This window comes from Arachis stenosperma, chromosome 3 (assembly GCF_014773155.1).
Source record: "Arachis stenosperma cultivar V10309 chromosome 3, arast.V10309.gnm1.PFL2, whole genome shotgun sequence".
NCBI lineage: Eukaryota > Viridiplantae > Streptophyta > Magnoliopsida > Fabales > Fabaceae > Arachis > Arachis stenosperma.
The window spans coordinates 104,948,388-105,020,476 of NC_080379.1; the positions used below are offsets into that span (position 1 = coordinate 104,948,388).

At 35.2% G+C, this 72,089-nt stretch overlaps 3 protein-coding genes and 2 non-coding genes across 6 annotated transcripts; 3 read left to right on the forward strand and 2 right to left on the reverse strand.

Annotated features, from left to right (window-relative positions):
• Positions 1-1,081: 1,081 nt before the first annotated feature.
• LOC130966538 (uncharacterized) lies at positions 1,082-11,580 on the reverse strand. The gene is made up of 5 exons (XM_057891353.1): positions 11,308-11,580; positions 7,506-10,631; positions 2,523-2,606; positions 1,373-1,423; positions 1,082-1,279 (listed from the first exon to the last, which is right to left on the reverse strand). The coding sequence occupies exons 1-5, from the start codon at positions 11,578-11,580 to the stop codon at positions 1,082-1,084; spliced, it is 3,732 nt and encodes a 1,243-aa protein (XP_057747336.1).
• A 13,389-nt stretch (positions 11,581-24,969) lies between these two features.
• Positions 24,970-28,367, forward strand: LOC130970853 (vacuolar protein sorting-associated protein 2 homolog 3-like). Its single transcript, XM_057897054.1, has 11 exons — positions 24,970-25,226; positions 25,436-25,480; positions 25,587-25,621; positions 25,726-25,776; positions 26,500-26,604; positions 26,724-26,795; positions 27,185-27,256; positions 27,360-27,440; positions 27,623-27,658; positions 27,754-27,809; positions 28,062-28,367. The coding sequence occupies exons 1-11, from the start codon at positions 25,190-25,192 to the stop codon at positions 28,111-28,113; spliced, it is 642 nt and encodes a 213-aa protein (XP_057753037.1). The 5' UTR covers positions 24,970-25,189; the 3' UTR covers positions 28,114-28,367.
• Positions 28,368-28,860: 493 nt separating this feature from the next.
• LOC130970852 (uncharacterized) lies at positions 28,861-35,216 on the reverse strand. 2 transcript variants are annotated; one of them, XM_057897052.1, is made up of 14 exons: positions 33,636-34,423; positions 33,474-33,514; positions 32,707-32,776; positions 32,315-32,463; positions 32,130-32,225; positions 31,884-31,954; positions 31,435-31,496; positions 31,244-31,307; positions 31,056-31,140; positions 30,461-30,587; positions 30,274-30,350; positions 30,119-30,182; positions 29,844-29,962; positions 28,861-29,734 (listed from the first exon to the last, which is right to left on the reverse strand). In XM_057897052.1, the coding sequence occupies exons 1-14, from the start codon at positions 33,709-33,711 to the stop codon at positions 29,330-29,332; spliced, it is 1,506 nt and encodes a 501-aa protein (XP_057753035.1). In that variant the 5' UTR covers positions 33,712-34,423; the 3' UTR covers positions 28,861-29,329. The 2 variants fall into 2 exon arrangements, with proteins under 2 accessions (XP_057753035.1, XP_057753036.1); XM_057897053.1 differs by lacking the exon at positions 33,636-34,423 and adding an exon at positions 34,998-35,216 and having other exon boundaries at positions 28,862-29,734.
• Positions 35,217-46,075: 10,859 nt separating this feature from the next.
• LOC130971262 (small nucleolar RNA R71) lies at positions 46,076-46,183 on the forward strand. Its single transcript, XR_009082490.1, has one exon. It is a non-coding gene; the product is annotated as a small nucleolar RNA R71 (small nucleolar RNA).
• An 18,852-nt stretch (positions 46,184-65,035) lies between these two features.
• LOC130972329 (small nucleolar RNA R71) lies at positions 65,036-65,142 on the forward strand. Its single transcript, XR_009083514.1, has one exon. It is a non-coding gene; the product is annotated as a small nucleolar RNA R71 (small nucleolar RNA).
• The last annotated feature ends 6,947 nt before the right edge of the window (positions 65,143-72,089 follow it).

The following is a 72,089-nucleotide window of genomic DNA, read 5'->3' on the forward strand; positions in this document are numbered from 1 at the left end:
TCGGAAAGTCTTTCCTCTTCCGAAGAAGAATCCATCTTGACAATTTTCTTTTTTATTTTCTTTCCTTTTTCTTTCTTGTCCAAGTTACTTGTTTTGTTTTTTCTTTCGTTTTTTCCTTTCTGTACAAAAGTCCTTAAAATAGAAACGCGGACTCAATTATTTAATCATCAAGAAAATACATTAACAATCCGGTGAACCAAATAAAGTAATCTCACCGAATCGAAAAATGTTCATATGGTGAATAGTATATGACAACTATTTAATCATCAAGAAAAATGTTTCTTAATGCAGAAACATTCAAATGAACAAATTAACAATTGCAAGTAGGACAAATAAATTAATTATAACCTAAAATAGAAGTTTATTTAGTTAGTAGAGTATTTTAAAAGCATTTGAAAGCAATTTTTTGGGGGAATTTTAGTAGAGTATTTACCAATGGTTCTGTTGCTTCGGATGAAATCCGTTCAAGGATCATTTGCCTTGTCCAATAGGCCACCCACGGTGTAGGGGGAGCATCAGGTGCAAACGGGCAGGGGAACTTGGTTTCATGGAAGTATATCAATATTAACATAAAAACACAACCATCAACAGACTGTTTCTTCCCCTGTCTCTTGTTTTCAACTCCTTTCATCAAGAAGATGAGCACATGTTTTGCCCAATCCCATTTCTAAATGTTGTCCACATGGAAGATCGGTGGCTTATGGATTAGGAAGGCCACACTTACCGTTGTGGGGAGCAATAAGCATTTTTGTATGAAGACAACAAAATTTCTCTTGAATTTTTTTCTGTTCTCCTCCCTTTCTACACTCATATCCAGCACATTCCTTGTCAAAGTCGCCAAGAAAATATTTTTGACACTGTCAAATATTTTTTTTGTCTGCTGGATTCAGGTTGTTGTAATCAACCTTATCAGGAAAGTGATTTCCTACAATATTTTAATAGCAAAAATAAGTCCAAAACGGTCAGTTTAATTTTCTGAACACCAATGAACTGAAAATAAGCAGTAAGTGAAAAGTGTATTACCTCCATTGTTTATGCCGAGGGCAGCTGCTACTTTCCGAGGAGTTATGTATATTTTCACCTAGAGAATTTTCAGGCATCCTTTCTCTTCATCAAAGCGATCAAGCAATTCTTTCAACAGGGCATTATAGACGTTTATTTCTGGGGCATTTGCCAGGGCACCAAATCCCATTTCTTCCACTATATCTTTCTTTTCTTGACTCATTTTCCTGTATACTGTTACTATTGCCTTTGTTTGGCATCTGCAGTAATGAGTTTTCTGCAAGTTTTGAAACAGAATATGAGGATATATTTATAATACAAAATAGATATTATTCGAATGAAAGTGGATAAATATATTTAATCTGCTTACGTTATAATGTGCCTTCTCCTTCATTGTTGCCATTTCTCTTGTTGTGTTTTGCTGTAATGAAAAATTTTGGTCAATACTACATTGAATACATCAACAAGCACAAGCATGTATATCTTAATCAAGTCAATTAAAATGCCACAAGCCACCAAACCGAAACTCATTCACGCACAGAACCAAAATCACAAAGGCCACAGAACTGAAAAACGTTTATATGGTTAATAAATGATGATCAACTTTCAATTAATAAGAATAGTATTCCTCCATGCAAAAGAAGTACTGAAGATAGTAACAATCAATTTCAAAGCTCTAGTTAAACTATCCAAACAAATAAGAACAAGCATGTATATCTTAATCAAATCAACATCTTCCAAAAGAAAAGTTTTTAAAATTTCATGAATTAGGTGTTCTTTCAAAATAAAATTTGCAAATTGGCTTCTTTAAACACTCTTACTGAAACTTGATATCTTTCTTTAAGTATCAAGGTTAACTACCATTCGTGCTGAAATCTATCCAACATAATGAGACAATTTTACAGTAGTATGGCTTATCAAAGTGAAAGAGCTGTCTCTAATGTCAATTGTCCTAAACACAACTCATTTACATCAAGTGTAACTCATGCTTAAAAAATTTGTAGAAAGGGAGATATTATCTTGTTCTGTTTTGTAATGAAAAATTTTGGTCAATACTTCATTTAATACATCAACAAGCACAAGCATGTATATCTTAATCAAGTCAATTAAAATGCCACAAGCCACCGAACCGAAACTCGTTCATGCACAAAACCAAAATCACAAAGGCCACCGAACCGAAAAACGTTCATGTGGTTAATAAATGATGATCAACTTTCAATAAAAAAGAATAGTATTCTTTCATGCAAAAGTACTGAAGATAGTAACAACCAATTTCAAAGCTCTAGTTAAACTATCCACACTAGTAAGAACAAGCACGTATATCTTAAAGCCCTAGTTACACTATCCACTGAATTGAATGAAAATAACAACAAATTTCATTCCAAGCCCTAGTTATACTGTAAAAATCATTCACAATAGTTCCATCTACTAAAGGAAGCAAATCAATCCAGTAAAACTAAAATGCAACTAGGAGAAATGCGACATTGCATGATTTCAAATGAACAGTAGTTTTCTCATACCTTTGGTAGTCTTTGTTGCTGTTTTCGTTCGTTTCTGGTTGTTATTTGCGAAATATTCTTCCGTTTCCTTTCCAGTAGTGATTTCTGCAAAGAATATGATTGAAGTTTGAGTGATATTGAGCGAGATTCGAAAAGAATGAGTGGTTTCATGTATTGGTTTCGTGTTGAAGAAGATGTAACGTTTTTTCATAATGAAGCGCGAATGAAAAAGGAGGGCTTTCTTTCGTCTGGCGCGTATTGTCACTCGCCATTTAATGCGCCTGATTCTATTTGGGCTTGGGCCAACTTAGTTATATGATTATATGGATGTGTAGCAGCCCTGTTATTTTAAATGCTAATTATTAATTATATAATAAAAACTTATAATAATTTTTTTAGATATTATTTTTTATTATTCATAATTATTAATATAAATGTAATTAAATATATATAAATAAAAAATATCAAATATTTTTATTAATTACAATATAATTATTTTTTATGATTATATGATATTTATTAATATTATTTTTCAATAAATACATATAGTATATAACAATATAATAAATATAAATTAATTAGTTAGTTATTAAAATAAAACATATTTACTTTAATATAAAAATAAAACTAAAAAGTCTTTATTATGAAAAGATACTAGAATTTTATATACTTATTTAATAATAATCAGATTATAACTTGTTAATTATAATTTGTTAAAATTTGATTATTTTTAAAATATTAGTGAATATATATATATATATATATATATTAAATTTTAATTTCATGTTTTAGACTATTTTTATTTTTTATTTATATGAGACTGGTTCTGCCAATTTAATTAGTAATTTATCGGTTGAACTAATAAACTAGTAAACCAATAGTCTAATCGGTTCGATTACCAGTTTGATTCTGACAACTATAATTCATAGATATGGTTAATAGTGAATTTTTTTATTGTTGTTTATCCAAATGAGGTCATAAAAAATGGTAAGGAGAGAGTGATATTCGAGTGCAATTATCTTATGATGTTGCACACCTATCATCTAGATTTTTTAGATGCCTTGAAGAATGTCATATTGATGAATATAAATGCAGTTGAATCCAAAGAGATTGCAAATGTTAGATACAGATTTCTAATAGCTTTGGGAAATAGAAGATTTTAAAATTAGACGTTTTTGGTCAAAGATGATAACCATGTGAGCATAATATTTGATATGCATGTAAAGATAACGCCATAACATGTGATGAAATGATATGTTGAGGTTCGTGATATTGCTTGATGCAACAGGGCCCACTACTAGGCCCTATTCATTATGTCGCTTCGAGTGATCATGTAGAGGAGGAGGAAACTGAGTTAGACTTAGACTCTCAAAGCACATTGATATTACTACTGTGAAAGAAAAGTGCAGTTTCTTGACACCAAAAAACAAAAAATAATAGCTTCTTTATTAGGCTTGGTTTGATATAATATTTTAGAGAGGTGTTGATATTTTTTTTAGAAGATAAATTGGTCCTTAATTTTTTGTCTCGTAAATATTTAAGTTCATAAAAATTAAAAAATAAATTTAAATTTTTTATTTTTTCAAAAACTAGACATATAAATCCCTCCTTTCATATGGGACTACGAAACGTAACAAAAATATTTGATGTGGAAGTCATTTTGCAAAGGTGATCATTACGGTGTCCTACGTAGATGGTTTGAAAAAAGCTTAGGGACAAAAAAGTCCTCTAATGTTTTTTTTTTTGGTGAGGGAAGAGTTGGACATACCTGACCCGACCCGATCTGAAATACATAAAAAAGAGACTCCATATTTTTGGATTATTGGGTCATTGATTCAATCGGTGGGTCACAGGTTGAACTGATTGACTCGGTCATAATTAAATAAATATATAATATTTTATTATTATTTGTATAATAAATATTTTAATTTTATTTTTATATTATAGTAACTATTATTTTTATATTTTAATAATTAATTTATATCTATTATATTATTATATATTATAAATATTTATTAAAAAATATATTGTGGTGAGTAAAGATTTTTTTATTTTATTAATTTGTAAATGTTTAATAGAAAATTATATTTATATTAGTATTTATATATAATTAAAAATATAATTAATTTAAAAATAAATAATAAAAAATTAAATTGAATTGACAAAATTTATTGAATAAAAAGCCCTATATAGTATCACTATATATATAATAATTATCGCATATAATATTGAAGTGTGTGTTAGTTTGGTGGCAAGGTATGCATTATGTTTTTCAACTTTTTCAATTCAGTTTGACATTGAATCCGTTATTGTTGCTGGCTTGTGGCTTCAACAATAGTTGAGTAATGTAGGAGATAAAGAAGAATCTACCAATGCTAAAATGACGTAATATTGGGGAGCTTTTTTGTCCTTATGCCGTAACAGTTATCTCTATGGAACGGTGTTTACGTAAGATATTTCTATTATGTTTTGCAATCTCAAATGGACGAAGAGATTTAGGCGTCCAAATTTTAAAAGAATTAGAAATTTAAATGTATTTTTTAATTTATAAAAACATAAATATTTGCAGGATAAAAAATTAAGAATTAATTTATCTTTTTTTTTTTAATTACTCTATTAATTTTTATAGTTTTTAAGATTTTGGGATGGATCATGGCACATGCTAGCCCCCATGACTCCGCCACTGTCCACATGTGATCATTGATCATACTATCATATTTCAATGTCTTGATGATCCCCATGGGGATGCAAAAGTCATTGATTCAGATTTTAATCGGTTTTATTTAAATTGGTCGGTTTTCAATAAATTTTGGCCCTTTTAATTGATTTAATATTTTTTTTGAGATAATATTTAATTTGGTCCTTCAACTTATACGTGAATCTCAATTTAATTCTTGAAGTTTCAATTGTCTCTATTTAATTTTTAAACTTTGCGAGTGTGACTTATGTTAGTCCCTTGGCTAATTTTCAACACACAAACGTTAATGAAACGCTGACGTGAAAAGTCGAATGCCATGTTAGACTCTGTAAAATGACGTCATTTTTGTTTTGACACTCCAATAGTTGAAAAAGACATTATAAGTGGTATTTATGGAAACTTTTCTCCTAAAACAAGTGATCCGATATCGTTTTTAGACTATTTAAGCACCAAAGCCATAACAACGTTGTTTTACAAGTTTCAACATGGCATGTAGTTGTCCATGTCAGCGCTTTATTAATGTTTTTATATTAGAAATTGTCTCAAAACACAAATGTGGGTCACATTTATAAAGTTTGGATATTAAAAAAAGTAATTAAAATTTCAAAAACTAAATTAAGGCTCACATAAAATTTAAGAATCAAATAAAGTATTAATTTTTTTTAATTTGACACTTGAACCTAGTTACTAAACCAATTCATCAGTTTTTTATTCCAATATACTTAAGCTCTTTAGTCATTAAGAGAAAAATTAAAAAAGAACAAAAGTTGGTTGTAAAATTTCATTATTTAGAACTACATCTCCAACAATATATTAATTGATTCATACATATGTAAAAAAAAAAAATGAATACAAACAAAATATTTCTTGAATTTTTTTTCATATTAAAGTCTATGTACTCAATCTCTCTCTGAATTAAAGAAAAAAACACCCTTTAGAGGGCTGCTTTCGTCATACAAGTTCACAGGACAACGGTGGCCCGAGGCCTCCTCCACTCCTCTTTCACTACTCTCACTCCTCCTTCTATGTATGTTTTATCTTTATTTTTTTTATCTTTTTTTCATTCCTTTATTTTTTTTATCTTTTTTTTCATTCCTCTTTTATTGCCACTTTCTCTCTACTTCACCACGTATCCTCCTCTTTTTTTTTTCACTTTTCTTCTCCTCTTGCCTTCTTTTTTCCTTCTCTCTACTTTCTATTTATTCTTTCACCAACTTTTAGGTCTAACTTTTAATAATTTATTTTTGGTTTAGTTATATTTTTTTGTTTGTTTGTTTAATTTTACAGGCAATACTACAGTGATGAAAGAAATATTTTTTTTAGTTGCTGAAAAGACGTAGAGACACAGGCTACTGAATACGTGTTATCTTGTTTCTCAAAAGACAACACATCCTGACTAGAAGCAGAAGCTGCAGATGGTGATTCATGGGAAAAAATTAAGCAGGTAAGTATAATTTTGTGTTAATGATTATGATTATATTTTTGGATTTTTTTTATTTCGGACCCAGTAACATCTTTTGCAGTTGAACTTTTTGACACATAGATGAATTGGGATAGACAAAGATGGATTAACTAAAGATAGTTTAAACTAGACACTTAGACACCACTTATTGATTTAGGGTCTCTCTTTGTTATTTACCAAAAAAAAAATCTCTCTTTGTTGATGACCAAAATAGAGTGTTTATACCCCATAAAACTATAAAGTTCTAACTCTTTCCTTTCTGGGCTTAAGCCCCGTTTTTTTGTGACTGAACAAAGAAAAAGGACCTAAGAGAAAGAGTGGCACTCTTCTGTAATAATAATGTCTAAATTATTAGGGGGCAGTAACCACTCTAGGTACACTTGCTTGTTTAAAACAGCAGTTTTAGCCATTAAATCAGCCATTTGTTTGCTGTGCGCTGGATGAGCACTAAAGTAGCTGTCCAATTGCGCTGAAGCATCTCTTTAATTTTGTTAAGCAGATTAGAGTCATTCGTAATCATGCTGGTTGTGCCTCGCGAAACAAGAAGAAACGCATCAAGATTATCAGTTTCACATATGACCTCTTTGCACTCGCAATCCCAAGCCATAACAAGCCCTCTCCAAATAGCATGAAGCTCACAACAGAGAACACTAGAAAGAGGTATACTGACAGAACAACCTTTCATCCAAATTCACATGTTGTCTCTAATAATACATCCAAAGCCAGCTAATTGCTCATTTTCAAAAACACTTGCATCGCAGTTCACTTTCCAGGCATTCATTGGAGGTGGTTCCCAGTTATATTGCAAAGAGGAAGGAATAATATATTTTTGGTTGGTAACAACCTTAGAGAAATCTCGAGTAGCATGTTGAACTAAGTGAACAATTCTCTCCTTATTCCATGGATCATCTTGATGGAAGATGTCATTGTTCCTATCCCTCCAAATCCACCAAAAGGCCGCTGCAAAGAGAAACTTATTTTTGTTGAGATTAGAACGAATCCAAGACACAAAATCTAAACTAGAGTCCTCAGCGGTCATTCTCAAATTTAAGCTAATCCAAATCTGACGAGCTTTTTGGCAAGTCCTAAAGTAGTGGTTAATATTCTCTAGAGCAAGATAACATCTCTGACAAAAATCAGAAGTAGCAAGACCTCTTTGAAACCGGTAACTAGCTGTGGGAACTCCGTTGTTGAGACAAAGCCAGAGCAGACACTTTATCTTCTCTGGAATTCTCAAGCGCCAAAGCCAAAGCCAATTTTCATTATCATTCCAGCCAAATTTCTTCTTCAATAGCCATTCATACCCGCTATTAGTCGAGTAGGTAAGAGTATTTGAGTTTGTCCAAAACCAACCTGTTTTATCTCCTGCCTGCTTGATAGGATCAAAGAGCATCAAATCAAGTTTAACTTCTTCCGGAATTATTGTGTAAAGAATATCCCACCGCCAATGTCCATGGTGCCAGACATCTTCTAGCTTCAAGTGAGAATCAGAGATGTGCACAAAAGGAACCAAAGGAGCTAGCGTTCCACTTGGTCGCCAAGCATGATACAAAAAGGATTGAGACATACTGCCTGTACACCAATCAAAACCATCACGAAGCTTTTCTATTGTCTTATAAATCGCTCGCCAAGTGCTTGAAACATTATTAGAAAAATTGGGTGAAAAGCAAGACCTCCCAGATAAATATTTTGCCAACATAATTCTTACCCAAAGCTTATCTTTATTATGCAGTAATTGCCAAACAAGCTTTCCTAATAAAGCAAAATTTACACATTGGGTATCTCTAATTCCCAAGCCTCCATATTTTCTTGGAGTGACAACTTTGCTCCACTTGACATAATTTAAGCAACGCTCCCCCACCTTTCCCTTCCACAAGAATTGTCTAAGCACAGAATCAATCTTTTGACAAACCGAAGTAGGAAAAAGAGTCACTTGCATCTGATAAATAGGAAGAGAAGAAGCAACAGATTTAATTAAGCAAAGCCTGCCTGCTCTGTTAAGGAGCCGACCTTTCCAACTAGCCAGCCTATTCTTGATCTTCTCTAAAGAGTCCAAAAAAATAGACCTAGCAGCTCGAGGATGATTAAGATTCACCCCCAAGTATTTGCCTAGGTCACTAGTAAAAGGAATATGAGAAACACCAGACAACATTTTCTTCCTTCTATTAGAGATATTTCTAGAACAAATAGCTTTAGATTTTTCAATGTTAACCTTCATACCTGAAGCTTTGCAGAACAACTCCAAAGTGTGCACAACATTCTGAACTTGATTTTTCTTCGCTTTACAAAAAAGGAGGAGGTCATCTGCAAACATCAAGTGAGAAACTCTAGGTCCCCCTCTAGAAACAGCCACACCATCCCAAATACCCTCATCAACTTGTTTGGAAATGAAGCACGCCAATCTCTCCATGCACAAAACAAATAAATAAGGAGAAATTGGATCTCCTTGCCTGAGCCCTCTGCGAGGTTGGAAGCTGTCCAATCTATTCCCATTCCAAAGGATAGAAAGATTTGAAGCCTGAACACAATTCATTACAAGCCGAATAATTAGAGAAGGAAAGCCAAAAGATTCAAGAGTGTGCTGAAGAAAATTCCAACCAACTCTATCATAAGCCTTTTCTAAATCAATCTTAAAAGCCATTGCTTCTTTTCTAGACTTTGTCCGCTTAAGAAAGTGAAGAACTTCTTGGGCCACAATAATATTATCAGGCGCTCCTCTACCATGTATAAACCCTCCCTGAGTTGGGCTAACAATTTCATCCAAAAATGGTCGTAATCTATTAACCAGCACTTTAGTCACTAGCTTATAAATTACATTACAAAGGCTTATTGGCCGAAAATCCTTCAATCTAGTTGGAGGGTCGCACTTAGGGGTAAGAACAATCAAAATTTCCAACAAAGAATGGCTTAACGTCTCCCCTAAGAATGCTTTCTGAACAGTACGCCACACCTCATGACCCACCACATCCCAATATTCCTTGAAGAAAAAAACTTGAAAACCATCTGGCTCAGGAGCTTTGAACGAGCTCATATTATCCAGAGCTTCTTTAACCTCCAACATTGTTACTGGTTTAGTCAAATTATCACAAGCATCCTGGCTAAGAGATGGCATAGGAATTTCTCCCATGCAATTAACCTCAATAGGCTCAGTAGAGCAAAAAATATTTTTAAAGAAATGAACAACCTCTCTTTGCAAAATTTCTGGATCATCAGACCAGGACCCATCACTTACCAGCAACCCATGAACCTTGTTAGATTTTCTTCTAAGGATAGTTTGTATATGGAAAAAGCTAGTATTTCTATCACCATACCGAACCCATTGATCTCTTGACTTCTGGTACCAAAGCAATTCTTCCTGGGCCAAAATTAGATTATACTCAGCTCTCAATTCTTCCTCTTTGTGCTTCAAAATCGGATCAACGTCAGCTTCCATTTTCCGTTGAATACAATTCAAATAAGCCTCCAATTCCTTCTTTTTAATAAAAATATTGCCGAAGACCGTAGAGTTGAATTCCAACGAAACTTCTTGAACCCTCAACAACTTCCTATGGATGCCAAAGTTTATACTATCCCAAGATTTCTGAACAATGGCCTTGTAATCAAGATGCGTTGCCCATGCTGCTTGGAATCTAAAAGGCCGGTTTCCTTTCTTGATAGGAACTCCTTGACATCGGATAAGTAGGGGACAACGATCAGAGTGGGAACAGCTGAGAACTTCAACAAAAGCTTCTGGAAAAAGAAGGCGCCATTCTGTAGTACAGCAAGCTCTATCCAATCTCTTTGCAATTTCTTTGTTTCCTTGAATTTTATGGAACCAAGTAAACCGTCTTTCAGAGGTTGTCAGATCAAAAAGACCACAAGAATCTAGAGTACTTTCAAAGACACTACTGCGATTCGAATAGAAATTACCCCCCTTCACCTCATGAACACTCAAAATATCATTAAAATCTCCAACCACCACCCACGGGTCCTGAATGCACAAACCAATATCAAGAAGATGACTCCATAATTCTACTCTATTAGTGGCTTGAGGGCTGCCATAAACCGCACTGCAGATCTATCTTCGTCCACCACCATCAATTTCCAAAGTTACACATTGATTCATAGCCCAAAGAATTTTTTAAGAAAATTTTAAATTAGCATAGAGGAACCAAATTCCTCCATTGTGTCCAACAGCATCTACAATTCCTATAGGATAATAGCCTAATCTCCCCCAAAATTCTTTCATAGTTTCAAACCCAATATGAGTTTCCACCAAAATAAAAAAAGTTGGTTGAAATTTTCGTACCAACTCCTTACAGTGCACCCGAGACATCTTATTTGACGCCCCCTTACATTTCAACTAATAATATTTAAATGGTCACAATCCAAAAAATTAAATTAAATAATTGGAATGTATAATCATTCTACCTCACGTTGATGGACCCCTGTCTCCAAGTGTCTTCTGGTGGACTTGTGCCGCAGAACCATCATTCTTCTGTTGAGATTGGTTCTCCAAGTTTGTTGTTGTACTAGCTTTATCAAGCTCTTTTTGTACTCGAGAATCCATTGACAATGCTTCAGTAGGTGAGTTTTGAAGCGAAATAGGACGCTGCCTTTTGTGCCCTGCTTTAAAAAAAAGGAGTACTCTGATCCTTGAAAGCCACCTGAGTTGTTCCCAAAGAGCCAAGCGTTGATGGAGGATCCTTCTTTTCCTTATGCTCCACCTTTGCATTTGATAAAGAATTCACCTTTGCATTTGATGAGGATCCAGCATGCATGTTATTAGACCCAAAAGAAAATTTCTTACTCACCAAATTGGAGCATATTGCTACATTGGTTTTTTTTTTCACCAAATTGGGGCCTTTACCCACTTTTTCCTTGCCTTTTCTACTAACTGTAACCCAGTCACCCTCTTTTGTACGAGTATCCCCATCCATGCGTGATTATTGCAAATTATCATGCACAAGATCCGCTGCTCCATGCTTCTCCATAATTGGAATTGATTTGGCATTAATTCCAAATTCAAAAGTTGAATTTTGATATTTTACTGGGATTTGACTACCTTCTGCCGTTTTCTCGTTGTTATCCACCGGAAACATTGACGACAAATTTTTCTCCTTCACCATGTTTTCCTTCCCAATGCCATTGTTGTTCTCTTTCGCACATTCTCTTGTTACGTGCCCAAAGCAGCTATATTTTTCACAAATTAAATTCAAGTGCTCATATTCTATGTCATACATATGACCATCAACTTGAATTTTTTTTATGACTGGAAGTCCCAAGTTAATTTGCACACATGCTCTTGCATACTTTCCCCTCTCCGCAGACTTGGTGGCTAAGTCGATGCGGATCGGTTTGCCAACAGCTGACGTAATCATTTTCATGGCTCTCTCTTGACAATAGTTAATATTTAAACCTGTGATTCTTATCCAAACCATGGTAGACCCAAAAGTGTTTTCACAAGGTCTGAATGAAGAACTCCAAGATTTAATCAAAACATAACTACCAGTAATCATCCACGGTCCCCAAGGATAACTTTTTCTCTATCCTCCAAGAGATCAAATTTGACTAAGAAATAGCCAAAACCAACATCTACTACCTCATATCCTCCTTTGGTTCTCCAGACTCCTTTAAGCCTGTGCGTGATCGCCGTATAGCTAAATTTTTTTCCAAGAACTTTGATCACGATGGCATCTTTGTAGGTCTCTGCCAATATCTCCTTTGCTTCTTCAGTGAACGTCATAGTTGGTATCTCCAAATCGCCTTGCTTACCAACTACTGTAGCCATCTTATCCCCATCAAGAGAATCAGCAACCTCCAAAGCTCTCTTTGCTGAGGCACCAACAACTTTATCTCTGAACGATATCCGCTAGCCTTGAATCTTGTTACTGTCTCCTTTAATCCCCTCCTTGTCACCTGATTCATGCCCCCCTCCACTCTCCCCCTTATTGCTTCTGTCGGCATGGCTGGCTGCCACGCTATGTGCCACCCTCGAAGACTCTCCCCCGCTCTCTCCACTCTCCATTTCAAAATTCAAATTTTTTTAATGTCTATCTTTTTAACAACAATAATAATAATTATATGAAAAGAAGAGTTGAAAGAGTTAGGATTTGAAAAGAAGGGTGTGTGTCTTTGACTCTCTGTCGGTGTGTAAATGTGAATGTTGACGACAGGAGACGCTGAAAGGCTTGGTAAATCAAAGGCGGATGAAGGGGAAGCAACGGGTTGAGGATAACAACAATAATAATAATAAGAACAAAATCAAATTGGGTTGGTCTAGTGGTTAATTCACTAGTTGCTTAAGCAAGTGTCGAGAATTCAAATCACACGTGCATACAGTGTTGGGAAAAACTCAACACAGGTTTAAATCAAGAACCTGTCTAATAGCGGAAGCACCAAAAATAATTTTTTCCAAACTGTGCAATTAATGGGCAACACCAAAGATACTCCAAGCAGCAAATATAATGGCAGAAAATTAAATAATCAGACACCAGAATTTTTAACGTGGGAAAATCCCCAAAAGAGGGACAAAAAACCCACGGGACCTGGTCCAGAAAAATCTTCCACTATCAGAATAATGGGTACACAAACAGTCTTCCTAGTGACACTAGGGCATCTCAACAATCAACAAAATACATCACCAAAACTGGTGGAATCAACATAAACCCTCCACAAAAGTGGGTATCTCAAATCAGGCAAAAGAGAAGGCAATACAACAAATAAGTTATATCCTAATGTTCATCTCTACACCAGGAATAACATACTAAAATTTCATAAGAAATGGAGCAAGTTTACCAAGTCAATGTGATCAAGATTAGCTTGCCCTTTTCCCCCAATTTCTCTTCTCTTCGACGCCGAATTTCCTTTCATTCAAAACTGAATGAAAACTCTTCTCTCTCACCGTGGCTTAAAGCCTTTCTTTCTTTATTTATTTGTTTTTCTTTTTTTTTTAATGAGATGTGGGCCCCACTTAGTTGGGGACCCACCAACAAATCTCCCCCTCACCAACTCAAGTGGGGATAGGCTGCTCCACCAAGCCCGCCTTCTCTTTGCAGGAATCAAGCTTCACTGCAGGTAAACTCTTAGTCATCATATCTGAACCATTATCATCAGTATGGATCTTCTCAAGTGCATATGACTTCATCTCAAGCGCTTGACGTATCCAATGATACCTCACCTCTATATGCTTCGATCTAGAATGAAACGTTGGATTCTTGCTGAGATGGATAGCACTCTGACTGTCACAAAATAACACAAACTTCTCTTGATTGATGCCTAACTCTTGTAGGAATTTCTTCATCCACAAGAGTTCCTTAGAAGCTTCAACAACAGCAATGTATTCTGCCTCTGTAGTAGACAAAGCAACACATTTCTGAAGTCGAGATTGCCACGACACAGCTCCCCCTGCAAAAGTCATCATATAACCAGAAGTAGACTTCCTTGAATCAAGATCCCCAGCCATATCCGCATCTGTGTAACCATCCAACACAGGTTGGCCACTCCCAAAGCATAAACAAACTCTGGAAGTACCATTAAGGTATCTGAGAATCCACTTCACTGCTTGCCAGTGTTCCTTGCCAGGATTAGAGAGAAACCGACTAACAACTCCAACTGCATGAGCAATATCTGGCCTGGTGCAAACCATAGCATACATCAAACTACCAACTGCAGATGCATATGGAATCTTCTTCATTTCTGCTTTATCTTTCTCACTTGTAGGACATTGCTGCGAACTCAGCTTGAAATGACTAGCAAGTGGAGTACTAACAGGTTTGGAATTACTCATGCTAAACCTCTCTAAAACCTTCTCAATGTACTTCTGTTGTGACAACCACAGTTTCCCATTCTTCCTGTCACGAGTGATACTCATGCCAAGGATTTTTTTTGCAGGACCCAAATCCTTCATAGCAAAGGATCTGTTCAAATCTTTCTTAAGACTTTCAATCTTCTTAGTGTCATGACCAACAATCAACATGTCATCAACATAAAGCAAGAGAATTATAAAATCACCATCAGAGAATTTCTTAACATATACACAATGATCAGAAGAAGTCTTACTGTACCCATGAGCTTCCATGAAGGAATCAAACTTCGTGTACCACTGCCTTGGTGCTTGCTTCAACCCATATAAGCTCTTCTTCAACTTGCATACAAGGTGCTCCTTTCCTTTAACCTCGAAACCCTCTGGTTGCTCCATATAAATTTCTTTATCTATGTCACCGTGAAGGAATGCAGTCTTCACATCAAGCTGCTCAACCTCTAAATTCAAGCTAGCCGCCAATCCAAGCACAACTCGAATAGAGGACATCTTCACAACTGGAGAGAAAATCTCCTCAAAATCAATACCTTTCTTTTGCTCAAAGCCTTTCACAACCAATCGAGCTTTGTACCTTGGCCGTGAGACACTTTCATCTGCTTTCAATTTGAACACCCATTTATTCTTGAATGCTCTCTTACCCTTCGGCAACTTCACCAATTCAAAAGTATGATTCTCATGCAAGGATTTCATTTCTTCTTGCATGGCCTTCAACCAATCTTCCTTATGCTCATCAGACATAGCTTCCTGGTAGCTCTCTGGCTCCCCAGTCTCAGTATTCATCACATACTCATGAGGAGAGTATTTTTGAGAAGGATGACGCTCTCTAGTAGATCTTCTCAATTCAGGCTCAACTGGTGGTTCAGGTGGAACTTCAACATCTAGCACCTCAGGTTGAGGTGCAGGTTCATCATGCAAATTATCACCATCATTATCAACTTGTACATCTCCCCCATCAATAGGAGGTCTAGTGGAAGGACCAGGTTCATCATCAACAGAACGTCTAACAGTTACTGTTGGCTTATCTGTCTTCTCAAGATCTTCAATAGTTTGGTCTTCAAGAAAGATCACATCTCGGCTTCTAATTATCTTCTTGCTCACCGGATCCCATAATCTGTAACCAAAGTCTTCGTGACCATAACCCATGAAGATACACTGCTTTGACTTCCCATCAAGTTTAGACCTTTCATCTCTTGGAATGTGAACAAAAGCTCTGCAGCCAAACACTCTCAAGTGACTATAGGAGACATCTTTCCCTCTCCAAACTTTCTCTGGAACATCACCATTAAGTGGAACAGAAGGAGAAAGGTTGATCAAATCTACTGCAGTTCTCATCGCTTCACCCCAAAAGGATTTAGGCAACTTTGCATGAGAGAGCATACACCTGACTCTATCATTGATAGTGCGATTCATTCTCTCTGCAACTCCATTATGTTGAGGAGTCTTAGGAACCGTCTTCTCAAGCTTGATTCCATGTCCTTTACAATACTCTTCAAACGGACCCCTGTATTCACCACCATTATCTGCTCGAACACATTTTAATTTCCTTCCTGTTTCTCTTTCAACACTTGCATGAAAGTGTTTGAAGATACCGAGCACCTGGTCTTTAGATTTCAAAACAAAAGCCCACATTTTTCGAGAATAATCATCAATAAAAGTAACAAAATATGATGCACCACCTAGTGTCTTAGCATCCATAGTGCAAACATCAGTGTGAACTAAATCTAGAACATGTGATCTCCTATGAGGTCCAGAATTATGAAATGATACTCTAGCATGCTTTCCAACAAAACAATGAGTGCAAGTATTTAAAGTTGTACCTTTCACTGGAAGTGAGTGCTTCTTGGCCAAGACGCTTAGTCCTTTCTCGCTCAAGTGACCAAGACGTATATGCCACAAATTAGAAGAGGAATCATCAGCTACATTCACATCTTCTTTGCACAACTTTGCTTGCAACCGGTAGAGAGTAGTGAGACTATTGTCTTCTCTAGCAACAATGAGAGCCCCTTTGGTAATCTTGCATTTTTCACTACCAAAGGAAGTGCAATACCCCTCTTGATCCAATGCCTTCATTGAAATGAGATTGAACCGCATATCTGGCGCATGCCTAACATTCTTCAACTGCAACTTGCATCCCATATTAGTTTCAAGCCACATATCACCCATACCGATGATATCACACACTCCTTTATCTCCCAATTTGATCTTGCCAAAATTTCCAGCAGTATAGGAAGTGAAAAATTCACGCTTCGGAGTGACATGACATGAGGCACCAGAGTCCATAATCCAAGTGGAATCATCACAGACAAGATTCACATAATTTTCATCATATGTGATAAGAACATCTTCATAAACAATAGCAGCAGTTTCTTTATCACTATCTTTACCTTTGTCTTCGTTTCTTCCCCTTGATTGTTCTCTTTTCAAGAACCTACAATACCTCTTGATATGCCCCGACTTGCCACAATGGTGACAAATGAACTCCTTTCTTGGCTTGTACTTTCCTCTTGACTTGCTTCGACTCTCTGACCTGTCAGAACTGTGAGGTTTTCTACTTTGACTTCTCCCCCGTGACTCTGAAACAAGTGCTTCTGATTGTGAGGAGGCATTAGTCAAACCTCGCTCTCTTCTCCGGGCTTCTTCATTCAACATGCTCTCTTTAACCATTGCTAACGTCAACTTCCCATTTGGAGCTGAGTTAGTCAGTGTCACAACCAAAACTTCCCAACTATCAGGCAAAGAGCTCAACAACAACAAGGCTTGCAACTCATCATTCAAAGTGATTTCATTATTTGTCAGTTGGTTCACCGTCTCCTGAAAAATACTCAAGTGCTCCGGCATTGATTTACCTTCAACATACTTCATATTGACAAGCTTCCTAATCAAGAATGCTTTGTTTTGCACATTCTTCCTCTCATATAACTCCTTCAATTTCTTCCACATCTTCTCAGCATTCGTTTCGGTGTCAACATGTGGATACACACTAAGATCAAGCCATTGCCTCATCAAAGCAACTGCCTTCCGATTCAACTTCTTCCATTCAGCATCGGATTTAGTACCTTTGGATTTATCCCCTTCCACAGGATCATACAAGTCCTTGCTATACAGCATATCTTCCATGAGGGTCTTCCAAATTGAATAATTTTGGGAATTCAATTTGACCATATTCGGTCCATGAGTATTTTCCTCCATTTAATCAGCACAGAAATAAACAACCAAAGCTCTGATACCACTTTGTTGGGAAAAACTCAACACATGTTTAAATCAAGAACCTGTCTAACAGCGGAAGCACCAAAAATAATTTTTTCCAACCTGTGCAATTAATGGGCAACACCAAAGATACTCCAAGCAGCAAATATAATGGCAGAAAATTAAATAATCAGACACCAGAATTTTTAACGTGGGAAAACCCCCAAAAGAGGGACAAAAAACCCACGGGACCTGGTCCAGAAAAATCTTCCACTATCAGAATAATGGGTACACAAACAGTCTTTCTAGTGACACTAGGGCATCTCAACAATCAATAAAATACATCACCAAAACTGGTGGAATCAACATAAACCCTCTACAAAAGTGGGTATCTCAAATCAGGCAAAAGAGAAGGCAATACAACAAATAAGTTATATCCTAATGTTCATCTCTACACCAGGAATAACATACTAAAATTTCATAAGAAATGGAGCAAGTTTACCAAGTCAATGTGATCAAGATTAGCTTGCCCTTTTCCCCCAATTTCTCTTCTCTTTGACGCCGAATTTCCTTTCATTCAAAACTGAATGAAAACTCTTCTCTCTCACCGTGGCTTAAAGCCTTTCTTTCTTTATTTATTTGTTTTTCTTTTTTTTTTAATGAGATGTGGGCCCCACTTAGTTGGGGACCCACCAACATATAGTAGTAACCCATTGACCAACCTGCCGGATTGGGAATACTATGGGAAACAAAATAAATAAAATAATAATAATATCAAATTTAATTTTTTTATAGCTCTTATTTTCAAATAGTTTAACTTATGCTAAATTTTATGTCAAATTTCAATTAATATTCACGAATTTTAATTTTATAAACCATTTTTTTAAAAAAAAAAATCAAAAACACATCATCTTAAGTCTTAAACCCATATTAATATATTTTATTTATTCACTTTGTCTTACAATATGAACTTTTGTTATTTGCTTCCGTCTCGTATACCCATGGTACTCCAGGGTATAACACGACAACATAAAAAAGCAAAGGGGAGAATAATTTTACATAAATTAGTCAAAGCAAAATCTGATTCATCAATCAATCAAACCACGTTTACATGTAGTTCGAACCTACCTGTTTCAAACTTGGATTGCATGTAATTCTAATCACATATATTCGAATTACTCACTGACACTGAAAGCAACATAATTCGAATCAAGTTGATTCGAACTACTTCCATGCACGCCATTCAACATAATTCGAAGTGGATTAATTCAAACTACACTTGAATATTTTTTTAATAAATTTATTTAAATTATACCACAAAAAATATTTTATTCTATACAAAATAATTTTAAAAAATGGCTTAAAAGATGTTAGGAGTACTATAAAAATTTGTAATGTTCTAATGACTTAGGACATTAAAAAAATACTCTACATAGTCAATAATAATTTAAAAATTAAAATAAATATAGTTATAACCTGTATTTATCTAAAATACTAAAATATTACAAACTTTTATAGTACTCCTAACATTTTTTAAGCCATTTTTTTAAAATTGTTTTGCATAGAAAATGGCTTAAAATGGCTTAAAATGCCCTTTATTCTATGCAAAACAATTTAAAAAAAATGGCTTAAAAAATCTTAGGAGTACTATAAAAGTTTGTAATGTCCTAATGACTTAGAACATTAAAGAAATACTCTACATAGTCAATAATAATTTAAAAATTAAAATAAATATAGTTATAACCCGTATTTACCTAAAATACTAGAATATTACAAACTTTTATAGTATTTCTAACATTTTTTAAGCCATTTTTCTTAAATTGTTTTGCATAAAAAATAGCTTAAAATGGCTTAAAATGCCCTTTATTCTATGCAAAACAATTAAAAAAATGGCTTAAAAAATGTTAGGAGTACTATAAAAGTTGGTAATATTCTAGTAATTTAGGTAAATACTGGTTATAACTATATTTATTTTAAATTTTAAATTATTGTTGACTATGTAAATTATTTCTTTAATATCCTAAGTCATTAGGACATTACAAACTTTTATAGTACTCCTAAGTCCTAACATCTTTTAAGCCATTTTTTAAAATTATTTTGTATAGAATAAAATATTTTTTTGTGGTATAATTTAAATAAATTTATTAAAAAAATTTATAAAAAAATATTCAAGTGTAGTTCGAATTAATCCATTTCGAATTACATTGAATGGCGTGCATGGAAGTAGTTCGAATCAACTTGATTCAAATTACATGTTACTGCCTAATTCGAATCAGCTGAATTCGAATTATGTTGCTTTGAGTGTCAGTGAGTAATTCGAATCTATGTGATTCGAATTACATGCAATCCAATTTCGAACCAGGTAGGTTCTAACTACATGTAAACGTGGTTTGGTTGATTGATGAATTAGATTTTGTTTTTGCTGATTTGTGTAAAATTATTCTCCCCTTAACTTATTTATGTTTTTTGTCCTAAAATAAAAGTATGTAAATATAAGAAATAGACGTTTCCATTGTTTTTTATATTCTAAACGACAATAAAATGAAAACCAATAAATCAAGAATAACATGATTAATAAAATAAAAAAATATGAATAAAAAATATTTAACCACATTATTGTAGCTCAGTGGAAGCAATAACATTACATTATTTGGTCAGTTTATCTGTATATCATAAACTACTTATGCATTTAATGGATGTGGTAACAGCCTACTTATACGGTTTATTAGATCGTGATATCTATATATTACAACAAAAGCGGCGGTTTCTGGAGCCGTTTAGCGGCGGTTTTGTACCGCCGCAAAACGTTTCGCGGCGGTTTAATGAAACGCCGGAAGATGGGGCGCGGGTAAACGGATAGCGGCGGTTTTAGCTAACCGCTGGAATAACCGCCGTTAAACGTCTATCAATTTTGCGGCAGTTTGCAACCGCTGCTAAATAGCAAATAAACGAAAATAGCATTTATTTTGCGGCGGTTTAGAGCCAAATTTTAGTATTTCTGTTCATAGTTATTAGAATCGGACCGGACCGTCTGGTGGTCCAACCGACTCAATCATTAAACCCGCGTTTCCACCAATAGACCCACAACATGTGGATCACTGTAGAATATTAACTATATAAAGCATTCCACAAATGAAGAAGGTAGGACTCGAACCTGGAAGAAGGAAAAGCTTTAACAATGTCATGTTACCACCAAACCAAATATCTCTTCAATGTATATAGCGCTAATAATATATATATATATATATATATATATATATATATATATATATATATATCATATGAACACAATTGATTGCCACACAATTTTTTGTTATATACTTTATATCTGATCATAGTTATTATAGACACCTTATATATTGGGTAAAATGCACAATTAAATCAAATGGAGGACCAAATTACACAATTCTACCAAATTGAAAAACATTACCCGGATCTCTCAAAAGCACATTCTTATGTAATTCGAATCAGTCTCATTCGAATTAGGCAAACTAACACTAATTCGAATTAGTCCTATTCGAATTAGTAGTACTGCTTGTAATTCGAATTTTTCCAATTTGAATTATGCTTGACATTAGGGTAGTTCGAATCAGGGTGATTCGAATTATGCACGCTAGGACGTCCCTAGTAATTCGAATGAGTCTGCTTCGAATTAATTTTGGACATAGTATATCGAATTAATTTACATCTATTTATATATGATCCAAGCGTATATAAAGAGTACATTTAATAATATCCATAATGAATGCAATAAAGAGTACATTCAATCATAAATAAAAAATAATAATTATAAATATTTTTTATAAATTATTAAAAATCAAATATTTTCTAAAAATATTTATTAAGATTTAGAATTTAGTCTTTAATATTTAAAATTAGTGAAATATTTGCCAAAAACATTATATTTTGTTGGTCAGTTAGCATTATTGAATCTATTAACTACGATAATATGCAGATGATTGATTGGTTTTCATATAAAAATATTTTTATTCTATTTAGTATTTAATTTTGATAAAATATTAATTAATTTTAAATTTAGTTATTATGAATTCTTATATTTAAGAATACAAGTTATGATTGTTATTAAAAAAAATTTAAATTTTTTATTTTAATAAATGCTCAACAAATTATTAAAATAAAAAAATTATAATTTAAAATTATAATTTTGGTAAAATTATAAAGTTTTGAATTTTTAATGACTTATAGAAAATATTTTTAATTATTATTTTTAATATTTTATAGAAAATATTTATAATTATTATTTTTAGAAAATGTTTGATTTTTAATTAGTTCAGAGTATGATTTTATTTTCGTCTTTTACATCCATGTTTGAATGCAAATTTAAATGCCAATAAAGAAAACAAGAAAATCTTATTGGTAAATTTATTCACATGAGTTAACATATATAGCTTATTTAATTTGTGAATTTTTTTACGTAAAACGAATGTAGAAAAAGTATTACGAGTTTAAGTAACAATGATTTAAATATATGTAGCTTAAGATAGTAGTGTTTACTTAACTAGATTATACCTAGATGGTTATTACTAAAGAAAACATTGCAATTGTGGTAATACGGATTTTGCGGCGGTATAAACGAAACCGCCGCAAAATATAAAACAAACCCTACGGTACATATAGCGGCGGTTTTCGAAAAGACGCCGCTAAATGCAAGCCTGATTGAAATATAGCGGCGGTTCGAGAAAAAACACCGCTAAATGTTGTTCTGATTGCGGCCCCAACCAATAACTGCCGCTATATGTGCTGCAGGTTGCTGTTTTGCGGTGGTTTTATAAAATCGCCGAAAAATTTCCGCTGTTATCTGCCGGAATTGTTGTAGTGATATGAAAATCCCTAAAGGGCTAAAGATATCTAAACCATCCGATGAATATTCTCAAGGATTATACTCAGTCAAATTGCAAAGATCTTTATATGGTCTAAAGCAATATGGACGAATGTGGTATAATCGTCTTAATGAGTATCTGGCCAAAAACGGATTCAAGAATGATGATATATGCTTGTGTATTTTCATAAAGAAATCTGCATCTGGATTCATTATAATTGCTGTGTACGTTGATGATTTAAATATAATTGGAACTCCTGAAGAGATTCCAACAATTATAAAAAATGCTGTGTACGTTGATGATTTAAATATAATTGGAACTCCTGAAGAGATTCCAACAATTATAAAAACTCTAAAAGAAGAGTTTGAGATGAAAGATCTTGGAAAGACTAAATTTTGTCTCGGCCTGCAGATCGACCATACAAAAAATGAGATCTTTATTTATCAAAAAACATACACAGAAAAGATCTTGAAGAGATTTTATATGGATAAGTCACATCCATTAAGTACCCCAATGATCGTAAGGTCTTTGAATGTGGAAAATGATCAATTCCGTCTTAAAGAATAAAATGAAGATATCCTTGGTCCTGAAGTACCATATCTTAGTGCCATTGGAGCACTAATGTACTTTGCTAATAATACACGCCGTGACATATCGTTTGCTGTAAATTTACTAGCAAGGTATAGTTCGTCTCCAACCAAAAAACATTGGAATGGAATCAAACAAATTTTTCAATATCTTCATGGAACGGTTGATATGGGATTTTGTTTTATCCCTATGGATCCAAGTCACAATTAGTTGGCTATATTGATGCTGGATACTTGTCTGATCCACACAAAGGGAGATCTCAAACAGGATACCTGTTCACATATGGTGGTAGAGCTATATCATGGAGGTCCACAAAACAGACGATTGCGGCAACATTCTCTAATCATGCTGAAATACTAGCGATACATGAAGCTAGTCGCGAGTATTTTTGGCTCAGAAGTTTGATCCAATATATTCTGTCATCATGTGGACTAATTGATCATAAGATAGCTCCAATTGTCCTGTTTGAGGATAATACAGCATGCATTGCTCAACTTAAGGGTGGATACATCAAAGGTGATAGAACAAAGCATATTTCTCTCAAATTTTTCTTCACACATGATCTTCAAAATTAAGGGACAATTGATGTCCAACAGATCCACTCAAGTGATAATCTGGCAGATTTATTTACTAAGTCACTTCCAAAATCTTTCTTTGAAAAATTGGTACATCAGATTGGGATGCACCGATTTCGAGATATTAAATGATGTTGACAAGAGGGAGAGACTGTACTCTTTTTTCCTTGATTAGTTTTTTTCCTATTAGGTTTTTCTTGACAAGGTTTTTAACGAGGCAGTTCCCATCACAAAGGATATTGTACCCTTTTTCCTTCACTAAATTTTTTTTTCCATTGGATTTTTCTTTAATAAAGTTTTAATGAGGCATAATCCTAAATGGTCATTTAATGAGGAGTATTATGACGAGGATGGATAAGGATAATGGATGTCCATTTATGGGTGGATCATTTTTCCTATCTTAAAAGAAACAAATTCTTAGGATGAAGCAAACTTAATGAAGTTTGAAATGTAAACTTTGTATGCCTATAAATAGGTATGAACTGATGTAAAAAAAACACATACCGCAACAATAAAAATACTCTTCTCTCTTTCATACACAATTCCCTTTCTTTCTATTTCTCTCTCTAAATTCTTAAGTTGCAGTATATATAATACAAGTAAATAGATGAGTTACTTCTATTATTATAGTGAGATAATTATATTAGTAAATATTAATACTAAAATTTTTTATTTATACTTTTTTATTTTATATTTATTATATCTGTCTTATTTATTTATTTTATAATATTAAACTCTTAATTTTTTTAATTTAAAAATAATGTAACGAGCCACCACCAAACTGCACCAACACACTTCAATATAGGTAAAGACACTAATTTTAACATTTTTTATCTTTGTATTTTGTTCTTGATATCTTTTTTTTTTTGTCGATGGATTGGATAACCCAAATTCTAGGTTACACACTCACATACACCAGATCCACACACACATGAAATTCTCCTTTTTGATTAAATTTGTATTACAAAAAATTTGAACCTAAGACCTCTTGATAAAAAAGAGAAACATATATTATTTGAATTAAAACTCATTGACTGATCTTGATATTTTATCTCATTTTTTCTCACATGCGACACGGACATAGACATAGACACTAGGGGAGCTCGACAAATGAGTTAGATTTTGGCAACTGGCCCAAATTACTAACCCAATCAAAGAAAGAAAAATAAGTATACCCAAAAAAGGAAAATAAAATCATAGTCCTGGAGAAGTGCGGTCCAAAGTAAAGGAAACAACACTCCAGTGGAGAAATAAATTAATAAATGCTATAATGTCAAACCAAATTTTTAAATAAATATTCAATCTGCAATGGCTTGATTTTTTATTCGTCGGTTTGGGATACTGCGGAAAAAAATATTACAATAATACCAAAAAGGAAAAAAAAAATTAATAAATACGAGGATGTTTGTTATGTTATGTACCTGCACTCTCCAGCATTGGTTCGGGGTTCTGATCTGAACACTGATTCTCAGTACCCTTTGGAATCCCCTTTCACAAAACCAAGACTTCGACAGATACTACGTTGTGTTCACACACCATGAAGAACATCTTCTCTAAGAAACCATCTCCCAAAGGTTCCTCCTCTTCCTTTTTCTTTCAAATAAAACATTTCTGATTTATATCTCATCATTGCTTGTCCCATCAATTATTGGATGTTTGTTTCAATTGAAATTCTTCTTAATTTACAATGCCCTTGATTTATTGACCTCAAATACTTTTTTTTTCTCATGTTCCATTGGTGTTTTTTTGTTTTGTTTTTTTTTTTTGTTTTGTTTTTTTTCAGAGGTTCTTAGGGAGAGTAAACGAGAAATGGCAAATGCTACTAGAGGTAATGCAATTGATGCAGTTTTCAGTTCATAACTGCTATTAAAGGTGTTCTTGTTAAGGTTGCCAATTTTACATATTAATGTGTTTTTCTTGATTATAATCCACAGGTATAGAGAAGGAAATTAGTGCATTGCAATTGGAAGTAAGTTTCTAATCAAACTCTTTTAAGGATTGAATTTGAGTATCCTATTATTCTTCAAGTTTTGAGTGTTATGTTCTGATGTGGTTGCTTTTCTATATTTTTAGGAAAAGAAGCTTGTTGCTGAGATAAAGAGAACTGCTAAGACAGGAAATGAGGTACATAACTAACCGAACAAAGATCTTTGAAAGCGACTTTGTTTCTAAAGTGTGCAAGTAAAGGGGTATTCGGTAATCGGTACTCACCTTTGATTTGATTTGATGGAAAGCTATTGATTTGCCAGAATTTAGCTGCTGGAATTTTCAATAGAATTATCTGACATTAGTTCGAATCTTTGAGTGGCTGGTATTCACTCTTTTAAGCTATCAAATCACGCTCCTTGATGTATTGTTTTACTCTAGTTTAAAGTATATCATGAATTTAAACCTATAAACTTTAAGGTTGTGTTTAGTAAGTGTCTCAAGATAGGTATTACGGGACAGAAGATAGGGATAAGATAGAAAAGTTATGTCTTTGTCACTATTCTATTGTCTCTAGTTTTTGGATGGATAGAATATCAATCAAATTTTGTCCTTGTACGCTAACGCATTTTGCCTATTTCTAAATCTATTTCCGTCTCCAAATAAGTTTGTCTCTCCAAATATCTCTATAATCATGTATTAAGATAGTTACTAAATAGGGCCCGATGGTGGATATTATGCGCCTTCAATTGTTTATCTTAGAGGCGGACTTGCTTTCGTTGTGTTTTCCTAACTATGATATGCGTTGATCATAGTTTTGTTTTCTGCATTCAGACTTGATCATCTGTTACCATGATATGTTGTTGATATACTGCACGTGGGTTTTTGATATTTCCCTTACACATCATGCATTTTTTTCAGGCTGCAACTAAAATTCTAGCACGGCAGTTGATCAGGCTTAGGCAACAAATAGCTAATCTTCAAGGTAGTCGAGCTCAGATGAGGGGCATAGCAACTCACACACAGGTAGGCCTGAGTTGTTTAACTGTTATCTCTATGGTCTCTTGTTTTTCGTACTTGCGAGTGAGCATGAACGAAAGATAGATGATTTGTGGTCGTTGCTACATTTTTTGTTTCTTACACAGGCGATGCATGCTCAGTCCTCCATTGCTGTTGGCATGAAAGGTGCCACTAAGGCAATGGCAGCTATGAATAAGGTAACATGTTTTTATCTTTATAATTTAGTTATATCCCAAAATTTCTCTTTTCATAGAGAGACTCGAAAGTTCTTTGTTTGTATGAAAGTCTCGCATGATTTTTGGCAAATGTTATTATGTATTTTGACTTGACAATGACATTGAATCAAGGCATTGACCGCTTGATGTGCTAGTGTTTACAAGGTTGGCATTTATGGGTTATTACTTATTATCAGGCTTGTGAGAGTGAGAGAGTTTAGTTTCCATTGAATGGTCAAGTTATTGAAATTTTTCGTTTTTTCAAAGGCTTGTGAGGAATCTCTTTTTGTTATTGGAGTCCATGAAGTAGTTTCTGCATAATTTATTTTAACCGTCTTCACCTGTGCTAAATTCAAGAATCTTGTTTACAGCAAATGGCACCTGCAAAGCAGGCCAAAACTATACAGGAGTTCCAGAAACAATCAGCACAAATGGATATGACCGTGAGATTATGTTTGATTTTAGAATATTTTAAAGTTGGTACAGATCATTGTTACTTAAGTTTCCATGGATCACGGACTATTATGGTGTGTTTTATATGTCCAGACTGAAATGATGTCGGATGCCATAGATGAAGCCTTGGATGATGATGAAGCTGAAGACGAGACTGAAGAGCTGACAAATCAGGTACTGCATTTGGTTTATAGTCTAGTGTATAAGGTTTAGAACTAAAGTAATGATTGTGCATTCGCAAAGTGAGCAATTAGTCCGAATAAGGCAGAAATTCAAGATTTGGTTATTTTGAGGTACCAAGGCTTTTGAAATTACAAAAAGGATTTGATGGAAATTTCAATTGACTTTTCGAACAGGTGCTTGATGAAATTGGCGTTGACGTTGCCTCACAGGTTGGAATCGTTTTCAATAATCTCTACACTGTTATCATTTGTTTCAATGCTTTTGCTCAATCTAATTGATTTGTCTTCACTTTGAACTTTTCCAGTTATCAGCAGCCCCCAAAGGGAGAATCAAATCAAAGAATACCGAAAATGTTGGCAGGTATTTATGATCGAATTTCCTTTTCATCAATAGTTTATCAGCTTTCCTTCGTTCTAAATTTCTTTTTTGAGTAAAAGAAATTGTATAAAAGAAGATTGGATTCCTATATGTAAATTATATTTGCTGCAGGTAACTGGGAATGCCATCTAACATTAATTTTTCATCAATTTTCTTTCTCTACTATGTTAAAACTTTAGATGTTTGATTTTTATGTTCAGATTATTTGACCTTGGAAATTTGATGCATTTTCAGCTCTGGCATTGATGAACTTGAGGAGCGTTTGGCCGCTCTTAGAAACCCATAATATTTTGTTCAAAGATTATGATTCCCATTAAACTCAGTTGTAAATTCTTTCCATAACTCCTTCAATGTAATGGAATGGATTCTAAGCTGAGATAGAGAATATATACCATAGTACTTGTAATTGGGGATGGAAAGAACATTAAATCACAGAACATCATAACTAAGTTTGATGCTATCTGTAAATGCAACTATGCAAAAATACTAAGTTGTTGTATGTTCTGGGTGATAAAAAAATGATGTCCCCATTTATGTTGAGATGCATTGCAATTTCAGCTCTTTATTTTTATTTTATTTTTTATCACACCTTACCAAAAGCATCAGCATGTGTTGATTCTTGAAGCCTCGGCTTCATATCTTGTTCATACATTTTAAGTATTCATGTAGAACTATAGATTGATCATTAAACATCAAGCAAAAAAATCAGCACATAAACCAACCCAAAGGTGGTCCTTAAAGATAGTTTTTTGAAAACTAGTGCTTTTACATTCATTTAGAGGAAGGACTATGCCACGTCTACACCAAAATCAACCCCTAGTATAAAATATATGTCGCTAATTTTAATGGCTGATTTTAGTGTACGAATAACATTTTTGTTAGAGGAAATAAGTAAGAGCCAGAAAATCTCTCTCTGTCTCTACATCCATAGATTGCAAATGTGAGTCGAATGTACGCGCCTTTCTTGACAAGAAATGTATAAGAATGTAAAAGATCATGACACTGAATTTTCTAGTTTGAAACCAAATGCAAGCTTCTCAATAAATTCAATTTCTCAAAGGGTAGGTGGTAATAAACATTATATAGACAGTGTTGGACCTCATGTCAACCGACAATAACACTGTATGATCATCATATCTTACTACAACTCAGTTTCATCTAGTATATATAATAATAATAATAATAAAATATTTTTATATAACAAGAATCTTGTTGGATTCCCTTTTGCATGTTTTTTAAAGAACACATTGTAACCTTCAGGGGCAAGCATGGGGGGCAGAAAATAGTCCCCCGGTCGGAAACAAAAAAAAAAGTGAGGTTTAAGAGATCATGGCATTAATGACCATTAATGACCTCATTGTTGATTCAGTAATATATACTAATATTCACATGAACTTTGATTCTTTCAACAATGCTTGAGATTGTTCTTGAATAAAATCCATTCGAGCATTTCCCGGGGCAATATAGGAGTTTAGAAGACAAGGTGCACCCCCTTTACTTGATTACTTCCTGATATTAAGGTGCTCGAAGTTCCTTAGAGTTTCATCACGCTGGCGTCTTGTAGATCCATTGCGAGTAAAAGTTGCTGGTTTGGTCTCATAAATAGGTTGAATCCGATGTGTGGTGGTTGGATGGCCCCTGCTCGGGGTCATGCCTGGATGAACAGGAAAGGCCCTGCTTGGGGTCATGCCAGGGTTACCGGCATGACCGGTGGGATGACCCCTACTTGGGGTCATGCCAGGGTTACCGTAGCCTCTACTTGGGGTCATCCCACCGTAGCCCCTACTCGGAGTCATCCCAGCATAACCATAGTCGCCTGAGGAAACATGCTTATTTGATGTGACTATAGCCCTTCTTGAAGTGCTCGCATAACGAGTTGTATTGTATTCGTCATATTCATCATGGTGCTGTCAATACAAGGTAAAGCCACCAAACGTCAGAAATTTTGAATAAATGATGCATAGCTTCAGCAATGAGTTAATAATAATAAAGAAAAGTAAGGAAACAAAATATTACCATATCCCTGTGTATTGCTACATCGTCAGAACTTCTGTATCTCATGTGATCAACAGGAGGGCTAGTCATTTGGTTCCTCCGGTCGTATACATCGTATTGCTCTCGGCTATCTCTTCCAACTAAAAGAAGCATGCACATGATTCAGGGTTATATACTTTTCGAATTTGAGACAGGTTAATTAATTTCATTATGATGTAAGCAATGAAAGATAATGATGGCAGAATGGTCTAAAACTATTATATTCTGGAATAGTACTAAGGTGAAAAAGAACAGACCTGAGATCTTTTCAGGTTTGTATGCAGTTGGCCCAGAATTCATAGCTGCCTTGCCGGCACCATTCTGTTAATTGCGACAACTAATGTTAAGTAACCATCAAAATAAGTAAATAGAAAGCAAAAAAATAAAATAAGAAAAAGATTAAAGTGCTAACCCGCCCTCTAGAGCTGCTGTCGCCAACATGTGGATACTTCAGTACAGTCCAGTCAAAAACATAGTCGAATTGATGGCCTACAGCAACAAAATTGTTCAGATTAATTTACAAACACAAAAAAATACTTCGTGTTTCTAAATAATACACTGAATGGATCCTCCAAACTATATGTTTTGGATTAACATGCCTTCTCGAATAAACAGGTCACGGAAAAGTCTCTTTAGATATGAATAATCTGGCTTGTCTTCAAACCGCAAAGAACGGCAGTAATGGAAGTATGATACAAACTCAGCAGGATATGATTTGCAGAGCACCTGTTCATACAAGCATATAATTCAACAAGAGCAGTAAGATTAAGATCTGATCTGAGACAGAAGCAAAAAGGAAGAGGGAAAGTTTTACTGGTTATGCCAAATGCCATATTCAAATGCAATGAAGACAGGATTAAGAATTAACCTCCATGACATCAAACAATTGAAGATCAGGTCTATGTACCTAATCTAGTTTTAACATCATAATCTAGATCTAGATTAACAGTTTGGGGGTATGTTTGTTTCCATTTTTGAAAAATAGTGATTTTGAGGCTCAAATCTTCAACATGATTGAAAAAGCTGAAAACTTGTTTCTTTTTTTCTTTTAAAATAAAATTCTGATTATTTTTATAGATTTATTCAAATGTGTGGAACCTGATTTATTTTTTCAGGAAGGTGATTATTCAGCTGAAACAAACACCTGCTAGTTTTATCGAGAAAAGTCTAAAAGGATCTAGCTACTCTTCATACCTCTATGGGAGTTGATACTTTCTTCTCACTGATTCTATCATATTTTTGTTTTTTGTTGCCAGCCTTAAGTCCCTGCCAGGGAAGACTGAAAAAACAAAATGCAAGAAGGTGATAGTACTAAAAATATATTGTAATAACATCCAAACTCCAGTATCGAGTAGAAAAGATATGTTGGTCGATTATCTTACCTTCCCCTTAAGAAGTACATGAGCACATAGCCAAGAGATTCCAGATCATCCCTTCTGCTTTGTTCTGCCAGAAAAGTAAAGTGCAATCAGATAATTGGAAACGTTCAATACTATATGTAATAACCCACTTCTAATTTTTATCAACAGGGAAAAGAAAAAGAAAGAATAAACTGTACAATAATAGCACTCACCAATTCCAAGATGTGTGTTGACACTTGCATAGCGTGCTGTACCAGTAAGATTCTTGTTTTCCCTGTTCAAGGAAGACAAACATGACTTTTTACTCAAATATTGAAACTGAATACAAATCCCAGGTTGCTTAAGTCCCTGTTTTGGGTAACTGGGTTTGGATTCGCATAATGCACTCTTCTATAAGAGTTAAGTGGAACTTGTGGAACCCGGTTTGATGGTATTAGATAAAATATACTAATATTACAAAAACTTAAGTTTTAAACTTTCCAGTTTCCACTAGAAATGGCATTAAAGCTGGCTAAAGAGATGCCAAAAAAACAAACACGCACACATGCGCACATACATTAAATACCAAGATCATGCAATTATTAAGACTACATGTTTTGTTTTGCTCAAGTTTTCACTTAAATAATGAACCTTAATATCTTGAAATAATGAGGACACTAACCTGTATGGTATGTGTCTATGAGTTTGAAGATCCCTATACTTTTTCGCAAGGCCATAGTCAATAATGTATACCTGAAATGAGATACCAGAAATGATATATAGTTAGAAGAACTCAAATTTGCATGCTCAGAAAAACGGAGTTATGCTTCACGCATCCAAAAATAAAATTTATACAAGTTAGGGAGTAAGCATATAAACTATTCATATGTTGGGAACAAAAAGTGTAAATACAGAAAAAATAACACACCTGATTTGCTTTGCGGCCTAAGCCCATTAAAAAATTGTCTGGCTTTATGTCCCGGTGAAGAAAACCTCTTGAATGCATATATTCGACTCTGTTAATCTGCAATCAAACAATAAAATGAGGTAACTAAAACTTTCAAATCAGTACCTAAGGTGCCTTCTTGGATAATCGTTGCTGATTAGACTTACCAATTGATCAGCAAGCATTAACACTGTCTTCAATGAGAACTTACGGTTGCAATAATTAAACAAATCTTCTAGACTTGGACCGAGGAGGTCAATAACCATGACATTGTAGTCTCCCTCAACACCAAACCACTTGAGATGGGGAATCCCCGCTACATGAAGGAAAAGAACCATATTAGATTACTCAAAATGAGACATTCTACATGGTCTTATAACATTTTTCTTATTCACTTTGTTTGGAGGGGACAAATAAGACCAATTAAAAGACTAAAATATGGAGCATGTTACTAACAACTGCAAAAACATTTTTGGTTTCCCCGTGAAACTTCTACGATTAAGTTAGATAATAATTTTAGCACACCCAATACTAAAAGAATAAATAGATCTAGACTTACTTCCTCCTTGGAGAAGCATATACAATTTCGACTCATAGTGAAGCTGTGGATGCCTGGTCTTCCCAGGCTCCTGAGAAATTCAAACCACAGAATATCATGAGCAAACTAATGTCATTATCTGGCAGTAAAACATGATTCATAATCCAAAGTAAATTGTATTTTAACATTGGGAACCAAAGTGTGCATCCAGCAGCCGTAAAACAAATTACAAAGTAAATACAAATTTACATTTAACATTTCACTTTAAGGTACAAAAATTAGTTTAAAAATCATCTCCAGGATATGTCTCTTGTGTCCCTCTCTGTTTTGGAAGTAATGAAACTATCCTAAAAATTATCCGGGTTTCCATCCCCTTCTGCAAACATATTTTTGTCCTTAGTGGCTTAGTTTCTGTCTCCTCTGTCTTAGGCAATAACCGAACGCTACCTTATTGATCTACGTTAAACCTTGATCATCCATTATCATCCCAAAATCAAGTTAACAAAACATTACGGCATGCCATTTCTTTTGTTATTTATCCAGATAAAAGTTAAACTCATTATCTCATGCTAAATTTCATGCATCCTTATACATAGTAGGAAACTAGGAACCCCCATCTCATTAAGAAAAACAACCTTAACAAAATGTTTACCACCAGAAATAATAAAAGACCCCATGGAGAATCATCCTATCCATTTTATACATTCAAGATAGAATAAAAAATTTTAGAACCATCATAAGAAAAGATTAAGAAAAGGGTTAAAAGAAGCAGAAATTTTTTAACATACCAGCTTACAAGCAACCTCCTCTCCAGTTTGTATATTAACACCTAACATAAGAAACAAAAGAAGAAATATGTTAACATCAACATGAAAACAATATAATAAGAATCAAATTAATTAGTTCAAAACAAACAAAAACAAAAAAAAAGGAAAAAAGAATGAACATACATATAAAGAGCTCCCCAAAAGACCCACTCCCAATTTTCCTTCCAAGTTTAAACTTCCCACCAATAATATGATCCATGATAATCAACTGCTATGACCTTTTTCTGCTCAATTTTGTGTGCCTCAATGCACTAATTGATTGTGCACAATCCCAAACAACAGAGATTCACCAGAGTCCAAAACGAAAAAAGAAAAGAAGAAAAAAATCCAAGCTTGCCTCCAATTTCCAACCAAACCCAATAAAAATTGAGAACCCAGATGATATAATAAAGCTAAATTGGCTTGTTTAGAAAACAAATTAAATTTTGAAAGAACAAAAGATTGAATCAAATTTATGGAATTTGCATCATCCCCATAACGAATGAGGATGAAATTCTTTATTCATAGCATAAAAAGAACCTCCTCCAGCTACATTCCTCCAAAAGGTAACCCCATTGAATCAACCTAGTTCAACAAAAATTGAAGCCCTTAAGAAACAGGACCCCATTGACCATGGAGGAGGAGAATAAGAGGAAGGAGGAGGGGGATTAAAAAAAGAAAAGAAAGAAAAGAACTTGATGGTGGCACAAAGAAAATTATGAGAGAGAAAAAATGAACTTTATGCAAAAGAAAAGGGGGAAAATTGGAAGATGAAATTGAAGGGTATGTTCTGGATTGAGAGATAGGAAGAGACAAAAAGGCAGTTTCCACAAAAACAGAAAGTTTGGAGGATTAACGGAGGAAGCTGTGTCTTGTCTGGTTTGAAGAGAGAGAAAGAGAGAGAGAGAGAAAGGAATGGCCGCAGAAAACAAATGTGCATGTATGAGAGAGAGAGAGATTATAATAAGAAAATCTTGTTTTCTTTTTTTTGACAAATGTTATTTTTGTTTTAAAATATAAATTTTATTTTTTAATAAAATATTATTTTGTCTTGATCTTTTTAGAGTAAATAACTAATTATCAATATTACTCTTATTTTTTTTAGTGTTTTGGTTTTAAAAAAGAATTAATGCTATTCTATCTTAAATCCTATTAAAAATATTAATAAATCTATATATATTTACTCTAATTTTTTAGTTAATAGAGAAAATATGATCTTACAAAGACAAAATCACAACAATAATGAAGAAAATATACCAAATAAAGGAATAATACACATATATTTAAACCAAAATAAAGATGGGCAATATATCATTAAACTTTTTTAGAGTTATAAAAAAAATTATCGTAAAAATAATTTTAAAATAATATATAATAGATGAAAATATTAGGAATTAAGAACGAGAATAATAATTTCCTTATCTATTATGTAAGGGAAACCTTTAGAGGGTTAAATTGGAAAACCCATGCATGAAGAAAAAAAAAAAAGAGTCAAAAAACCAAAACCTTTCTATTGTACTTTCTTTTCCACCCGACACACATTCTTCTGCGTTCAATTTCTTTATTCCAATTGCGCTCTCTATCGTGGCCCACCTCCTCAAGATAGCCGTCGTCCTTGGCCTCCTCGTTGCCCTCGCAGCCACCACCGCTTCCGCCCGCCCCTGACGGACCTTGGTCATCTCCTCCGAGACCTTGTCCCTTTCTTCATCCGACGACCCCTCCCCCCGTTCACCGCTACCCTCGCCACCTTCACCGGCGTCCGCTCCTTCTACCCTTTCTCTTCCGAGATCTTCTTCAACCGTGCCTTCGAGGACTCCGCCGCCGCGAAGATCGACAGTCTCCCTCGCCTCCCCGCGCCCTTCGGATCCTCCACCGAAGAATTCATCTCCCTCCGCGACTGCACCAAGGATATCCTCTCCGTCGTCGCCGCGACTGTACCGTTACGAAGATTACCTCGAGGATGATCGAGAGCGCTAAGAAGTTAGGGCAGTGAAGATCCCGGCGGCGGAGGCGCATACTCCGGCTAAGAATGCGGGATGAGAGTATATATTCAAAATTGTGTGGTTGAGTTAGGGTTTATGAGAGTCGTTTGTGGATTGTTTTTCTATTACAATCGAATATAGTGGAAATTGAGAAGAAAGAAATTGCTTATGATGTGTTTGTAATTTGTTGATTCCGTGTTTAATTCACTGTTTCTGCTTACGATTCGCGTACTTAATACTGAAACGTGTGCTGTTAATTGTAATCGAAAGTGTTAATTATGTTTATGTAACTTGTAATGTCGTTGATAATAGCATTATATGAATTATTTATGATAATCAATATTATGCTGAAGATTGGAACCTGGATAGACAGAGGAGACATACTGTGGGACTGTGGTCCAATGCATTGCTCCATGCTTGATAGTGTTTTTTCATTTTTTGTCCCTCTTGTTGTGCACTAAAATGATGCATGGAAGCCGTTCCAATATCATTTATGTAATTTGAAATTTCTACCAAAGATGGATGTTACATGTTAGAATCACAATTGGGATTCAGGATTCAGGACTTCTTTAGAGTTCGTTAGAAACAGATTTTTTATTGAATTTTTTTATTTGTTAGTATATTTGGTAAAATTTTAATAGCAGAAGCAAAAATATTAAAAAAATAAAAAATATATTTTTAGAGAAATTATAAGTTTTTAAAGATTTTTTACTTAAAAAATATGTTATTAAATAATGAATAAACAGAAAAGCATTTTTTTATTATTGTATATTTAACTTAAATATAATTGTAATATTTTTATTTTTTTAAAATTGAAATATTTAGGTGGGTTTTTAAAAAAATAGTAAAATATTATTTTTGTTTCAACCGTTTGAAGTAAGTCCTATTTGTATTACTAACGTTTAAATTGTCTTATTTATATCCCTAATGTTTGTAAAAGTGATTCAATGTTATCCTGTCATCAATTACACATCATGAGCTTTAGTTGGAGTTCTGAAAATCTCTTCTTGAAACTAGAATACCAATGTCTAGGTCAGAACCGATGATCCACTCCGGATAATAACTTATTAAAAGTTGAAACTCATCCCTGCAACATTTACATAATTCACTTTTTTAGGGACAAAATTGAACTTGAACACAAATTTTTGGATACAATATTAAAATCGAACACATCCAAATGAGACCTAATTGAAAATGAATACATCCAAGTGAGAATAATTGAAAAATACAATCTGATCTATTAGTATAATTGACAACATGATAACATTGAATAACTTTTATAAATGTTAGGGATACAAATAGAATAATTTAAACGCTAAGGACACAAATAGGACTTATCCTAAATGTTGGGGACAAAAACGATACTTTACTCTTAAAAAAAAGATTTTTTAAAGATTTTATAGAAAAATAAAAGTAATTTTATGTTTGGATATCTCATATAACAAGATCTTTTTATAGGCCTTGAGGCCCTGCTTAATCACAAATTTTTTTTTATTTATCAATTATGTTTAGGTATAATAATATAAAAATAATTTTTTTATTTATTATGTAAAAAATATCTTTTTTTTAAATATCTTTTAAAAAAATATAAATTATAGCTTTTTCAAATTTTTTTTTTATTTTTTTAGTATTTTTACTTTTATTATTAAAAATTTAACAAACATACTAAAAAAATTTTTTTATTAAAAAATATTTTTTTATCTACTTAATGACATCCAAATAAACACCAAATACTACACAACCTAACTCATTTATTCATCTAAGGGTTAGTAGCATTGTAACATCATTTTGGTAATAAAATTCTAGTAAAAATTCTGATTAACTAATAATTTTACAACAACAACAAAAAATTCTTGTCTCACTAGGTGGGGTCGGCTACATGAATCAAATGATGCCATTGAGCTCTGTCATGTATCATGTCTATAGAGAGACCGTTTACATATAGATCTCGTTTGACCACCTCATGGATGGTCTTCTTAGGTCTTCCTCTTCCTTTCACCAATTGTCCATCTTCCATCTCATCCACCCTCTTGACTGGGTGCTCTGTCGGTCTTCTTCTCATATGTCCAAACTACTTGAGATGCGATTCTACCATCTTTTTCACAAATGGGTGCTACTCCAGCTCTCTCCCTTATATCTTCGTTCCTTATTTTATCCAATCGCGTATGACCACTCATCCATCTCAACATCTTCACGTCTGCTACATTTAGCTTATGTTCGTGCTCTTCTTTGGCCGCCCAACACTCTGTACCATAAAGCATAGCCGGTCTTATAGCAGTGCGATAGAATTTACCTTTAAATTTTAAAAGCACTTTTTTGTCACATATAAAACCAGATGCGATTTGCCATTTTGACCAACCTTCTTGGATCCTATGATTTACATCATGTTCAATCTTTTCATTATTGTGTATGATGCAACCAAGATACTTAAAACTCTTAACTTTTCGTAGGATGTTTTCTCCAATCTTCACCTCTATATTGTGATTTTTTCTTCGCAGACCGAACTTACATTCCATATATTCCGTCTTGCTACGACTTATGCGTAGACCATACACTTCTAGAGCATCTCTCCATAGGTCAAACTTCTTATTTAGGTTTTCCCTTGACTCTCCCATAAGGACGATTGATGATGAAGAATTCGTGCCGGTTTAGAATCAATCAAAACAATAATCAATTCGTTGATAGCATAGTCCAAACCAACAATGAATTCTCACAATCAAATGTTAAATTCAAAACAAATATAAACCGAGAGTATTTAGACTCATAGGTCGTCTTTTCTAGGAGTTGCAATAAAGTGTACATTATTGGCTAAGAGAGGAAATGGGAGTTGGATGATTGCAAGTGAGGGCAAGAAATATAAATAGCAAGGAATGTAAATGATCATGCAAGAAATTAAATGGAAAGCAAGTAAAAAGCAATGCAAAGAGAATCCAAACACTAAAAAAGAGAACTCTTGGTAAGAATTGGGTAATTAGGGATTCTTATCCTAGTTATGGACCACAAACATGGCAATTGTGTGGGATTAATCCCAATTAGTTAATCCTACTTGAGAATTAGTCAAAAGGGTATAATTGATTCCAATCCCTAAGTCCTATGTCAACACTAGTGGGTCACATAGAGTCAAGGGAAACCAAACCAATTAACAATCCTCACACAATGCGGAATGGACATCCACAACTCAATTCCACCCAAACACCCAATTTCTCAACCAAGAGTGTGAGAAACTAGCATGCAAGAAACTAAAAATCAAAGCAATAAAAGTCAAAGCAATTAAATGCAAGGAAAGGAAACTTCAAATGCAAGAAACCTCTTTGCATGAATTGAGGGCTAAGGCTACTTATCCTAGCCATTGATCACAAACACATGATGATTATGAAGAATTAATCCTGAAGGCATCTAATTAAGTGACTACGAACATGTGTCACAAATTATGGATATATATTTTGTGATAATATGTTAGTAGTATAATATTTTAAATGTTATTAAATAAAAGAGTTTACAGTGTTTAAGTGTCTAATGAGTAAATTAGCAAAAACTCCATAAATACATGCATATTTGGTTTATAAGCAACAAACACCCAATATCTTTTGTCTGGATATTATTCATATGGTGTCATATCATTTTATGATATATTGTTTTAGTGGGAGTGTGCATTTAAATGCTCATATAGTTTAGATAAATTTACGAATGTAGATATTTTTACAGAAATAGAGTATTTAGTTTTGTTTTCACTCTGACTCCTGATCTCATAAAGTTTATTAAAGTTGGACCAGTTGGAAATAGGCATGCATGAGATCATTTTCGCATATAATTTATGAATTTTTTCATCCAAATCTGATATATGTCGTTGAGTATATCAGTATGGTGATCATCATAGTTTCATCGCGACACTAATGTGATAAAAGCTGCGATAATTCCATAATTAATATATGAGACGGACCAGATTATTGTTAAAGTAATCAGGGAAATGTCATTCAGATGCACGCATAAAGTTTATAAAATGTGATTATTTCAAGAAAGAATATATGTATAGCCCAAGTGGGAAGTTGTTTAAAAAATTATTAATTTTCTAATTTATTTATAGACAATACATACACACACACACACACACACACACACACACACACACACACACACACACACACACACACACACACACACACACACACACACACACACACACACACACACACACACACACACACACACACACACACACACACACACACACACACACACACACACACACACACACATATATATATATATAATCACAAATTATACTATTTCACATTAAATGACTTATATAATGGTGATTTCATTTATTGTTATAAATGCTGAATTGAATAAGTCATAATTACTTTTGATTTAAAATTAATGAGAATAAAATCATAGATACTATTTTATTTGGGCATTAGAGTTTAATGGATACTGCACTTAAATATAAATAATGACTTAAGAATTTTGGTTCCCAACACATCAAAACTGTCTTTGTGGCCCTTTTTCCATAAGAGGAGCTATGATTCAGCCCTATTAGCGATACAGAAGGCTTTGGTTGAGAAAAATCAAAGAACCAAACTCTTTTAATCATGTTCACGAATTCAAGTATACTTCCAAATTCAAGTATTTTGTTCTCAATGATTTAACATGGATGATTTTGGATTAAGAAATTCTAAGAATTTTCAACAAATTTCTAATGCAATAAATTTTGAAATGATTCTTTCGATTAGAAACATTTATTTTTGAATATGTTCGTCTTTGTTGAATTCCACCGTCCTAACCCTAATGTTAAACTCATATTTCTAATCGCATTTTATCCAATTTTAACCCTTCACCATCACCTATTGTCGCTATTACTCTTATCCTATCTGAACTAGATACCAACAGTTATCACCTCTAATCTTTATCCCATTGCCACGCACATCCAAAATCAACAACAATAAAAATAAATTGGGTAATAAAGAGGGAAAGAGAGGTGATTTGGTTTAGGAGACCTGAATTGACAACCATGTTAAGAATGAGTGAAACAAAAAGGAAAAGAGAAGAAAGACTAGAGACAAAGAGACTAGAGAGTGTTGATGATAATTAGGGGTGGAATGGGTAGAGCAAGGTTTAAATTTCAACTTGATCCTAATTCAAATCGAACTCTACTCGCTTCCTAATTTTCTCAATTTGACCTGCAAAATAAATTTATTTTTATCCAAACATAATATTTAGTCCTTTCACATCTCATAATATTAAATATTATTTATCTATAATTAGCAAATTGAATTACTAGCTTAGTGATAATAACTATTTGTGTATAAGATAATAATTTAAATTTAAATCTTTACTCGTTATATATATATTCTTGTGAATATTCACATGATATATTAAGAGTGCGAATTGAGTGGATAGAGTTTATTCAACACTCAAACCTGATTCTACCTAATTAATACACTACAACAATTCCGGCAGATAGCGGCAGAAATTTTGCGGCGGTTATATAAAACTACCGCAAAACGGCAACTTGCGGCACCCGGCACATATAGCGGCGATTATTGGTTGGGGCGGCAATCAGGACTACATTTAATGACGGTTTTTCTCGAAAAGCCGCTATATTTCAATCAGGCTTGCATTTAGCGACATCTTTTCGAAAATCGCCGCTATATGTACCGTCGGGTGAGTTTTTTTACATTTTGCGGTGGTTTTGTTTAAACCGCCGCAAAATGTGTATTACCACATATTGCAATGTTTTCTTTGGTAATAACCATCTGGGTATAATCTAGTTAAATAACAGTACTATCTTAAGCTACATATATTTAAATCATTGTTACTTAAACTCGTAACACTTTTTCTACATTCGTTTTACATAAAAAGTTCACAAGTTAAATAAGCTATATATGTTAATTCATGTGAACAAATTTACCAATAAGATTTTCTTGTTTACTTTATTGACATTTAAATTTACATTCAAACATGGATGTAAAAGAAGAAAATAAAATCATACTTTGGACTAATTCAAAATCAAACATTTTCTAAAAATAATAATTAAAAATATTTTCTACAAGTCATTAAAAATTCAAAACTTTATAATTTTACCAAAATTATAATTTTAAATTATAATTTTTTTATTTTAATGATTTGTTGAGCATTTATTAAAATAAAAAATTTAAAAACATTTTAAATAACAATCTTAACTTGTATTCTTAGATATAAGAATTCATAATAACTAAATTCAAAATTAATTAATATTTTATCAGAATTAAATACTAATAGAATAAAAATATTTTTATACGAAAACCAATCAATCATCTTCATATTGTCGTGGTTAATAGATTCAATAATGCTAACTGACCAACAAAATATAATAATTTTAGCAAGTATTTCACTAATTTTAAATAGTAAAGACTAAATTCTAAATCTTAATAAATATTTTTAAAAAATATTTGATTTTTAATAATTTATAAAAAATATTTATAATTATTATTTTTTTATTTATGATTGAATGTACTCTTTATTGAATTTATTATGGATATTATTAAATGTACTCTTTATTGTACTCTTTATATACGCTTGGATCATATATAAATAGATATAAATTAATTCGATCTACTATGGTAAAAAATTATTTCGAAGCTGACCCATTCGAATTACTAGGGACGTCCTAGCGTGCATAATTCGAATCACCCTGATTCGAACTACCCTAAGACTACATGTAAGCATAATTCAAATTGGACAAATTCGAATTACAAGCATTACTACTATTTCGAATAGGACTAATTCGAATTAGTGTTGGTTTGTCTAATTTGAGACTGATTCGAATTACGTAAGAATGTTCTTTTGGGAGATCCTGGTAATATTTTTCAATTTGATAGAATTGTGTAATTTGGTCCTCCATTTGATTTAATTGTGCATTTTACCCAATATATAAGGTGCCTATAATAACTATGATTAGATATAAAGTATACAACAAAAAATTGTGTGGCAATCAAATGTGTTTGTAACACCCTAATACTTTTAAACTGAGTTAAGCTTTGTTTGGATTATATTTAGTAGCTGATATTCAAAATCTTGTAAAATTTTTCTTTTTAAAACAAATGTGAAATATTTATATAAAATAATTTATAGATAAACACATTGAATAATTAGTTTTTATTAGAATAGTTACTAGTTGAAAAATATAAGTGGATTTGAAAATATTAACATGAAAAACCGGTGTGCTAAACTATGAAGGCACAGCAATGACAAGCTTTACTCATACCAAATAAAAAAGAAAAACATAATAGTTACAATTGCAATCAGTCAATAAGGATAAAACAAGACACATAGGAAATCCTAATTCTCTTAATTTGTTTAACTATGGCCAAAACAATCGCATATTCTTCCTTCTTAAGGTAAACGTTTAATGTTTTGTATCTACGTCCTCGATAGCTTGCTCCCACTAGTGCACTTGTCTTTTCACCTCAATTGTACTACTTCGTACTGCATCGTTCCTGAAGATGGTACAGAGAGAGGGGTGAGAAACAAAAGTTTCTCAATAGTTTATCTATATGGTGTCGCCGTATCCATCCCCAGCCACTCCGAGTTTTAATATAAAAACAGTGATAATGCAATGTTATTCAATTATTATTTTCAAAAGTCTTGATTAGTCGGAGTGGTGTGACTTTTAGATGCTTCTCATTTACTTATGTTATGACATGTGTAATGCATACAAAATGCCTATAGCGTTAAAACATATAAAGGTAACACATAAACCTTGGTATGATGTTCTCATAGGCCATAAAGCAAAACGAAATAAATAATAAATAAGAGATGACTCGCTTCTTGAATGTAGGGATGGCAACGAGGCAGGACGGGGGCGGGTAATACCTCCCTGCTCCCTGACGATCGCTAAACACCGGTTTAGAAATTCACAAGTTTTAAAGTTCAAGTTTCGTTGTAGCTCTAAACCAGAATCCAATGTACTTCAAAGTTTAGTAAAAGTGTCACAAAGTTTCAATCAAATACCGGGTTTAATCCCGGGCCGTTTTGAATCACAATCGAGTGCCCAATTATTGCCTATGGGAGAAAAAGGGTTTGATCGTAATAATTGAGAATTTAAATGACAAAAAATTAAATAAGTAAACAATAACTAAATATCAAAGGCAATTAAACTAAAAATAATTAAGGCAATCGACAAGTAAAAGGAATCAAATTTAAGTCCTAAAAGTCCTTGGCTAGAGTTGATAAGTCAAGGATCACTATCGAAGCGGGCTTCACGTTGAGAAATAGTAGTCTGGTATTACACTACTCCTTACACTCGAATTTAAATGACCACAAACATGGCAATTATAAAGAGTTAATCCTAATGCTAATCATTAAGAAAAGTCAAGTAGGAATAATTAATCCTAATCTATAATCCTAATCAACTTACTAATTGAATTAGTAAAAACTTAGCGTCAATTAGGCGTGTAAAACGCCCTTGCTGTGCAATTCTGGCATTTAACGCCACTTCCATGCTTGTTTCTGGCGTTAAACGCCAGCTCCATGCTTGTTTCTGGTGTTAAAGACCCAAATGGAGCTTGTTTCTGGCGTTTAACGCCAGCTTTCCTCTGGGTGCAATCCTGGCGTTTAAACGCCAGATTGCTGCTTCTTTCTGGCGTTTAACGCCAGTTTCATGCTCTGTTCTGGCGTTAAACGCCAGCCAGATGCTCCTTACTGGCGTTTAAACGCCAGTAAGCTCTTCCTCCAGGGTGTGCTGTTTTCAATGCTGTTTTTCATTCTATTTTTGATTTTTCAGTAGTTTTTGTGACTCCACATGATCATCAACCTAATAAAACACGAAATAACAAAGAGAAAATAAAATAAAAATGATTAAATAACATTGGGTTGCCTCCCAACAAGCGCTTCTTTAATGTCAATAGCTTGACAGTGAGCTCTCATGGAGCCTCACAGATAATCAGAGCAAGGTTGGGACCTCCCAACACCAAACTTAGAGTTTGGTTGTGGGGGTTCAACACCAAACTTAGAGTTTGGTTGTGGCCTCCCAACACCAAACTTAGAGTTTGACTGTGGGGGCTTTGGTTGACTCTGCAGTGAGAGAAGCTTTTCATGCTTCCTCTCCATGGTTACAGAAGGAGATCCTTGAGTTTTAAACACAAGGTAGTCCTCATTCAGTTGAAGGACCAACTCTCCTCTGTCCACATCAATCACAGCTCTTGCTGTGGCTAGGAAGGGTCTTCCAAGGATGATGGATTCATCCTCATCCTTTCCAGTATCTAGGATTATGAAATCAGCAGGGATGTAAAGGCCTTCAACCTTTACTAACACGTCCTCTACTTGTCCATAAGCCTGTTTTCTTGAGTTGTCTGCCATCTCTAATGAGATTCTGGCAGCTTGCACCTCAAAGATTCCCAGTTTCTCCATTACAGAGAGGGGCATGAGGTTTATCCCTGACCCAAGGTCACATAGAGCCTTTTCAAAGGTCATGGTGCCTATGGTACAAGGTATTAAGAACTTTCCAGGATCCTGTTTCTTCTGAGGCAATGTCAGTTGATCCAGATCACTCAGTTCATTGATGAGCAAGGGAGGTTCATCTTCCCAAGTCTCATTACCAAATAATTTGGCATTCAGCTTCATGATTGCACCAAGGTACTTGGCAACTTGCTCTTCAGTAACATCTTCATTCTCTTCAGAAGAAGAATACTCATCAGAGCTCATGAATGGCATAAGGAGGTTCAATGGAATCTCTATGGTCTCTAGATGAGCCTCAGATTCCTTTGGTTCCTCAGAGGGAAACTCCTTGTTGATCACTGGACGTCCCAGGAGGTCTTCCTCACTGGGATTCACGTCCTCTCCCTCCTTTGCAGGTTCGGCCATGATGGTTAATTCAATGGCCTTGCACTCTCTTTTTGGATTCTCTTCTGTATTGCTTGGGAGAGTACTAGGAGGGGTTTCAGTGACCCTTTTACTCAGCTGGCCCACTTGTGCCTCCAAATTTCTAATGGAGGACCTTGTTTCATTCATGAAACTTAAAGTGGCCTTAGATAGATCAGAGACTATATTTGCTAAGCTAGATGGATCCTGCTCAGGACTCTCTGTCTTTTGCTGAGTGGATGATGGAAAAGGCTTGCTATTGCTAAACATGTTTCTTCCACCATTGTTAAAGCCTTGTTGAGGCTTTTGTTGATCCTTCCATGAGAAATTTGGATGATTTCTCCATGAGGGATTATAGGTGTTTCCATAGGGTTCACCCATGTAATTCACCTCTGCTATTGCAGGGTTCTCAGGATCATAAGCTTCTTCTTCAGAAGATGCCTCTTTAGTACTGTTGGATGATTCCTTCAATCCATTCAGACTCTGAGAGATCATATTGACTTGCTGAGTCAATATTTTATTCTGAGCCAATATGGCATTCAGAGTATCAATTTCAAGAACTCCCTTCCTCATAGGCGTCCCATTATTCACAGGATTCCTTTCAGAAGTGTACATGAACTGGTTATTTGCAACCATGTCAATGAGTTCTTGAGCTTCTGCAGGCGTTTTCTTTAGGTGAATGGATCCACCTGCAGAATGGTCCAGTGACATCTTTGATAACTTAGACAGACCATCATAGAATATATCTAGAATGGTCCATTCTGAAAGCATGTCAGAAGGACACTTTTTGGTCAGTTCCTTGTATCTCTCCCAAGCTTCATAGAGGGATTCACCTTCTTTCTGTCTGAAGGTTTGAACATCCACTCTAAGCTTACTAAGCTTTTGAGGAGGAAAGAACTTGGCTAAGAAAGCCGTGACCAGCTTATCCCAAGAGTTCAGGCTATCCTTAGGTTGAGAGTCCAACCATATTCTAGCTCTGTCTCTTACAGCAAACGGGAAAAGCATAAGCCTGTAGACCTCGGGATCAACCCCATTGGTCTTAACAGTATCACAGATCTGCAAGAATTCAGTTAAGAACTGAAAAGGATCTTCAGATGGAAGTCCATGAAACTTGCAGTTCTGTTGCATCAGAGAAACTAATTGAGGTTTAAGCTCAAAGTTGTTTGCTCCAATGGCAGGAATTGAGATGCTTCTTCCATGTAAATTGGAATTAGGTGCAGTAAAGTCACCAAGCATCTTCCTTGCATTGTTATTATTTTCGGCCATGTCTCCTTCTTTTTCGAAATTTTCAGTCAGATTTTCTCCAGAGAGTTGTGCTTTAGCTTCCCTTAGCTTCCTCTTCAGAGTCCTTTCAGGTTCAGGATCAGCTTCAACAAGAATGTTCTTATCCTTGTTCCTGCTCATATGAAAAAGAAGAAAATAGAAAAGAAAATATGGAATCCTCTATGTCACAGTATAGAGATTCCTTTATGTGAGTAGAAGAAGATAAGAATAGAAGAAGAGAAATTCGAACACCAAGAGGAAGAGAGGGTTCGAATTTTGAGATGAAGAGGAGTGTTAGTAAATAAATAAATAAATAAATAATAGGAGATGAGAGAAAGGGAATTTCGAAAATTAATTAAAATAAAAATAAAATTTAAAGTTAAATTTCAAAAATTAAAATTGAAATCAAATTAAATTAAAAATTAAAACAATTAGTTAATAAAAAGAAATTTGAAAAAGGGGGAAGGGATTTTCGAAAATTAGAGAGAGATAATTAGTTAGGTAGTTTTGTAAAAGATATGATCGAAACATAAAGATAAGATTGATTGAAAAAGATTTGAAAATCAATTTGAAAAAGATAAGAAGTTAGAAAAGATTTTGAAAAAGATATGATTGAGAGATATGATTGAAAATCATTTTGAAAAGGATTTGAAAAGGAGATTAAAAAGATTTGATTTTGAAAATTAAAGTTGATTACTTGACTAACAAGAAAATAAAAGATATGATTTTAAAATTTAAAGATTGAACCTTTCTTATTAGGCGAGTAACAAACTTAATATTTTTGAATCAATCACATTAATTGTTAGTAAAGATTTGAAATTATGAAACAAAATAAGAAAAAGATTTTTGAAAATCATTTTGGAATTTTTGAAAATTATGAAAGAAAAATGAAAAAGATTTGATTTTTGAAAAAGATTTGAAAAAGATAAGATTTTTAAATTGAAAATTTGATTTGACTCATAAGAAATAACTAAATTTTAAAATTTTTTGACTAAATCAAATCAAATTTTCAAAAATTATGAGTGAAATATGAGAAAGATATTTTTTTGATTTTTGAATTTTCAATGAAGAAAGAGAAAAACAACCCAAAGACTCAATGCATGAAAATTTTGGATCAAAACATGTGATGCATGCAAGAACACTATGAATGTCAAGATGAACACCAAGAACACTTTGAATGTCAAGATGAACACCAAGAACTTATTTTTGAAAAATTTTCAAGAAAAGAAAACATGCAAGACACCAAACTTAAAAATTTTAATTTTTAGACACTAACAAATTGAAAATGCATATGAAAAACAAGAAAAGACACAAAACAAGAAAATATGAAGATCAAACAAGAAGACTGGCCAAGAACAACTTGAAGATCATGAAGAATGCAATGCATGAAATTTTTGAAAATAATTTTTAGAAAATTAAAAAGATGCAATTGACACCAAACTTAAAACTTGACTCTAGACTCAAACAAGAAACACAAAATATTTTTGATTTTATGATTTTATAAATTTTTTTGTATTTTTTGAAAATTAATTGGGAAAAACGAAAAAGAAAATTTTTTTTTTCGAAAATAAGAAAATAAAAAGCTTAAAATTAAAATAAAATAAAATTACCTAATCTGAGCAACAAGATGAACCGTCAGTTGTCCAAACTCGAACAATCCCCGGCAACGGCGCCAAAAACTTGGTGCGCAGAAATCGTGACGGTTCCATTCCTTGGTAACGGCGCTGAAAACTTTATACGCACGTTCATAATCTTAATTCTTTGTCACAACTTCGCACAACTGACCAGCAAGTGCACTGGGTCGTCCAAGTAATAAACCTTACGTGAGTAAGGGTCGATCCCACGGAGATTGTCGGCTTGAAGCAAGCTATGGTCACCTTGTAAATCTCAGTCAGGCGGATTCAAATGGTTTTATGAATTGATAAGTAAAAGATAAATAAAATATAACTAGGATAGAGATACTTATGTAATTTATTGGTGAGAGTTTCAGATAAGCATATAGAGATGCTTTCGTTCCTCTGAACCTCTGCTTTCCTGCTGTCTTCATCCAACCATTCCTACTCCTTTCCATGGCAAGCTTTATGTAGGGCATCACCGTTGTCAATGGCTACATCCCATCCTCTCTGTGAAAATGGTCCAATGCGCTGTCACTGCATGGCTAATCATCTGTCGGTTCTCGATCATACTGGAATAGGATTTACTATCCTTTTGCGTCTGTCACTATGCCCAGCACTCGCGAGTTTGAAGCTCGTCACAGCCATCCCTTCCCAGATCCTACTCGGAATACCACAGACAAGGTTTAGACTTTCTGGATCTCAAGAATGGCCATCCATGGGTTCTAACTTATACCACGAAGATTCTAATATCTCGGACTCGGTCCTCTGTATTAGATATCTAAGAGATACTCATTCTAGCTTGTTTGCATGTAGAACGGAAGTGTTTGTCAGGCACGCGTTCATAGGTGAGAATGATGATGAGCGTCACATAATCATCACATTCATCATGTTCTTGGGTGCGAATGGATATCTTAGAGAAGGAATAAGCTTGAATTGAATAGAAAAACAGTAGTACTTTGTATTAATTCATGAGGAACAGCAGAGCTCCACACCTTAATCTATGGAGTGTAGAAACTCTACCGTTGAAAATACATAAGTGATAAGGTCCAGGCATGGCCGAATGGCCAGCCCCCAAAACGTGATCAAAGGATCAAAAGATAATCCAAAGATGTAAATACAATAGTAAAAAGTCCTATTTATACTAAACTAGTTACTAGGGTTTACAGAAATGAGTAAATGATGCAGAAATCCACTTCTGGGGCCCACTTGGTGTGTGCTTGGGCTGAGCATTGAGCTTTACACGTGTAGAGGTCTTTCTTGGAGTTGAACGCCAGTTTGTAACCTGTTTCTGGCGTTTAACTCCACTTTGCAACCTGTTTCTGGCGTTTGACTCCAGAATGCAGCATGGAACTGGCGTTCAACGCCAGTTTACGTCATCTAAACTCAGGCAAAGTATAGACTATTATATATTGCTGGAAAGCCCTGGATGTCTACTTTCCAACGCAATTGAGAGCGCGCCATTTGGAGTTCTGTAGCTCCAGAAAATCCACTTTGAGTGCAGGGAGGTCAGAATCCAACAGCATCTGCAGTCCTTCTTCAACCTCTGAATCTGATTTTTGCTCAAGTCCCTCAATTTCAGCCAGAAAATACCTGAAATCATAGAAAAACACACAAACTCATAGTAAAGTCCAGAAATGTGATTTTTATTTAAAAACTAATAAAAATATACTAAAAACTAACTAAATCATACTGAAAACTATGTAAAAACAATGCCAAAAAGCGTATAAATTATCCGCTCATCACATCCCCTTGTAACTCTCCCAGGAATTGTAAAGAGATTTATTATCCTCTTGTTTAAAGCCTTGGATGTCCAGCCTTAGCTGTGTCATCCTTTTTGGAGGGAAGTATTGATTTAGGAATTTGTTTGACAACTGTTTCTATGTTCTTATACTTGCTGTGGGTTGGTTATTTAACCACCTCTTAGCTTGATCTTTTATAGAAAATGGAAACAGTAATAATCTGTAGACATCCTGATCCACTTCTTTATCACGTACTGTGTCAGCAATTTGTAAGAACTGTGCCAGAAACTCAGTAGGTTCTTCCTGTGGAAGACCGGAATACTGGAAATTTTACTGCACCATGATAATGAGCTGAGGATTTAGCTCAAAACTGCTTGCTTTGATGGGAGGTATACAGATGCTACTCCTATATGCAGCCGTAATGGGGTTGGCATATGACCTCAGAGTCCTTCTGGACTGTTCATTTCCACTTAGATCCATGATGGAGAAAAGGGAATTGATGTGAATTGCAAATAAAATATATTTTTATTTTTATTTTATTTAGTTAGAAACAAACCGAATAAATAAAAAAATAATATAAAATAAAATAATTAGAAATTAAAATATAAAATTCAAAAACTAAAAGAAAAAAAGAAAAATAAATTCGAAAACTAAAATAATTACTTAATTAAGAAGATTTGAAAAACTTTGGATATGATTTTTGAAAGGGATTTTGAATTTTGAAATCTCAAAACTAAGATAAGATAGAATAAAAATTCTCTAAAATAAAAATCTAAATTTTTAAATGAAATTTTCAAAAATTCAATTAAATAAATATGAAAGATATTTTTGAATTTAATGAGGAAAAAGAAAAACAATAAAATGACACCAAACTTAGAATTTTTAGATCAAAACAAAGAAGACAAACAGGAAAATTTTGAATATCAAGATTGATGGTGTTTTTGTGGAAAAACAAATTCCAATCACCTAAAACTCACCGGCAAGTGTACCGGGTCACATCAAGTAGTAAAACTCACTTAGAGTGAGGTCGATCCCACAGGGATTGATGGATCAAGCAACTTTAGTGGGTGATTAGTTTAGTCAAGCTAACATTGAGTGAATTGTGTGAAGGTGATCAACAGAAAGTAAATTGCAAGGAATTTAAAAGATGCAGAAAGTAAATTGGATTGAAACTTAAAGAGCAAGAAATGTAAATTGCAGAAACTTAAATGACAAGAAATGTAAATTGCATGAAATGTAAAAGGAGGCTGGGGTGCTGGAAATTAAAGAGAGCAATAGAGCAAGCAATTGAAGAGATCTTGAGAACAAGTAACAGGAAATTTTAAGTGTAAGAAAATTTAAATTCAGATCACAGTAGCTCAAATGTAAAGTGTAGATGAACAAAAGTGCAGGAAAGTAATTTGAGAACAATGAGAACAGAAAGCAAAAATCACAGAGAAGGAAATTGCAGCAAAAAAGTAAATCAGCAATCTGAAATCTCAAAGAGGAATTAACAATTTCAATGAAACAGTAAAAACAGAAGAGCATCCAAGAGCTCAATTCAATTGCAAAATAAAATTGAAGATCTCAGGGAATCAAGAGACTAGAAAACAAGTCTAGATCTCACTCCCTTCCTAGATCCAACAGATAACAAGATTGAAGAATAAAGACAAATAGAAGCAATAAATGAAAGCTTTGATTCAAATCACAATTTCTTGAATTATGCAGAAAAATAACAAGAGAAGTTACAGATGGAGAATGAAAATAGAATTCCTTCCAATCTCAATCCAAAATTTCAAAACAGAAAAGAAAACTAAGAGAGAAAGCAAAATGAAAACTAAAGAGTGTAAAACTCCCTATTGGAGCTAGCCTTCTTAATAGAGCTCTCCAAAGAAATGAAGCAGATGCCTTTTTATAGGCTTTTCACAAAATAAAAATAAAAATGAAAAATGAAAATCTAAATAAATTACAATTAAAAATAAATTCCTAAGCTAACTTGTTCTTCTGCCTTGAAGTGATGTCCATGGGCTTTTAAATTTTGGTGCAGGATTGAATTAATTTGATTTTTGGACCATGGGTCACACTCCCAGGGCAAAGCTCTCCCCCAAGAGCTTTAAAGCTCTCCATAAGAGCTCTATTGGAAGCACCCCTTTGTTTTGGAGAGAAACTCCAAGTTCGAACCATGATGGAAGCATTTTGTGAGCCCTTTTTCTTACATTTTCATGAGGAGACCCACGATAAAGCTCTCAAGGAGAGCTTTAGAGCTCTCAAGGAGAGCGCTACTTCCTTGCTTCCCTTGGTCTCCCTCTTCGAATCCTGGTGAAGCCACTTTGATTCATTTTTGCTTATTTTTGGTCCTTAAAGATGCCTTTTACTCGTGCCTCAATTTCATGCCAAATATGGATTGCTATATATCGTTGGAAAGCTCTGAATGTCAGCTTTCCAACGCAACTAGAAGCACATCAATCGGACTTCTGTAGCTCAAGTTATGGCCCTTTGAAGGAGGCATGGTCATGCTGTAAGCGCCCAAGTTTAACTTAGCGAAAATTTTTGCCTCCAAGCTCATTTTCCTTGAGGCAAGCCCGAAAAAGCTCTTGGCAAGAGCTTTAGGTAAGAGCTTTGCTTTGAGTTTTGCCTTGCTTTTTGAAACAAAGCTCTTGGCAAGAGCTTTGTGCCCTTGCTCCTTGTTGTGAGACACGCTTTTCTTCCCTTGGTTTAGTCATGGGCCACGCTTTTAAAAGCGTGGCCTAAGGCTCCAAAGTGTGCTCCAACTTCAAAGTGTGCCCCAAAGCTCTTTTCTTCTCCTTTTTAGCTCATTTTGTGCTTCTTTGCTTCTTTTTCTTCTTATTTCTTACAAGATTTATAAAATTAAAATATCAAGGAAATATACCAATTAAGTACAAAAGCATTCAATATTTAAGCACAAATAATCAATTTCTTGTATGAAAAAGCATAGAAAAACATGACATGGTGACATGTCATCAAAGATGAACACTGAGAGCAACTTTTGAAAAATTTTTAAGAAAACAGAAACACAAAGGACACCAAACTTAAAAATTTTTATGCTCTGAGCACTAATAATGAGAAAAAAATGAAAGAAAAATAAACTTATGCAATTGACACCAAACTTAAAATATGAAACTAAACTCAAACAGAAGACTAAATTATGAAGTTATTGGTTTTGAAAATTTTCGAAAATAATTTAGAAAAATAAAATAAGGATTTTAAAATTTTAACCAAAAACAATAATAGAAGACTCTAAACTAAAAAGAAAAATTTTTCCTAATCTAAGCAACAAAATAAACCGTCAGTTGTCCAAACTCGAACAATCCCTGGCAACGGCGCCAAAAACTTGCTGCACAAAATTATGATTACACTTTTCACAACTTCGCACAACTAACCAGCAAGTGCACTGGGTCGTCCAAGTAATACCTTACGTGAGTAAGGGTCGATCCCACAGAGATTGTCGGCTTGAAGCAAGCTATGGTTATTTTGTAAATCTCAGTTAGGAGATTAATGATAATAGTGGTTATATTTATGAAAATAAATAACATGAAATAAACAGTACTTGTAATTCAGTGATGAGAAATAGGTTGAGGTTCCGGAGATGCTCTGTCATCTGAATCTCTGCTTTCCTACTGCCTTCTTCTTCAAACATGCACGGCTCTTTCCATGGCAGGTTATATGATCCTCTCGGATAAAAACAAATCCATATGCGCTGTCACCGCATGGCTTATCATCTATCGGTTCCCGCTAGCGTCGGGATAAGACCATTGTCCTTTTGCACACTGTCACTTGTGCCCCACATTTGCAGGTTTGAAGCTTTTTACAGTCATCCCTTTCCAGATCCTACTCGGAATACCACAGACAAGGTTTAGACTTTTCGGATCCCAGGAATGCTGCCAATTGGTTCTAGCCTATACCACGAAGGTTCTAACCTCCGGACTCAGTCCGTGGATCAGAAACCAAAGAGATACGCATTCAAGCTGTCGTCCAATGACTACGTTGAGATCAAATAGAATGGAATGGTTGTCAGGCATGCGTTCATAGATTTGAGAATAATGATGAGTGTCACGGATCATCATCTTCTCTGGATTGAAGTACGAATGAGTATCTTAGAATAGAATCAAGCGTGATTGAATGAAAAATAGTAGTAATTGCATTAATTTATTGAAACACAGTAGAGCTCTTCACCCCCAACCATGGGGTTTAGAGACTCATGCCGTCAGAAATGCAATATGAAGTGTAAAAATGTCATGAGGTACAAAATAAATCTCTAAAAGTAGTTTTTATACCAGACTAGTAACTTAGGTTTACAGAAAATGAGTAACTAAGTGCAGATGGTGCAGAAATCCAATTTCGGGGCCCACTTGGTGTGTGCTTGGGCTGAGCATTGAAACTTTTTCGTGCTTAGGCTATTTCTGGAGTTAAACGCCAGCTTTGGTGCCAGTTTGGGCGTTTAACTCCAATTCTGATGCCGGTTTGGGTGTTTTACGCTAGAAATTTTAGGCTGACTTTAAACGCCAGTTTGGGCCATCAAATCTCAGTCAACATATGGACTATTATATATTGCTGGAAAGCTCAGGATGTCTACTTTCCAACACAATTGAGAGCGCGCCAATTAGGCTTCTGTAGCTCCAAAAAATCCACTTCGAGTGCAGGGAGGTCAGAATCCAACAGCATCTGCAGTCCTTTTTCAGCCTCTGAATCAGATTTTTGCACAGGTCCCTCAATTTCAGCCAAAAAATACCTGAAATCATAGAAAAATATACAAACTCATAGTAAAGTCCAGAAATATAATTTTTGCAAAAAAACTAATAAAAATATAATAAAAATTAATTAAAATATACTAAAAATTATATAAAAACAATGCCAAAAAGGGTATAAATTATCCGCTCATCAGCTCCTAACCTTAACTAAGGAGAATTAGTTGCTCATGCTCTTCCGAGGAATCCTTGAAAAAAAAACTGCCAAAGGAGAGAAGCTCAAAGTGTTTCACTTCTCTCCTTAAATACCAACCCTAATGAAATTCAAATTCAAGCTAAAACAGAATCAAGTTTAAAACAAAATGAAATATTCTTCATAAATGATTGCCTCCAGCAAAGCTTTCTATCTTATCTTCTTGCAAATCCTTAATTAATGCTTGATTTTTGGGCTTGAGTGAATTAGATAAGTGTTGAAGAGTTGGAAGATTTAGTGGGTACATTGAGGTACCTGGGAGTGGCTAAGGATCTCACAAGATACGTGAAGGGTTCATGTCACACGCAGAGCTCAAATTCAATTTGTTTCACTCACTGGATAGATCACGTGGTACATGGAGTATCCCACGTGGTGCGTGGCTTAGCTTTCCTTCAATTGTAGTCTCTGTTATTCCATTGCATTGTACGTGGAAAAACTCACGTCCCACACAAAAGTGTAATCGTGTGTACGCATGCCTCATGCGTATGCATGCTTGCTCAAAATCCTTATGTCATATGTACACATGAGTCATGCGTGCACATGATGGCCACATCTTACATAAAAGCCTTTACATCCCACGTCTAGTTTTCTACGTAACACGTTGACTTTGGGGGTCATGCATACGCACAGGTCATGCGTACGCATGAATGAGAAAATTTCACCATTTGTGCGCACGCATGGATCATGCATATGCATGGCTTCTGTTTTGGCATTGTACGTCAATGCTCCCACATTGTACGTTGGAGTGTCTTGTGCCTCTGGGAGTGCATAGTTAGTTTGACATGGCACGTTTCTTTCCCCACGTTGCACGTGAAGCTTTCTGTTCAATTTAAGGGGCTTTCTGTTTGTATCTAGAAAGCTTTCTATTTGTTCCTCCATTCTCGCTCTTGTTGCTCAAAGTGATTCCTTGCCTTCTTTTCTCTTTGATCTTTTCCAATTCTCTTCCAAATTCCCTAAAATCAATGATAACACACTAACTCAAAGCATTGCTCAATTAACCATGAAAACATTGTTTAAGTTGCAATAATTATTAGTTTATTGAATCTAATTCTAAGAGAAAAACACTAAAGATGCGCATGCATCAGTATCTAAACTAGAAACATAATCAATTTTAAAAAGAAATTAGAAAAATGTACATTATTGTATCAATTAACTATCTAACTATATAAGGATTATTTTGAAAGAGATTGAAAAAGTTTGGTACCTCACTCTTCCAATATATAGTTTCCAAACAACTATTATGCAAAATATCTATGTAACATTTTTTCATTAACATATACTAAAATAATCTATTTTAATGATACAAGCATTTTAATATGACATTAAAGTAATTTAAAGGAGCAAATATCTTAAAAGGAGAAAAATTTGAACCACATTTAAGTGTTATGGTTTAATTGGTCTTAATTTGGGTTGAGTTTTTTTGTTCTTTTTTTTTAAAAAAACCACAACATGGAAATATCATACAGCAAAATTTCCAAACTTAGCCTTTCCATAAGTTTCTTGATAGGTATTCCGAGGGTTACTGAAAATAGTGATTTGGATATGAACGTGAGGTCTAGGCTCTTTTTAAGGTAGTGTCCGACTTGTGCTGGTACCGAGGTGCTGTCGTCTGAGTTTCTCGTGAGGAGGTGGGTGTGGTACCTGTAAGAGACTTTGATCCTTAAGGTTTTAAGTAGGTTTTTAGTAGATTTGGTTCTGAATATACCTGGGGTTTTGTTAGTATATTTATAGTAAAAAGATAACCACCTTTGAAGTAGTTCCACCTTTGAGGATGGGTGAATGTTCCTTTTATCTTGGAATTTTGTTGAGATCTCCCTTCTAGATAAAGTAGAGAGATAGTAGGAGATATTTCTAGAGGCATTTACTTATTCAGATAAGTAGGGTAGAACTACATTTGTCGTGCCCGACCTCTATGAGGTCCGGTAAGCAAATGAGGCCACCTTTCTGGGTGGGCTTTTATTCTTTTTAGGCCTAGCTTAATGTTTTTGGGCACAGTGCCCCTGCTTGAGTCTGAGCTTTTATGAGGTTGGGCTTGGGCATTTGTGGATTTAGTTTTCTTCGTCGGGTATACCGCCTTCAAGAGGTCGGATACTGGACGTGTGATGCGGAATTTATAACCCACACTTACTAACCGGCAAGTGCAACGGGTCGTATCAAGTAATACCTTACGTGAGTAAGGGTCGATCCCACGAGGATTGATGGATTAAGCAACAATAGTATTTGATAGAATTAGTTAGGCAAGCAGAAAAGAGTGTTTTGGTATTCAAAGAGCATTAAACACAGACAAATAAATAAGTTGGAAATAATATAATGAGAAGATAATTAAGGTTTCAGAGTTATCTATTTTTCCGGATTAATTTTTATTACTAACTAATTTAATCATGCAAGATATAATTTCATGGCAAACTATATGTGACTAGGCCTTAATTCCTTAGCCCTTCCTAGTCTTCTCTAAAATTCATTAACTACCAATTCCTTGGTCAGTTAATTCCAATTAGAGGGTAAAAATCAATTTTCAGTTTATATGCCACAAAAATTCTAATCACCCAAAAATAAGGGGATTATATGTCACGTATCCCATTAAATCCAAATAATTAAAATTTAGGATAATATGTTTCTAAGCTATTGTTCAAGTAAAGAGCTTTTCCAAATTTTACAAGAACTCAATTAGAACATGGGTCATACTTCCGTTCCACCCATATTCATAAAATAAAGAACAAAAACAATTATTGAAATATAAATCAAAGCATGGAATAAATTAGAAAGATCAAACGAATTAATCCATTACAAATAGACAGAGCTCCTAACCTTAACAATGGAGGATTAGTTGCTCATGGTTCAGAGAAGAAAAATAATGGTTCTGGTAACAATCTCCTCCCTGTCTAAATGTACAGAGTTTCTATTTATTACTAATCCTAATAGGTTTGAAATCAAAAATTAAAAATAATATCTTTTCCTAAAAGATAAGATTTGAATTTAAATTCGAATTAATTAACAGATCTTCAGTTGATGGTTGGGGACCACTTGATTTGTCCATTCTGCAGCTTCTAATATGTGTTTTCTGGGCTGGAAAGTGGGTCAAAATAGCCCAAAATTCGTAACCAGCGTCATTTGTATTTTTGCAGATCGCGCATGTGACGCGTCCGCGTCGTCCACGCGCTCGCGTCATTTGTGCAGATTTCAGTCCACGCGTTCGCGTCAGGCACGCGATTGCGTCATTGCAATTTCTCCATTCCGCGCGGTCGCGTGAGCCATGCGTCCGCGTCGGTCTTCGCTGGTTATCTTTTTTGGTTTCTTCTTTTTCTCTGCAGAAACTTCATCAAATCCTTCCGAATGCTACCTAAAATAAATAAAATTGCGCAAAACTCAAAATAGCATCTATAGTGGCTAAAATATAATTAATTCTAAATTAAACTCAACAATTTAGATGCAAATTCACTAGGAAAAGATAGATAAGATGCTCACGCATCACAACACCAAACTTAAACTGTTGCTTGTTCTCAAGCAACCAAAACTAATATAAGCTTATGATGTGAATTTGCATGAGAATGAGAGTTCGATTAAGCTCATGTCTCTTTTTATAGTGGGGTTAATAACTGTAATCCTGAATAGGTTTGGCATCTCACTCTCCTTTGAATCAAGAATGTTATTGTCATTCAGAATTAGAATCCGGATGATATTATGAATTCTCTGATCTTTACGTTTCAGTTTAATCCTTGAACACAGCAAAATTTACTTTAATTTATTTTTCTTTGGTGTTTTGCACCTTGAGCCTAGCCGTGACTTTAAATGTTTTGTCTCAAGGATTACTTGACACCGAAACACCACAAGCACTTAATTGGGGAACTCTCTTTGAGTTTTGATTTTTCTTTCAATTACTCCCAGACAGTGGTGCTCAAAGCCTTTGGCATACTCTGTTAAACGCACTTGGTCTCGACTCTAAGTGTTCTGTCTCAAGGATCACTTGACACAATCACACCACAAGCATATGACTAGGGAAACAACTCTTTGAGCTTTTAATCATGTCCGACCTCCCTAGTCATTGATGCTCAGAGCCTTGGACCTTGCTTTTATTATTATTTATTTATTTATATAATGATTTTTTTTCTTTTTCTGTTTCTTTTGCTTCAAGGATTAAATTTTTGTTTATTTCAGAGAAGTCATAATAATTCTCTAAATTCCTGTTCCTTATACATCAACATCTCTTGATTCAAATTCAAGTATGCACTATTCATATCATGCATTCAAAAATCACAGAAAATACCACCATATTTAAGTAAATAAGACTATTCTTAAAATCAAACTCAATTTCTCGTGCAATACATCACTTCTTTTTCTTTTCTTTTTAGATTCAAGTTCAGTGAGTGGTACATGAAACATCTTTTCAGCATTAAAGCAATTAAAAGGAAACTAATCCTATGATTCTAACTAATAAAAGATCATGCAACAAACAAAGCAAAATAACAGAAAGCCAGAACATAACATAGAAAAAAAAGAGGGGAGGAATAAAAGTGAAAGAAACTCAACCACCTTAGTTATCCTAGCGGTCGCTTTATTCTTCAAGTTGTGCTCCTCCGTGAAGATGATTCGCCTCCTTTTTTGGTGCCATAGGAATAAACAGAAAAACTTTAAGCGAAGCGTCAACACCAAACTTAAAGGTTTGCTTGTCCTTAAGCAAATAAGAACTGAAAATAGAAAGAGATAAATATTATGAGGAAAGAAAAATAAAAGGATAAAAGAATAAGAGAGAATTAGGATTGGGAGAGAGAGGAAGAAAACTAGGCAGTGAACTAGTGTGGCGCAAGCGACGCGAACGCGTGGAGCACGCGTTTGCGTGGGTCGCGCCTTCCCAAAATGACGCGAAAGCGTCAGGCACGCGATCACGTGCCATGGATTTTATGCTATTCGCGCAAAGCCAGCAGCGTGCCCGCGTGACTTTCTGTTCGCATGGCTTGGGATGCCTATTTTCATACGACGCGATAGCGTCGATCACGCTAACGCGTGGATGGCCGTTTGTGCAATCGACGTGATCGCATTGGTCACGCGTCCGCGTGACCAATTCCGTGCGTTTAGCACGACTCTTGCCCCAAGCCAGTACAACTCTCTGCCCAAACACTCTTTTACGTCGATTTCGCAGGTCACGCGTGGGCTTCTTTGTGCGAAAGGCTCCATTCTCGCGCCACTCCCGCGCAACTCTCTGTCAAATTTATTTTTCACACACATCCATCTGACGCGAACGTGTCAGCGACGCTTTCGCGTCGTGTGTGCGTTTTTTTTGAAATATAGCTTGAGGTGTTCGGTTCCTGGGAGAACATAGCTGCATGATCAAAAAATTAGTAATAACTCAATAAAAATAAAATAACTAAGAGAAATTACTACGAAAAATAGTGAAGGATACGAAATTATCGGGTTGCCTCCCGACAAGCGCTTCTTTAACGTCACTAGCTTGACGGTCAGTTCTGCTAGTTCAGCAGATGAGTGGACCTCTGGCGGTCAATCTCGCCTCCAAGATAGTGCTTCAATCTCTTGCCATTCACGGTAAATTTCCTGTCAGAATTTTCTTCTTGTATTTCCACATGACCATATGGTGAGGCTCTGGTAACCACAAACGGCCCTGACCACTGGGATTTCAGCTTCCCGGGAAAGAATTTGAGCCTTGAATTATATAGAAGCACTCTTTGTCCTGGCTCAAAGACTCTGATGGCAATCTTTTTGTCATGCAGTAACTTGGTTCTTTCCTTATAGAGCTTGGCATTCTCATAGGCTGAATATCGGAATTCATCAAGCTCATTCAACTGAAGCATCCGCTTAATTCCTGCAGCTTCTGAATCAAGATTCAGATACCTAACTGCCCAATAAGCCTTGTGCTCCAACTCAACTGGAAAGTGACAGGCTTTGCCATAGACTAACTGATATGGAGACATGCCAATTGGAGTCTTGTATGCTGTCCGGTATGCCCAGAGAGCATCATCAAGCTTTCTAGACCAGTCCTTTCTTGAAACACTGACGGTCTTCTCCAGAATCCTCTTAAGCCCCCTGTTAGAAACTTCAACCTGTCCACTTGTCTGAGGGTGATAGGGGGTTGCCACTTTATAACGGACTCCATATCTATGCAGAAGAGAGTCTAGCTGTCTGTTACAGAAGTGACTTCCTCCATCACTAATGAGTGTCCTTGGGACGCCAAACCGGCTAAAGATATACCTCTGAAGAAAGCCCATTACCACCTTGGCATCATTGGTGGGTAAAGCCACAGCTTCCACCCATTTGGACACATAGTCCACTGCCACTAGGATATAGTTGTTTGAATGTGAGGGTGGAAAAGGTCCCATGAAATCAATACCCCACACATCAAACAACTCAACCTCAAGAAGTCCCTGCTGTGGCATTTCATGGTTGGCAGGGAGATTTGTAGCTTTTTCACATCTGCCACAGTGCTTTACAAATGCTCTTGAGTCCCTGAAGAGAGTCGGCCAGTAAAACCCGCTCTGAAGGACTTTTGTAGCTGTCCTCTCACCACCAAAGTGGCCTCCATAATCAGACCCATGACAGTGCCAAAGAATCTGCTGCTTTTCCTCATCTGGGACACATCTCCAGATTATTCCATCTGAGCACCTTTTAAAAAGGTATGGTTCTTCCCAAATGTAGTACTTTGCATCAGTCAATAGCTTCTTCACTTGTTGCCTACTGTACTCCCTTGGGATAAAATTCATGGCTTTGTAATTTGCAATGTCTGCAAACCATGGTGCCTGCTGAATGAGGAACAATTGTTCATCCGGAAATGTCTCAGTCACAGCTGTGGGTGGTTGTTCTCCTGCTTCAGGCTCAATTCTGGAAAGATGGTCAGCTACTTGATTTTCTGACCCTTTCCTGTCTTTTATCTCAATATCAAACTCCTGAAGGAGTAACACCCATCTGATTAATCTGTGTTTAGAATCTTGTTTGGTTAGAAGGTACTTCAACGCAGCATGGTCAGTATAAACAATAACCTTAGAACCAAGTAAATAGGACCTAAACTTATCAACAGCATACACAACAGCTAATAATTGCTTTTCTGTAGTTGTGTAATTCTTTTGAGCATCATTTAACACACGACTGGCATAATAGATGACATGTACAAGCTTGCCATGCCTCTGTCCTAAAACGGCTCCTATAGCAAAATCACTAGCATCACACATTAATTCAAATGGTAAATCCCAGTTAGGGGGAGCTATAATGGGAGCAGAGGTAAGGTTTGCCTTCAAAGTTTCAAAAGCATGCTGACAGTCAGAATTAAAGACAAAAGGAACATCAACAACCAATAGGTTGCTCAATGGTTTAGCAATTTTAGAAAAATCCTTTATAAATCTTCTATAAAATCCTGCATGACCCAAGAAACTTCTAATTGCCTTAACATTAGTTGGTGGTGGTAATTTTTCAATTACCTCCACGTTTGATCTATCAACTTCAATCCCCTTACTTGAAATCCGGTGTCCAAGAACAATGCCTTCTGTAACCATAAAATGACATTTTTCCCAATTTAAAACAAGATTTTATTCTTGACACCGTTTCAAGACAAGAGATAAATGTTTAAGGCAGGATTCAAAAGAATTACCAAAAACAGAAAAGTCATCCATAAATATCTCAATAAACTTTTCAACCATATCAGAAAAAATTGAAAGCATACACCTCTGAAAAGTTGCTGGAGCATTGCAAAGTCCAAATGGCATTCTCCTGTAGGCAAATACTCCAAAGGGGCATGTGAATGCTGTCTTCTCTTGATCTTGAGGGTCTACTGCAATTTGATTATATCTAGAATATCCATCTAGAAAACAATAAAAAGCATGACCAGCTAACCTCTCAAGCATCTGATCAATGAAAGAGAGGGGGAAATGATCCTTCCTTGTAGCAGTGTTGAGCCTCCTGTAATCTATGCACATTCTCCATCCTGTGACTGTTCTTGTAGGAATAAGCTCATTCTTTTCATTCTTGATCACTGTCATCCCGCCTTTCTTGGGAACTACCTGTACAGGACTTACCCAAGGACTGTCAGAAATAGGGTAAATAATACCTGCTTCCCATAGTTTCATTACCTCTTTTTGGACCACCTCTTTCATAGTTGGATTGAGTCTCCTTTGTGGTTGCACAACTGGTTTGGCATCATCTTCAAGAAGAATCTTGTGCATACACTTAGTTGGACTAATCCCCTTCAAGTCACTAATGGTCCACCCAAGAGCTGTTTTATGACTCTTGAGCACTGAAACAAGCGCCTCTTCCTCTTCAGGTTTCAGAGAAGAACTAATAATCACTGGATATGAATCATTTCCACCCAAGAACACATATTTCAGGGAAGGAGGTAAGGGTTTGAGCTCAAGCTTGGGGCTTCCTCCTCCTTGCTTGGCGTGTTCATCAGCTTCTTTTGGGGTGGTGAATCATCAACTTCAACTAATTCATACTCAGAAATAGGATCCAGAACAGCATCAAGTACCTCAGATTCCAGTACTTCTTGAACAAGTGGTTCGATAACATCTATTTTCATGCACCCCTCAGAATCATTAGGGTGCTTGAGAGCTTCAAAAACATTCAGGACCACCTGTTCTTCATTGACCCTCAGGGTTAATTCACCCTTTTGCACATCAATCAGAGCTCTACCTGTAGCTAAAAAGGGTCTACCAAGTATAATAGAGGGTTTTACCTCCTCTTCCATGTCTAATATAACAAAGTCAACAGGGAAGATAAATGGTCCTACTTTAACAAGTAAATCTTCAACCACACCCACAGGTAATTTAATAGAAAGATCAGCAAGTTGAAGAGAAATACGAGTAGGTTTTACCTCCTCAATTTGAAGCTTTTTCATCACTGAAAGTGGCATGAGGTTGATGCTAGCTCCAAGATCACATAAAGCTCTCTGAATGCCGACTTCTCCAATGGTGCAGGGAATGACAAAGCTTCTTGGGTCTGGCATTTTCTCAGGAAGGGTGTGTTGAATAATTGCACTGCATTCCTTAGTTAATACCACAGTTTCTTGCTCCTTCCAATTCCTCTTGTGGGTCAACAATTCTTTCATAAATTTGGCGTAGAGAGGCATTTGCTCTAGAGCCTCTGCAAAAGGGATGTTGATCTGCAGCTTCTTGAAGACATCTAAAAATTTAGAGAATTGCTTTTCCTTGGACGCCTTCTGAAGCCTCTGAGGATATGGCATTTTTGGCTTATATTCAGGAGCCTTTGGTAAGGTGGGATAGTTGTCAAGAGAGTCAGGAAACGGGTTGTCTGCATGCGTAGGAGGGGCGTGTTCTACCTCTTCCTTCTTCTCCTCTCGAGCTTCTCCTTCAACTGGATCTTCATTGACCTTGGTCTCAGAACCAGCTACCTTACCACTTCTCAATTGAATGGCCTTACAATCTTCTCTTGGGTTCACCACTGTATCACCAGGGAATGTATTTGGAGACCTTTCAGGTAATTGCTTGCTCATTTGACCCATTTGCACCTCCAAGTTTCTAATGGAGGCCTTGGTTTCTTGCATGAAACTCATTATCATTTCCCATTTAGAATCTTCTTGGGTTTTAGAATTTGCCTACTGAGGTGGTTGTTGTTGCTGAGACTGAAATTGGCAGTTATTATAGTTGTTCTGTTGAAAACCGCCCTGAGGATTATTGTTGAAGTTTTGAGGTCTCTGAGGTTGATCTCTCCACCCAAATTTTGGGTGATTCCTCCACCCTTGATTGTATGTCTTAGAATATGGATCATTGTTGGGATTTTTAGGACCACTCCCCATGTAATTCACCTGTTCAGAAGAAGGTTGAGCATAATCATAATTATCATTTTGCATAAAATTACCTGCCATATCATAAGAGACTTCCTGTGTTGGATTTTTGGTGTTGATAGCTGAGACTTGCATGCCACCCATCTGTTGAGTAAGTAGATTTATTTGCTGAGACATCAGCTTGTTCTGAGCAAGAAGAGCATTAACAGCTTCTACTTCTAACACGCCTCTCTTCTGAGGGGTCTCAGAGTTCACAGGATTCCTGTTAGATGAGTATAAATATTGGTTGCTTGCAACCAATTCAATCAGCTCAATAGTCTCCTATGGTGTCTTCTTTTTGTGCAATGAACCGCCTGCAGAAGTGTCTAGGCTCATCTTGGATATCTCACCCAAGCCTTCATAAAAGATATCCAGTTGGGTCCATTTGGAGAACATATCTGGAGGGCATTGCCTAGTCAGTAGCTTGTATCTCTCCCAAGCTTCATACAGAGTTTCACCATCCTTCTGTCTGAAGGTCTGAACCTCCAACCTAAGCTTAGTCAGCTTCTTAGGTGGGAAAAATTTTGTGAGAAACTCAGTAACAACCTTGTCCCAAGTATCCAAACTCTCCTTTGGTTAGGAATCTAGCCATAGCTTTGCTTTATCCCTCAGGGCAAACGAAAAAAGTATGAGTTTGTACACCTCTGGATTCACTCCATTTGTCTTCACAGTATCACATATCTGCAGAAAATCAGATATGAACTGATTTGGATCTTCATGAGGAAGTCTGTGATACTGGCAATTTTGTTGCACCAAGGTGACCAATTGTGGCTTCAACTCAAAGTTGTTTGCATTTATAGGAGGCACCACAATACTTTTTCCATAAAGATCCGCAGTAGGGGCAGAATAAGAGCCAAGCACTCTCCTCTGTTGATCATCCCCATTCGGATTTACCACATTGGCATTAGCATTATTATTTGTCATAGTGGATTCTGCAGCCTTGCAAAGTCTTACTTGTTGTAAACGCCGCCTGAAAGTCCTTTCAGGTTCAGGATCAAAGCCTAAGAGATGTTCTTTGTCTCTGTTCCTGCGCATAAACAAACAGAACACAAGAAAGAGTGGGAATCTCTACGTCAGAGTGTAGAGAATTCCCAGTGAGGTAACCTGTGTAAAGAGATAAAAATATAGAATAAAATAAATAGAAGAATAATAAATAGGTAACACCAAACTTAATTTTAGAAATTAAGAGAAATATTGGTACTATTTATTTAATTTTTTTATTTTTTTAGAGATAATAAATAAACTAAAACTAATAAAATATAGAAAGAGAAAATAAAACAATGGAAGTAAACAAAAACAAAAATAAAAGAAAGTAAAAATAGAAAGAAATAAAAATAAAATAATAAAATAAAAATAAAAACAAATGAATTAAGGAAAAAAAGAAAGAAAGATCAAAGCAAAAGGACGTAGGGGAAACAGGGGGGACGAACGAACTGTATGGGAAATAAAATAATAAAAGAAAAAAAAATTAGAAAAGAAAAATTAATAATAATAAAATAGAACTAATTAAAATTAAAATGCCTAATCTAAGCAATCAAACAACTAATAGTTGTTAATCACAGTCAATCCCCTGCAACGGCACCAAATACTTGGTGCGGTATTTTATAACCCACACTTACTAACCGGCAAGTGTACCGGGTCGTACCAAGTAATACCTTACGTGAGTAAGGGTCGATCCCACGAGGATTGATGGATTAAGCAACAATAGTATTTGATAGAATTAGTTAGGCAAGCAGAAAAGAGTGTTTTGGTATTCAAAGAGCATTAAACACAGACAAATAAATAAGTTGGAAATAATATAATGAGAAGATAATTAAGGTTTCAGAGTTATCTATTTTTCCGGATTAATTTTTATTAATAACTAATTTAATCATGCAAGATATAATTTCATGGCAAACTATATGTGACTAGGCCCTAATTCCTTAGACCTTCCTAGTCTCCTCTAAAATTCATTAACTACCAATTCCTTGGTCAGTTAATTCCAATTAGAGGGTAAAAATCAATTTTTAGTTTATATGCCACAAAAATTCTAATCACCCAAAAATAAGGGGATTATATGTCACGTATCCCATTAAATCCAAATAATTAAAATTTAGGATAATATGTTTCCAAGCTATTGTTCAAGTAAAGAGCTTTTCCAAGTTTTACAAGAACTCAATTAGAACATGGGTCATACTTCCGTTCCACCCATATTCATAAAATAAAGAACAAAAACAATTATTGAAATATAAATCAAAGCATGGAATAAATTAGAAAGATCAAACGAATTAATCCATTACAAATAGACAGAGCTCTTAACCTTAACAATGGAGGATTAGTTGCTCATGGTTCAGAGAAGAAAAATAATGGTTCTGGTAACAATCTCCTCCTTGTCTAAATGTACAGAGTTTCTATTTATTACTAATCCTAATAGGTTTGAAATCAAAAATTAAAAATAATATCTTTTCCTAAAAGATAAGATTTGAATTTAAATTCGAATTAATTAACAGATCTTTAGTTGATGGTTGGGGACCACTTGATTTGTCCATTCTGCAACTTCTAATCTGTGTTTTCTGGGCTGGAAAGTGGGTCAAAACAGCCCAAGATTCGTAACCAGCGTCATTTGTATTTTTGTAGATCGCGCATGTGACGCGTCCGCGTCGTCCACGCGCTCGCGTCATTTGTGCAGATTTCAGTCCACGCGTTCGCGTCAGGCACGCGATCACGTCATTGCAATTTCTCCATTCCGCGCGGTCGCGTGAGCCATGCGTCCGCGTTGGTCTTCGCTGGTCATCTTTTTTGGTTTCTTCTTTTTCTCTGCAGAAACTTCATCAAATCCTTCCGAATGCTACCTAAAATAAATAAAATTGCGCAAAACTCAAAATAGCATCTATAGTGGCTAAAATATAATTAATTCTAAATTAAACTCAACAATTTAGATGCAAATTCACTAGAAAAAGATAGATAAGATGCTCATGCATCAACGTGTTTTAAAAACAAATTTGAAACATTGTGCCACTTAATGACACGATGTGCGTTACGTTCTGTGCGCATCATCAATGAAGGGTGTGAAATGTCACTTTTGCTCCTAGTGTCTTATAAATACTATATTCTTCCCTCTTTCTTTCCTTTTCCACTTCTGAAACATTAGCACCATTTTCTCTTTTTCCTTCACTTCCTTCTTTCTTGTACTTTGTTCCAGCATTCATGATTTCTCCATCTTGAAGCTTTTAGAGGATTTTGTTCGCACTTTGAGAGAGGATCGTTCAGGTTTTTGCAATTTGTATTGCCCTTCTGTTTTCGCGCTCCTTCAAGGTTTGTGCTTTATTTCCTTTTTGTTGTTTTTCTGTATTCTGGGTAGTATCCGTGTTTGTTTCGAATGAATGGTGATTTTGAAATATTGCTTGTGATTGCAACTTTGAATTTGGGGTTTTGCAAAAATTTGATTTTGGTTGTTGAAAGATTTTTACTTGCTTTCTTTTGCTGTTAATGTGATTCTGAATGTGGGGTTCTATATTGCCCCCAAATAATACAATTTTCGTATAGGATATGGCTTCATTTCTACATGTGAGAGATATAGTATAATTATTGTGCTTCGGGAGGATTTCACGACATCGACCCGACCTCTTTTGAATTTGTGAATGCTTGTGTTGCTTATGCTTTACGTTCGTGATGTTGGTGGTGATCTTTGAAATCAACCTGACCTTCTAATTGCTTCCCTTGTTTTGTCCGATTTATAGTGATGAATTTTTGTTTTTTTGTATTGTAGGTGTAGCTATATGTCTTGTTCAGTAGTTCGTAGCATGTCATCTAAGGTCCCGTCTGGCTTGACCTGGGTAGATTTAACCGTTCTTACCTTTGTACCTGTTAATGATAACGAATATGCCAAAGTCTTTCGTAGACATCATAGGTTATGTTTAAGTCGAGAGGATGAGAGGAATTATGAGATGTTGTTGCTGACCCTGAGGAGAAGGTCTACTTCCCCCGACTTGATAGGTCGGAACAACATTTCATATATGTCTATGATTGTTTCTTTACGAAGTTAGGGGTTATCTTTTTTTTTCTGAGTTTGAGTCCAAGGTCCTTAAATTTTGCAATATTGTCTCTACCCAATTGCATCCCAATTCTTGGGGCTTCTTAAAAATATACCAAATTCTTTGTCGGGAACTGGATGTCCGACTTTCTCTTAAAGTCTTCTTTTATCTATTCGTGCTCTCAAAACCCTTTAGCTTTAAAAAACACGGTTGGCTCTCTTTCTGTGCCCTTTAGGGTAGGAAATGTTTTGCTATTTTTGATGAGTCTTTCCACGATTTTAAAAATTATTTTTTTAAGGTCCGATCTGTAGAGGGTGTCTAACCTTTTTTCTTGAATGATGAGTGATAAGCCCTTTTACCCTTTGTATTGGAAAGAAAATCCTGTGATAGTCAAATATAACTTGGATGACTTAGACAATGTAGAGAAGAGTGTGGTCGGGGTGTTCCAGGAATTTTGGGACTGAGCTCCTTATCTTAATACAAAAAGGTATCTAAATTGATGTCATTCGTTGGATTGGCTAACTACTATTGGAGATTTATTAAGCGATACTCTACCAAGGCTATACTATTAACCAATCTTCTCAAGAAGAATCAATCTTGAAAATTGTCAAAAGATCTTTGATGAGTTGAAAGCTGCTATCAGGAAAAGACCAGTACTAACATTATCCGACTACTTAAAGGTGTTTGAAATCCATATTGATGCTTCTGAGAGTCGCAAGTTGAATGATACAGAGAGGCAATACACTATCCATACTGCAATGGTGCATTTTTTGAGAACTTGGCGTTATTACTTGCTTGGTTCATACTTCACCATCAAGACAGATAATGTGGCTACAAGCTACTTCCAAACTCAGAAGAAGTTAAGTCCCAAACAAGCTAGGTTGCAAGATTTGTTAGTTGAGTTTGATTTCGAATTTACCCAGGGCAAGGAAAATATGGTAGCAGATGCATTAAGCAGCAAGGCTGAGTTGGCAATCATTTTCACTATTGAGGAAGACATTATATGCATCATCAAGAAAGATTGTATCATGATCCATTAACCAAGAAGTTAGTGGAGTTATCTAGAGAAGGTAAGACCAAAAGTTTTTGCTAGATAACGACCTTCTCTATACCAAAGAAAGAAGATTATACGTTTTTAAGTGGGAAAATATGAGGAGAAAGTTAGTAAAGAAATGTCACAACACCAAGTGGGCTGGTTATCAAGTCCAACGAAGGACCTTGGCATTCATTGAGTTTTCCTATTGTTGGTTTCAGATGCGGGATGAAGTGTAAAGTTGTGTGAAGACTTGTCTTGTGTGTCAATAAGATAAGATTTTAAACAAGACACCAAGTGAATTGTTGGAACCGCTGCCTCCACTGGAGCTACCATGGAAAAGTGTGTCTTTGAATTTTATCTCTGCCTTACCGAAGTTCAAGGGATTTAGATCTATCTTCGTAGTAGTGTATTGATTATCAAAGTATGCTACTTTTATATCTGCTCCTACTAATTGAATTGTAGAGGAAGTATCACGACTATTCTTCAAGAATGTGGTAAAGTACTGGGAATTATCTAAGAGTATTATTAGTAATCGAAATCCATGCTTCACAGGACCACTATGGATGAAGTTGTTCAAACTTCTTGGATCGGAGCTTTACTTCTCAATGAGTTTTCATCATCAAACTGATGGGTAGACTAAGAGAATAAATGGCTTACTTGAGTGTTATTTGAAGCATTTGTAAGTGCTAATCAGAATTATACAAAACTCCTAGAGATTGCCCGGTTTTAATATAATTTACAAAGGGGTGAGTCTACAGGGAAGAGTCCATTTGAGATTTTTACTGGACAATAACCACTTATACCACGCTCTCTTTCTTGCTCTTACTCAGGGAAGAGTCCCGGAGCTTATCACATGATCAAGTCTTGGAAAAAACAAGTATATGTGACTCCTTCTTACCTTGACAAAGCCGCAAAGAGTATGAAGAAGTGGGCAGAGAAGAAGAGGAAATACAATAGTTATCAAGTGGGAGATAAGGTATTAGGGAGGGTGCTTACAAAGTACAACTCCCTCCCTTTATTAAAATCCATTCAGTCTTCCATGTAAGTATGCTTAAATCATATTATGGAGACCAAGAAGAACTAAGTAGAGGTGACTCAAATCAAGCTCCACCTATGATAATTACATCATTCGGGTTGTGCAACAAAGAGGAGTATCACCAAGTATCCAATACCTGATCAAGTGGAAAGAAATCCCAATAACAGATGCTAGTTGGGAAGCTCGTGAAGATTTGTGGCAATTCCAAGAATACCTAGAGTGCTATTATGAACAGAACACGATGATGACGTCTACATAACAGGTGGAAGAGGATGTGATGACAAGTCATCTTAGGCTAGTTTCACAAGCCTTTTTCATTAGTTTTTACTTAGTTTTCATGCATTTCTTAGGCAATAAGTAAGTGTTTGGATGTGAAATTTATGCTTGTCTTGATTCAATCAAATATTGTAATTTTATGCATTTTCATGAGATTTTCTGCAAGATTTAGTAATGTTTTGAAAGATGCAAAATCTTGTGATTATGCCAAGGCTTTGATGAGTTTGTTTGGTTGATGATAGGAAGAAAGAAGCAGAGGAAGAGCAAGGTAGAAAAGGAAGAGAGGCCAACGTTGGAGCCAACATTGGCCCATCAACCCTGAAGGCAACGTTCAGGAGAAAGAAAACACGGGTGCCAACGTTGGAGGGAACGTTGGTGAACCAACGTTACCTCCAACGTCGTTGAAAATGTTCATTTCTAGAGCTGAAAGAATTTTGGACAACGCATATGCGTGAAAGTAAAAAATTTCTTAATCCACACGTAAGCATGAGCTACGCGCACGCGTGAATTGGCGAAATTGACCATTCACGCGTATGCATGGGTCAAGCGTAGGCGTGACCAAACGAACGTTGGAGGTCCAACGTTGCCTCGAACGTTGCCTCCAACGTCCGCGATGAGAAGCTCAGAATTTGGAATTGAGAAACTTGAATCGACGCTCACGCGTCTATGACGCATACGCGTGGAGTGAAAAAATGGCAATGCACACGCAAGCGTGGTGTACGCACACGCGTGGAAGGGAGAAAACACAACCTTCACGCGTACGCGTGGTATACGCGCACGCGTGGATAGGCGAACGTTGGCACTCCAACGTTGTGTCAAACGTTGATGACAGCAACCAGAACTCAAATTTTTAAAGGGACGTTTGACTCAACGTTTCCCAAAAATATTGACTCCAACTTTAATACCAGAAATGCACAATTGGCACACTCTTTTTCTCAATTGCATTAGGCGCCAATCCAATCAATACATGTTTCAATCAAGGCCAAGGCCCACATCCAAGTACACTGAAGTAGCCTATAAATAGAAGAATGCTTGAAGATGAAAAGGGGGGGCTCTCACGGACAGTAGGAGTAGTAGTAGCAGT

What these genes read in the sequence shown, in the direction of transcription:
- LOC130966538 (XM_057891353.1), bottom strand. Translation starts at nt 11,580, where the DNA reads ATGGATGGGGATACTCGTACAAAAGAGGGTGACTGGGTTACAGTTAGT. An exon ending in AGCAACAAAGACTACCAAAG is followed by an intron (nt 1,424 to 2,522) that starts GTATGAGAAAAC and finishes TTTTCATTACAG; the next exon opens with CAAAACACAACAAGAGAAAT. An exon ending in AGGAGAAGGCACATTATAAC is followed by an intron (nt 1,280 to 1,372) that starts GTAAGCAGATTA and finishes CAAAACTTGCAG; the next exon opens with AAAACTCATTACTGCAGATG.
- LOC130970853 (XM_057897054.1), top strand. Translation starts at nt 25,190, where the DNA reads ATGAAGAACATCTTCTCTAAGAAACCATCTCCCAAAG. An exon ending in GCATAGCAACTCACACACAG is followed by an intron (nt 26,605 to 26,723) that starts GTAGGCCTGAGT and finishes TTTCTTACACAG; the next exon opens with GCGATGCATGCTCAGTCCTC. An exon ending in AATACCGAAAATGTTGGCAG is followed by an intron (nt 27,810 to 28,061) that starts GTATTTATGATC and finishes ATGCATTTTCAG; the next exon opens with CTCTGGCATTGATGAACTTG.
- LOC130970852 (XM_057897052.1), bottom strand. Translation starts at nt 33,711, where the DNA reads ATGGATCATATTATTGGTGGGAAGTTTAAACTTGGAAGGAAAATTGGG. An exon ending in CATAGACACATACCATACAG is followed by an intron (nt 31,497 to 31,883) that starts GTTAGTGTCCTC and finishes TTCCTTGAACAG; the next exon opens with GGAAAACAAGAATCTTACTG. An exon ending in CAAACCTGAAAAGATCTCAG is followed by an intron (nt 29,963 to 30,118) that starts GTCTGTTCTTTT and finishes TGCTTCTTTTAG; the next exon opens with TTGGAAGAGATAGCCGAGAG.